This window comes from Lactuca serriola, chromosome 7 (assembly GCF_051521515.1).
Source record: "Lactuca serriola cultivar US96UC23 chromosome 7, Lser_US96UC23_V15, whole genome shotgun sequence".
Lineage (NCBI taxonomy): Eukaryota > Viridiplantae > Streptophyta > Magnoliopsida > Asterales > Asteraceae > Lactuca > Lactuca serriola.
Genome location: NC_136414.1, coordinates 171,450,549 through 171,522,637, shown reverse-complemented (window position 1 = coordinate 171,522,637; position 72,089 = coordinate 171,450,549). Strand labels below are relative to the sequence as shown.

General features: G+C 38.2%; 2 protein-coding genes and 1 non-coding gene across 6 annotated transcripts; 2 read left to right on the top strand and 1 right to left on the bottom strand.

Moving 5' to 3' along the window:
- Positions 1 to 39,652: 39,652 nt before the first annotated feature.
- On the bottom strand, positions 39,653 to 40,180 carry LOC145064552 (uncharacterized). The gene is made up of 2 exons (XM_079011979.1): positions 40,073 to 40,180; positions 39,653 to 39,996 (listed from the first exon to the last, which is right to left on the bottom strand). The coding sequence occupies exons 1-2, from the start codon at positions 40,170 to 40,172 to the stop codon at positions 39,653 to 39,655; spliced, it is 444 nt and encodes a 147-aa protein (XP_078868105.1). The 5' UTR covers positions 40,173 to 40,180.
- A 918-nt stretch (positions 40,181 to 41,098) lies between these two features.
- Positions 41,099 to 41,171, top strand: TRNAA-UGC (transfer RNA alanine (anticodon UGC)). The gene has a single exon. It is a non-coding gene; the product is annotated as a tRNA-Ala (tRNA).
- A 9,642-nt stretch (positions 41,172 to 50,813) lies between these two features.
- Positions 50,814 to 56,469, top strand: LOC145064842 (protein FAR1-RELATED SEQUENCE 5-like). 4 transcript variants are annotated; one of them, XM_079012210.1, is made up of 6 exons: positions 50,814 to 51,346; positions 51,647 to 53,912; positions 54,099 to 54,708; positions 54,780 to 55,268; positions 55,349 to 55,913; positions 55,995 to 56,469. In XM_079012210.1, the coding sequence occupies exons 3-6, from the start codon at positions 54,634 to 54,636 to the stop codon at positions 56,315 to 56,317; spliced, it is 1,452 nt and encodes a 483-aa protein (XP_078868336.1). In that variant the 5' UTR covers positions 50,814 to 51,346; positions 51,647 to 53,912; positions 54,099 to 54,633; the 3' UTR covers positions 56,318 to 56,469. The 4 variants fall into 4 exon arrangements, with proteins under 4 accessions (XP_078868336.1, XP_078868337.1, XP_078868335.1 ...); XM_079012211.1 differs by having other exon boundaries at positions 50,814 to 53,912; positions 56,055 to 56,469; XM_079012209.1 differs by having other exon boundaries at positions 50,814 to 53,912.
- The last annotated feature ends 15,620 nt before the right edge of the window (positions 56,470 to 72,089 follow it).

Here is a 72,089-nt window from a genome sequence, read left to right as displayed (position 1 = left end):
CCAAAATGTGTAACATTGTTGCAATGGCTTCAAATTAAAGTTATATTTAATTTGATTTTCTTAGTTATTTACACTTGTATAAATAAGTTTCCAAATAGTTTTAGTCCAAAAGATCTATTCCTCATGATTTAAAAGTCATACTGCACTTTTTATTTTTATTTTTATATTTTTTATTTTATTTATTTCCAATATTACGTACAACAAAACTTTGCTTTTGTTTCATGAGTGAAATACATATTGCTTTTGTTTCATAAGTCTAAAAGTCATGCTAAAAGCAATTTCATCAGTCAAGCACATGTTAATCCAAGTAATCGGTCTAAAACCTAGCAGCATGAATTTTACTTTCCACCTCAATTTTATATCACAACAATCTTAAAAGTCTAAACCCTAGTATAAAAGCATCATATTAAGCTTCATATTTCCAAGCTTACATTAACGCATAAGTTAGATTAAGGAGATTCATAGAAGCAGATAATTTCTATAACTTAAATGCAGAATCAAAATGTACAAAAATGTGAGCTAACAACCCGTAATAAAGTCAACGAAATGTAGAACAATGTGGACAAGAACACATGGACTTTTGGAATCATACGCCTAAGATCCTACATTTTCTTCTTTTCCTTTCACACGTTTCTTTTTCTCCTTCCTCTTCCATAAACCATGGTGTTGTCTTCATCTTCTTCTTCCTCCATATAAACCTTCGTTCCTTTGAGTACACTTATGCATCTAATCACCATTCACCTATCTCCTTAAAGCTACCTGTTATGGAAGAGCCAGTTGATTCCTATTCTCTCACACATCAGAATCTGTTAGGTCACGTTGATGGAACCTCTACTTCCCCGCCTACAAAACTTCTTGTTGACAATAAGCCCTCGCCAAATTCGGCATTTGCGGTCTGGCTTTCTTCTAGTGCACTATTATCGTTCTTCATGCCTCTCTTACAGAGGAGGCTTTCTCTGAAATTGTTGATCTTGAAACCGCTCAACAGATTTGGATGGCCCTTGCGTCTGCCTAGACCAAATCCTTTGTGGATTGTATTTAAAACCTTTGTGATGAACTTCACAATCTTTCTAAAGGAGAATCTACTATTACTAAGTATGGCCATAAATTCAATACAATATGTAAGCAGTTATCGAAGATTGGTCGTCCCATCGAGGAATTTGACAAGATTCATTGGTTCTTGTGTGGTCTTGGCAGTTTATTTTAGTCTTTTTCAACAGCTACATGAGGTTCTCGCACCCCATTTTTTTGGAATCTCCTTGCATAGGATGTAACATCCTAAAAATTGAGGCGAAAACTTCTATTTTTAAATTAAGTAAATCATAATTTATGTTACCAAAATATTGTCACTATTTCATCATTCATAAAATCATAAAATCATGTCTCGAAAACCATATCATCAGGAACAATGAAAATCAGAGTATAATCCCAGAAAATCTGATACGGAAACCATGTATGTGATGCGATGCTACGCCGCCGACTCTTTTCCCTTGGACGAAGAGGTACTTGAAACCAAAACTGAAACTGTAAGCACAAAGCTTAGTGAGTTCCCCCGTCATACCGCATACCACATAACACCGTCGGTATCTTTCAACCGGTAACTGCCATCGGTATCTTTCAACCGGTAACCATCGGTATCTTTCAAGCGGTACACACCATCAGTATCTTTCAACCGGTAACTGAGGACTATTTCACTCCTAGCACTAGCATACAGTAACGAGAACTGGGTAGGGAAAACTAATCCTTTTTACACACATATCATATCACACAGGCATATCTCATGACTATTAAACATTAAAATACCAAGATAATTATCACAAAGACAATCATCTCAAACATGACTACCTACTGGTGGGCCGACATTGGTGCTTTAGACCCATCCCTACTGGAAGGTAACTTACCTCGTAGTAGTAGTTACTGATCTGTGCGGGAACTCTCTGTCCGCTACTACTGCTCCGGAAATCCTCCAGCTATAATTCCTACAAAACACTCAATCCGAGTTTGATAACTACTCTTATGGTAGAATGACTATTTTACCCCTGACCTAGTCAAAGTCATGCCAAAGTCAACTTCCAGTTGACCCGACTCGCCGAGTTGGGCCGCCAACTTGTCGAGTCCTTATCCATCTAATTGTCCTCTTTCTCGTCCCTACTCGTCGAGTTAGGCAATGACTCGACGAGTTCTCCTCCTATTCGAACATCGAATGATCCTTTATCCAACTCGCCGAGTTGTATGAAAAACTCGCCGAGTTCATCTTCATCTGAAGAACAAGTCTTTTCCTTGACTCACCGAGTTGTAAGAACAACTCGTCAAGTTCATCTTCATGTGTTGGGAGTTTGCCTTGGACTCGCCGAGTCTGTTCATGTACTCACCGACTCCCATGAACTTCAGGTCTAAGGCTAAGTCCAGTACGTTGGGTCACTCCTTTGGATCCTCTAAAACACTTACGTCACGCTAACAGAAAAAGGGAGTCAAGTCTCGGACTCGCCGAGTCCCAAGAACGACTCGCCGAGTCGATAACGTCCAACTCTATTTCTTCGATTTCTGGTGTGTAACTCTTGTCCAAATGATAGATCTATGTCCCTAAGATCGATCTAGCATGTAAAGTTACAAACTTTACGTGCATGCATGGGACTTTGAGCCTAGAATGCCCAAAAAGAAGCTCTTAAGATGCATGGGGCCTTCCATGGGTACAAAAGCAACCCTAACTGCCTTGTGACCCCTCCAAGGTCCTAGATCCGAAGCCGTGACCCCCCAACCATGATTGCAATCATAGTTGGTTACAAAATATGGCTTAAAAGCCCTAAATCTCGCCAAATAGGGATCTAACAAAAGAACAAGCAAGGTATAGACTTTATACCTTCTGGAAACTGCAAATGATGAAACAACAAGGACTCCTTTGGTCTTCTCTTGATCCCTCTATGTTCTTCCTTCTTCCTTGTGATCAAAACCACCAAAAATCACCACAAATGCCTTAGATCTTCACACACACAATTAGGGTTCGCTATGGAGGGTTTCTGGAAGCAATAGGGATGAGTGTGGGCTGAATGAGATGATTAAATAGGGTGAAAACCCTCAGATTAGGGTTTTGTCCAGTCAGAGTCTACTCGTCGAGTCTGGCTGCCGACTCGACCAGTCCACCACTTAAACCGCGGGTCTAAACCGCTTCTACTCGCCGAGTTGGGCCGCCAACTCGCCGAGTCCCAGGCCAAAATGCAAAATTCTAAAATAAAAGAAATACATACCAGGAACTAGGTGCTAGAAATATCCCCCACTTATTTTAGACTTCATCCTCGAAGTCTGCTGCTCGCTCCTGGAAAAGCTCTGGATAATGCTCCATTATCTCATCCACCAGCTCCGACGTCCATTACGAGCCCTTCCGGTACTGCCATTGCACCTTCACTAGCTCGACCTTCTTGTTCCTCATACTGTTCGACTTCCAGTCGAGGATCGTCACAGGTCGCTCAATCTAATTCAGGTTGTCATCGACCTAAATATCCTCCAGGGGCACCACTACTGAGTCGTCCACCAGGCACTTCCACAGCTGTGAGACGTGAAAGGTGTTATGAATCTGACTGAGTTCGGCTGGCAGATCCAGCCTATATGCCACCTTGCCCACTCAGGCTATAACCTTGAAAGGTCCGATATATCTGGGGCCCAAATTGCCCCGCTTCTTGAATCAGATGACACTGTTTCATGGAGAAACCTTCAGGAGAACCCTATCCCCGACCTGGAACTCCAGGTCTGATCGGCGCTTGTCGGCATAACTTTTCTGCTGACTCCGTGCAGTCTAAAGCCTGCTCCGAACCTGCTGAATCCTCTCTGTCATCTTGAGCACCACTTTGGTGCTCCCCATGACCCTCTGTCCAACCTCACCCTAGTGTATCAGGGTCTTGCACTTCCTCCAGTATAGCATCTCGAAGGGAGGACGATCGATACTCACGTGGTAGCTAGTTTTATAATAGAACTTTGCCAATGGGAGGTAAGTATCCTAGCTACCACCGAAGTTTAGCACGCATGCCCGCATCATGTCCTCTAGAGTCTAGATTGTCCGCTCGCTCTGACCATCCGTCTGTGGTTGAAAGGCGGTGCTGAAGTGCAGACGAGTACCTAACTCGTCATGGAATTTCTTCCAAAATCTGGAAGTGAACTGCACATGCCTATTTGAAATCACAGAGACTGGCACTCCGTGCCGAGCCACCACCTCTCGAATGTGTATGTCGGCCAACTTCTTGGCCGAGATACTCTCCCAGATCGGTATAAAGTGGGCACTCATGGTCAACCGATCCACGATGACCCAAATGGAATCCACTCCATGATGTGGTCTTTCGTTGGGGGTCCTGATCTGCACTAACTGCCGCGCGCAGTCAATCACTGCCCCATTGGGGCTTAGCCAATCCATACCAATAATAACTTTGTTCCCCTGCAAAGGTATGGGAACCAGATCTACCAGGTAACTCTCCTCGAACAGCCTCAAAACAGAACCTCGGTAGACCTCTGATGCTCACACTGACCGGTCGTCCACAATCTCAACCTCAAGGGGCAATCCAACATGCCCGAAGACTAAGGGAACTTCATGCTAAGCGCAAGAGAGACAAACGATCGGGTAGCACCCGAATCAAATAATACCTGAACTTGGATACCGTTCACATGGAACGATCCTAAAAAGATCACATACATATAACATACCAAAATCATGACAACATAACATAAAAGACATGAGAGGAGAAATCATACCCATCACCACATCGGGTGCAGCACGTGCCTCCTCGGCTATCAGTTGAAATGCTCGGCTCTGCACCACTGGAGCCTCCGTCTTGACCTTCCGCCTGTCCGTAACCTGTGCGGTCGCCGGAGTGGGCGCCACTGTCGGCACCGCTGCTGCTGTCAATCTGGGGCAATTGGCCTTTTATGGACCCTCTGATTGCAATGAAAGAAAATCAGGTCTGATGTCTGAATCGTAGGAGTAGGGGTAGTACAATCTCTGGCAAAATGCCCATTCTTGCCACACTTATAGCTGCCAGAACCCGACCCAGTGCGGAAAACTCCCTCATGTGACCGACCACATTTCCCACAGCGGTCCCATCCTGACTGGCCCTTCGGCCTAACATCGGATACCTTGGGCTTCTTCCCTGAAGCCCCTGTCGTCTTTCCCTCCTCTACCTTCCTCTTCTGTATGTGCTCCAGATCAATCTCCCTCTCCCTTGCCCTGGCAATCATGGAATCCAAGGTAGGGTAGGCTGAAAAATTGACATGCTCCCTGATATTGGCTTGTAGCATGTAATGGTAGTAGGTCCTCATCACCCGCATACTGGGGCACCAATAAAGCTCAATCCCGGAACTTGGCGGTGATCTCCGCCACAGTCTCCGTAGTTTGTCTCATATCTAAGAACTCCCTGGCCAGCTGTTTGAGCTCTATAGCTGGTGCAAACTTGGTCCTGAATTGGGTCACAAAATATAACCACGTCATAGCCTCAATGGCTGGGGATCCCAACGTATCACCAATCAACTCCCACCAATCTCTGGCTTGATCCCTCAAACATCCTGCAGCGAAACGGACCTTGTACCCTTCCGGGCAGAAGCTCATCAACTGCGTAGATTCAATGTCTGCGATCCATCTCCTAGCAGCAATGGGGTCCTTCACCCCATGTAAATCTGGCGCACCACTTTCTCTGAAGTCCTTAAAGGACAGTGTGCGCGTACTTGCCTGGCTAGATGCCAATCACTCTTGAATGATCGGAGACGATCCTCCATCAGATCGATGATCCCTTCCTTGATCGACCCGAAGATAACCGGGGTCAAATCAAGGATAACTCTCGTGATCTTCGACGCGATGAACTCACGTAGTCTACCATCCACCTGCTCGGATCCATCACCCGAGCCCGAACCTGATTCTGACCCCGAGCCTCCTACTCCATGTCGTGTGGTCACCATACTGAAAATATACATACAAACATCAGGGTCATACATACTCTCGAGAGGTCTCACACATTCTCCAAGTCCCCTGGTTCCATCTCAGCCCTCCTTGACTTGAGTACGGATCCTCTACTTCCAGTAGTACGGGCCCATACTACCCTCCACATTTATCTGTACTTTCCTCAAGGAATGATTCGACTTCCCCGAGTCCCTTTTTCTGATACCCTCTCCACTGATCTCATCCTAGGATTTCCTAGGGCACCCTCTGACCTACTAGCCGTCGTCAGCTGCACTAGGATTCCTCACCATCTCCCCCTAATGAGCTTACGGATACTGTTACATATCCGCTCGCTAGTTAATCAAGGTTGGCCAGAACCCTATAGCATAAAGCAAGCAGCATTCGTGCATCGAGTAACCACTTCAAGCATAACCTAATCAGGCCATCCTACCGCTGACTAGATAGTCCTAGCATACATACAACAGGCATATAAGGCATCCTTCCTAGATCCTTAGCCCTATTGTAGCACGCAGTCCTCAGAATCATAAATCATATAACATATAATGTATTGGTATCTTGGGGAGAACTTACTTTAGCCCGGCAGGTCGCACGTATAACACACCATGTCTTTCTCAAAATTCCTTAACTTACATTTTAGAAAACCATTTTCCTTGTAAAAATCCTTTAGGCCCTCGGTTTGAGTCCAGACACCCCCAAGGGTGTGTTCGAATCCCTCAAACCAGGGCTCTGATACCAACTTGTAACATCCCAAAAATTGAGGCCAAAAAATATATTTTTAAATTAAGTAAATCATAATTTATGTTACGAAAAAATTGTCACTATTTCATCAATCTTAAAATCATAATATCATGTCTCGAAAACCATATCATTAGGAACAATGAAAATCAGAGTATAATCCCAGAAAATCCGATGCGAAAACCATGTGTGGGATGCGATGCTATGTCGCCGACTCTTTCCCCTTAGACGAAGAGGTACCTGAAACCAAAAATGAAACTGTAAGCACAAAGCTTAGTGAGTTTCCCCATCATACCACATACCACATAACACCGTCGGTATCTTTCAAACGGTAATTGCCATCAGTATCTTTCAACCGGTAACCATCATCGATATCTTTCAACCGGTATATACCATCGATATCTTTCAACCGGTAACTGGGGACTATATCACCCTTAGCACTAGCATACAGTAACGAGAGGTAATCAAATAGTCAGGCATAACTGGGTAGGGACAACTAATCCCTTTTACACACATAGCATATCACACAGGCATATCTCATGACCATAACTCATTAACATACCAAGATAATTATCACAAAGACAATCATCTCAAACATAACTACCTAATGGTGGTCCGGGATTGGTGCCTTAGACCCACCCCTACTGGAAGGTAACTCACCTCGTAGTAGTAGTTGCTTATCTATGCAGGAACTCTTTGTCCGTTGCTGCTGCTCCGGAAATCCTCGGGCTATAATTCCTACTAAACACTCAATCAGAGTCTAATAACTACTCTTATGGTAGAATGACTATTTTACCCCTGACCTAGTCAAAGTCAAGCCAAAGTCAACTTCCAGTTGACCTTACTCGTCGAGTTGGGCCGCCAACTCGCCGAGTCCTTATCCATCTAATTGTCCTCATTCTCGTCCCTACTCGTCGAGTTAGGCAATGACTCGACGAGTTCTCCTCCTATTCGAACATCGAATGATCCTTCATCCGACTCGCCGAGTTGTATGAACAACTCGTCGAGTTTATCTTGTCCTACACTCGCTGAGTTGTATGAACAACTCGTCAAGTTCATCTTCATGTGCTGGGAGATTGCCTTGGACTCACCGAGTCAGTTCATGTACTCGGTGAGTCCAATGAACTTCAGGTCTAAGGCTAAGTCCAGTACGTTGGGTCACTCCTTTGGATCCTCTAAAACACTTACATCACCCAACTGAGTTCCTTCGAACCCTAACAGAAAAAGGGAGTCAAGTCTCGGAATAGCCGAGTCGATAACGTCCAACGCTATTTCTTCGATTTCTGGTGTACAACTCTTGTCCAAATGATAGATCTATATCCCTAAGATCGATCTAACACGTAAAGTTACAAACTTTACGTGCATGCATGGGACTTTGAGCCTAGAATGCCCAAAAAGAAGCTCTTAAGATGCATGGGGCCTTCCATGGGTGCAAAAGCAACCCCTAACTGCCTTGTGACCCCTCCAAGGTCCTAGATTCGAAGCGTTGACCCCCCAACCATGCTTGCAATCATGGTTGGTTACAAAATATGGCTTAAAAGCCCCAAATCTCCCCAAAAAGGGATCTAACAAAAGAACAAGCAAGGTATAGAATTTATACCTTATGGAAACTGCAAATGATGAACCAACAAGGACTCCTTTGGTCTTCTCTTGATCCCTCCATGTTCTTCCTTCTTCCTTGTGATCAAAACCACCAAAAATCACCGCAAATGCCTTAGATCTGCACACATACAATTAGGGTTCGCTATGGAGGGTTTCTGGAAGCAATAGGGACGAGTGGGGGCTGAATGAGATGATTAAATAGGGTGCAAACCCTCAGATTAGGGTTTTGTCCAGTCAGAGGCTACTCGTCGAGTCCGGCCGCCGACTCGACGAGTCCACCACTTAAACCCCAGGTCTAAACCGCTTGTTCTCGACGATTTGGGCCGCCAACTCGCCGAGTCCCAGGCCAAAATGTAAAATTCTAAAATAAAAGAAATACATAACAGGAACTAGGTACCACATAGGCCGAGGGGCACAAGTTGTTTCTCAAATCAATTCATGGGTCTGTTGCTCTAAACGTTGCGTTCACTACCAAATCCTGTGACAATTTCGTTACAAAGGGCCATGGGGGTCAGTCCTCTTAGGGTGGTCAGGCACGCAGTGCATCGCCGTTCTTCGCATTGTCATTTGTGTCGCATGAATGACCATTATGCCAATGTATTTCCTCGAATTGCTACATATGCTACCCATCCTCCTACTTCTAAAGATCATCTTGTGAATGCTTTTTGTGCCCAATGTCATGTTTCTTCTACTGGACTAGACTGGTATTTTAACACTGATGCGATCAATCATATGACATCTTCATCCTCATCGGTGACACATGTCGCACCATATTTGAGCCCCAACCGGGTTGTCTTTGGTAATGGCTAGGTTCTTCCCACATCACATATTGGGTACTCTTCCTTTAATAATATTATTCCGCTTTGGGATGTCTTGGTCATCCCCATGATTACTAAAAATATTTTATCTATTAGCAACTTAACCAGCGATAATAATTTTGGTGTTTTCTTTTCTCAACCATACTTCTACATTCAGGATTGGACAACACATCGGGTTCTTGCATAAGGTCGGTATGATTGTGGTTTGTATGTTCTCTTTACTAGTCCTCAGGCTCTTTCTACAGGAACCAAGTAGAAGTTGAAACCGTCTTTTGGATTATGACACTCTCGATTAGAACATGTGTCCCTTGACACCATTTTACTTTTAAATAAACATAGCCGCTTATCGCTTACCTCTATTTTACCAAAACCGGTTGTGTGATCTCCTTTTCAGTTGGCTAAGGCTCACAATTTACCTTTTGTTATTAATGAAAAATGGTTGTTAAATGTGTTGGACTTGGTGCATTGTGATTTGTGGCAAAATCTCCTAAATGTTTTGTTGATGCTTACGGATATTATGTTGCTTTTTTTGATGATCATTCTAGATTCACATGGTTTTACCGTATTCAAACCAAATTTGGTTTCTATGGAGTATTTTATGTATTTCTCAAGTTTGTTCAAACCTAGTTCTCGTGCACAGTAAAGGTTTTTTAAACAGAACGACACTTATTTCTTAAATCACCGTGTTCGTACACTACTTGAAAATAATGTAACATTTCACAGGGTCTCTTGTCCATATACTCCTCAAAAAATGCTCGTGTCGAACGCAAACACCAACATATTGTTGAAACTAGGCTTGCAATGTTATTCAATGCTCACGTCCCTCCATCATCTTGGGTTCATGCATTTAGTTCTACGATTTATATAATAAATCGTTTACCTACTTCACTGTTGCATAATAAATCTCCGTTTAAGCTTATTTTTTCATCGGGCGCCAACTTATGACCACTTTCAACCTTTTGGGTGTCGTGTGTTACCCTTACTTACGTGACTATGCATATCATAGACTATATCTATGAAGCCTTTCATGCATTTTTTTGGGTTACTACTCGCGCTACAAGGGTTATCAATGTCTTGATCCGATGTCGTCTTCTACTTATATTACCCGACATGCCATGGTTGATGAGCACTACTTCTTGTTTTCTGATTTTACGTCTGAAACTCTAGTAACAATGTTAACTTTTACATATTTTTTGGATGATCACTCCTACTCTCCAGTTTCTCAAACTGTTTCATAATCATTACTATCCCTCCCGACCCATTCTTTATCATTTCCTACTTGTGGTCTTTATGATGACACGTCGTGCTCACCATTTGAAACTTTAGTAGTCAATTCAGATTTATCAACTGAGTCGGTGCCTCCACTAAATCCAGATCAACCAGACCCATTCTTCATCATTCACTTGTTGCTGCTTCAGTTTCAGTCTCACCTTCAATGTCGACTTCGCCCTCAGCATCGGCCTCGCTTGTTGTTGTAGCTCCGACTTCATCTGTTGTTACAACTCCGATTTTGGTTGCTAAAAACCCATTGATCACTAGAGCCAAGGCTGACATTTTTAAACTGTTGGGTCTAAAAATATAGTTTATACTATGTTTTTCTAGGCGATTGTAATTTTCCGTCTAGGACCGAAAACTGTTCACGGCCCAGGTGGGTGTTTACGACTGTGAACCTGTTCACAGCCCATGTTCCATATAAATAGATGTTAGGTGGCTGAGGAGTGTACAGCTAGGAAGGGTGCTAAGTGCATGAAAATCAAGGTGTCCTAGAGAGAGAAACTAGAGAGGAATAGAGTGTGTGTGAATCTTGTAAGGAACTTCATTCTAATCATCAAATCATTCAAGATTCATCTTATTCTTCTTCTCCTTCTTCTCTATTTTGATATAGCATCGTCCAATTGATTGAGATTCCGCACCATCAATTGGATCTGATTGATACGTCAAGCAAATTTGGGACTTACAGTTGGTATCAGAGCTTGGATTGTATCAATCATTTTGGCCAGATCTGGAGCGTTTGTTATCTTTCTCTTGAAGGAGTTTTCGTTTCTGGATAGTTTTTTGAAAAATATTGGGGGTTTGTTCTTTGAGTTTTTCATAAAAACGAGTTTTTGATCAAGTTTTGGAGCAAAAAGAGGTGAAAAATATTGTTTTTTCACGATCCGAAGAAGGATTCACGACCGAGTACGAAGAAGCTTTCACGGCCGGTCCTAGGTTGGTTCATGGTCCTCGGTGGTTTGCGGTGCGAGGGCTTATGACCAGCATTGCAGGTTCACGGTTAGAGGGTTTACGATCCGAAGTCTCGTCTGCTGTCCTCGCTCATTTGTGGTCAGCAGTCGCGTTCTCGGCCCAGCAGCGTGTTCGGTACCTGGGTTCCTGACAAGCATCAATACTAAAAATTTTCTGGGGGTTGCAAGATTCGAACCCGGGTGCTTTGCCTCATCAACCAACGCCCCTTCCAACTCATCTGGATTGCTAGATGTTACACACCCTCCGGATTTAATTCAAAAGGCTTCTCTATTTCGATCAATTTTCAAAATTTTAATACTTTCAGCCCAAAAATTCAACTTTTTTAAATTTTAAATTTCTTCTTTCAACCCAATTTTTTGGCTTTTAATTTTTGGCTTCCTAAATTGACTTTTGACCTTAAAAATTGACTTTAACTTTAAACTTTGACTTTCTTGTTTAACTTTAAAATTTTCAAATTTAGCTTTTCGGTTTGACTTTTAAGTTTGACTTTTTTTTTAAATTTGACTTTTAAGGTTGACTTTTGAGTCTTTAAGTCAAAGGGCAATGTTTTAAAAAAAACAAAAAATAACAATGAGTTCCTTAAACATTCCGGTTAATGAAGTTTCATGTACTAAATCTTGTGAAACTACAATTAAATTTCTTCGTGAACAAATTGAATTGATAAAGAGGGAGAATGAGGACCTTAAATGGGAGGGGTACCAACTTAGGAATGGCCATAAACCATTGAAAGAACAACTAGAGCCCAAGACTAAGGACTTCAGGAAACTACAGGAGGACTATAGCAACAATTGTGTGAATTATAGATATCTTCATAAAGAACTTACTGTTGTCACTGAGGAAGTTAACACATTGAAGATACGTTTTGAAAATGCTGATTTTAACTTTAAAAAATTTGATGTGTCAAGTGAGGTACTTGCATCTATGATCGAAAAACAAGTAAATTTAAAGATAATCAAACTAAGGGTCTAGGGTATAATAGTGTTCCACCTCCCTTTAATGACAACTATAACCCACCAGTATGGCCAAAACCCTATCCCAACTTAAGTTAAGACTGAACCATTTGGGCCTACTAAGGTTATTCAGGTGAATGTTTCTAATGATTCTACTACATGTGCAGGTAAAGTAGTAGAGGATGAGAACAAGGAGAACATAACTTATTCGAATTCTGTTGATGATGTTGATTGTCAAACCAATGACTCCTTGAACTCTGAATCTGTTGCTTCTAATTCAATCAACTCTAACAAACCTTTTGTTGATAAGTGCAGGCCACCAAAACAAGTGAAACAGACGGCTACCTGTATGTGTGCATGTGGTAACAATTACAGACAAGGCAAGGGTGTGCCACCAGGGGCAAGCAGAAACAATTCCTACGTGAAGAAAAAGACGTGTTTTCATTGTGGAACACATGGACACATTGCCATACATTTTCCTACTCGTGCATATGTTCCCAACTATACACAAGGCTAGCAGAATGCGCCAAGAGGGAGATACTTCAAAGGAAACCCTTCGACGTAATGTTCAAACAGTGGTGACTGGAATACATAGAAGGCCAAAATCAAGTGTCGAGGCACCCATCCGCTCAAACAAGAGCAGTTAGGTCAAATTCATCTCGAAGATCGACTTCAAGTTCAAAATCAAGTGTCGAGGCACCCATACGCTCGAATCAGAAATGGGTTAAACCCAACTACAGATGGGTACCATAGGTTCAATCTCCTAAATCTTCTAATGATTCTAATATTTCTACATCTTTTATTTGTGATAAATAGGACATGTCATGGGAGAGATTACCTTGCAAGGATAACAAAGATCAACCCAGTTTCAAAATGGACTAGGTTCCAAAGACCAATTGATCCCACTCTGTGTCGGAGCAGCTATGGAGGCATATCATCAGACTTCGGTTTGTTGATAGTAGTTGTTTCAAGCACTTGATAAGAGGCATCTCTCAACTGTACAACACTCAGATCTTTTTTTGAGAGTATCTGTCCTTTGTGGGAAATGAAGAAAGGAAAATATCACACATAGGGTTTTGTGCTTAACGATGTGAAGAATTTTCAGATCTATTCTGAATTTATGCGTGTTGTTCTCAGACCTTCTGGATGCAAATTCAATCGGTGACTCATAGTTTGATTTTTCTTCTCGATACTCCTGAGTTTATCTTAAACTAATTCGTTTTGAAGACAATCTATTATTTTCTTATACTTTTTTGTTTGAAAGTTTTGTTAATTGAGAAGTGATATGAAGTCTAGTGCTAAAGGGCAATCTAAAATTCATGTAATGCACCAAAGCCAAATTGTCTAAACTCTGTGTTCAATGTGTTGGTAGGCGCAAAGGATTCAAAAGGACTAGACATTGATTGACAAATGAAAGGACTTGACAATATGAACTTAGATAGTCTCATTTGGACTGACCATACGACGCTTGGATAGATTGAACAGTGAGATAAACATGAGAGCCTGTAGGATATACTAAAAGTTAATTATCTAGAACTGTGGCTCAACATTTCCTTGATGTATGGACTCATGTCCTTAATGATGGGTTTTGGGCATATGAACATTCCTATGTGCACATGCAAACCCTAATGCTTGGATCTAGGTTTCTCTAATTAAACATGCATTGGATCCAAGACTTCTAATAACTAATAGAGTACAAGAACAATACAAAATCAAAGTTAGAAGTATACCTTGAAACACTTGTTTGATCTTCTTGTTCTTGGAGCTTTAGAGTCACAAATGTCACTCCTCTAATGGCTTACAAACACCAACTAGCAAGAGGATGATTTGAGAGAGAGGAGAGGGAATAGAAATCGGCCAGGGTTTCTTTGCTTTAGTAGAGGTGCCGATTTCCCTTGCCCCAAGGGTCTATTTATACTTGTAAGGCTCCTAGGGTTTCACCCTTAAACCCTAGTTGGATAATATTTACTCAAAGCAATCCAAATCCTTTCCAAGATAAGCCCTTGGACAATTTTTGGCTTATCCCAAGCCCTAGAAATCGTCCAACCCTATCCAAGAAGGATTTTCAGCCCAAAGTGTAACTATCAAACAATTGACAGTTTATACCCTCTTATTTAATTAATCTCTTTAAGTCACCAAATTAATTCTAATTAATTTATGACTTATATTAATCAAATAACAATATTATTATTCCTTATATTATCCTCATATTATATTAATAATATTTATTCTCTCATAATAAATCATCCTGTCAAGTTGCTATGGTGAAGGCAACCCAAAAGGACCATGCACAATCGGATCAAATACTTGCCTAATATAGTTGTAGCCTTAGACACTATTCCAACAGTCTCCCACTTGGATAATTCTAGTAACTATATGCACAAGTACAATTCTATTTGCAATCGTAGCTCTCAAAGACGCTGTCAAACTCTGATCTAATCAATCTTGTCCTTTAGATAAGAGATCGTACAGTCCTCTGTTAGATATCATGCTGACAATTCTATGGAATAATTAGTCTAGCATTTTGGTTTCTTGATCTCCGATTCATTTGACATAGAACTTAATCGAACACATTAATTCAGTTCTGACCGGGCCCGGCACATAAGTCAAATCAAATCATCGAGTGGCCGAGATATCACTTTTACCCTCTTGGAATAAAAGTTACAGATAAACTTCTACTTATATGAATTTACTTATTCATTAATCAACTATGCACAACAATGCGTTTTATAACACCGAGTTACTGATGCGTTTTCGCATTATCAATGTACAACCAATTAACAAATAACAAACCATATATCTAGGTTTTAAGACTATATGATATTATCGTCTTGCGATCACCCTTTTATATCATATTCCATAAGGTGATTCCAGAAAGCACGGGTTTGTTCCAATGCTCAAAACTAGTTCATAAGTACTCATGAACGTTGCAACAACCCTTTGCTATGTCTAAAACCATTTAGACAATCTACACACCGATTCATCACAATCTTCATTCATATCTACTTCCAACATATAAACGATTGTGGACAATTTGAATAATTCGATTATTCTTAATAAACTCAATTATTCTGGAAGTCAAAACATGCAAAAATAAAACAATAGTTAAACAATTAACACAAGACAGGAACATTACTCATAAATAATACTCCTTTATTTAATCATCAAATGTCAATGACATTTATCTATTATACGTTTCTACTACTATCTAATCTATGCTAATATCATCCTTCAGCCCAATACTCCTAGCATGCTGCAAGTGCTTAACCCTACTCAGTCCCTTCGTAAGCGGATCTGCTGGGTTATCTTCTGATGATATCCTCTTCACTACGAGTTTTCCTTCTTCTACACGATGTCTAATAAAGTGATATTTTCCGTCGATATGTCGAGATCTACCATGATCCCTCAGTTCCTTGGTCAAGGCAACCGCTCCTTCATTATCACAGAAAATTTCCATGGGCTCCTTTATGGCAGGTACAACTCCAAGATCACCGATGAAGTTCTTCAACCATATCGCCTCCTTTGACGCTTCACTCGCTGCAATGTACTCTGATTCGCACGTTGAAGCAGCTACAGTTTCCTGCTTGGAACGTTTCCAAGTTACTGCTCCTCCATTCAGGGTAAAGACCCAGCCCGACTGCGAACGGTAGTTGTCCCTGTCGGTCTGAAAGCTGGCGTCACTATGCCCTCGCACCTTCAAGTTATCACTCCCTCCGAGGACTAAGAACCATTCCTTCGTCCTCCGAAGGTACTTAAGGATATTCTTAACCGCAATCCAATGGGCTCTGCCAGGATTCTCTTAATATCTGCTAACCATGCTCAAAGCAAAGGCTACATCAGGGCGAGTACAAGTCATAGCATACATGATTGGGCCAACTGTGGAAGCGTATGGTACTCGGCTCATTTCTGCTATTTCAGCTTCGGTACTCAGACTTTGAGTCTTACTTAACTTGGCATTACTTTGTATCGGTAATTCTCCCTTCTTCGAGTTCTCCATACCAAAACGTTTTAGTACCTTCTCTAAGTAAGTGTTCTGACTAAGTCCTATTAGTCTCTTACTTCTCTCTCTTACTATCCTTATTCCCAAAATATAAGAAGCCTCTCCAAGGTCCTTCATAGCGAAGCACTTCCCGAGCCAGGACTTAACCTCCTGCAGAGTCGGGATGTCGTTTCCTATGAGTAATATGTCATCGACATATAAAACGAGGAAGCTTATTATACTCCCAATGGCTTTGACATATACACACGATTCATCTTCGCTTCGTACAAATCCAAACTCTTTGACTTTCTCATCGAAGCAAAGATTCCATCTGCGAGATGCTTGTTTAAGTCCATAAATGGACTTATCAAGCTTACACACTCTATTCGGATGCTTTGGATCCACAAACCCCTCTGGCTGAGCCATGTAAACATCCTCAGCCAACGTTCCGTTAAGGAAAGCGATCTTGACATCCATTTGCCAAATCTCATAATCATGAAATGCGGCAATAGCTAGCATTACTCTAATAGACTTTATCTTCGCAACTGGTGAGAAGGTCTCATCATAGTCAACTCTGGGAGTTTGAGTAAAGCCCTTCGCAACCAATCGCGCCTTATATGTGTGTACGTTCCAATCCACGTCGGTCTTCTTTTTGAAGATGCATTTGCACCCAACAATCTTACGTCCGGGCACATTATCAACCAAATTCCAAACTTGGTTATCATACATGGATTGGATCTCACTATCCATCGCCTCTTTCCATTTCGCAGACTTCGGGCCTGCTATGGCTTCCTTATAGCTATTAGGTTCATCAAGGTTTATTAGTGTACCATCACTAATATACGTGTCCCCTTCAGTAGTAATATGAAAACCATAAAACTGGGGTTGAACTCCAACTCTTTCGGAACGTCTAAGAGGTAAGGATTCATCAATTGGTTCAACCGGAGTTTCCTCCCCGGGTTGAGTGCCAGCGGTAGAGGTTCCTTCATCTATCGATTCTTGAATCTCTTCAAGCTCGATTTGCCTCCCACTGTCTCCTTGGCTTATGAGTTCTCGCTCTCGGAAAACTCCTCTCCTCGCAACAAAGACAACATTTTCCTTCGGTCTATAGAAGAGATATCCAAAGGATTTTTGCGGGTAGCCGATGAAAATACATCGCTCACTACGAGGTTCGAGCTTTTCGTGAGTATCTCGTCTTACGAAAGCCTCGCAACCCCAAACCTTGATATGTTCCAATGAGGGAGCCTTCCCTGTCCACATCTCGTGAGGTATTTTGGAAACCTTTTTAGTAGGGACTCGGTTAAGGATATGGTAGGCATTCTCTAAGGGATACCCCCAAAAAGAGATTGATAGTGAAGCACGACTCATCATAGAGCGGACCATGTCCAACAAGGTTCGATTACGCCTTTCTGCCACACCATTCAATTATGGTGTCCTAGGTGGCGTCAATTGTGAAACTATTCCACACTCCTTGAGATAATCGTGGAACTCAAGACTTAGGTACTCTCCTCCTCGATCGGATCAAAGCATCTTGATTTTCCTGCCCAATTGATTCTCTACTTCATTCTTGAACTCTTTGAACTTTTCAAAAGTTTCTGACTTTTGCTTGATTAAGTAGATATACCCATATCTACTATAGTCATCGGTAAAAGTCACATAGAAGCGGTTCCCATCTTTCGTGGTTGATCTAAACGGTCCACATACATCGGTATGTATTAGGTCCAATAGACCCTCACCCCTTTCACACGTACTTGTGAAGGGTGACTTAGTCATCTTTCCAAGTAAACAAGATTCGCATGTGTCATCTTCCCTAAGGTCGAATGACTCCAACACTCCATCCTTTTGGAGTTGGGCTATGCACTTCTTGTTGACATGTCCAAGACGACAATGCCACAAGGATGTTCTCTCCATACTATTGGAAGAATCCATGCATAAAACATCATTTCCTAAGTTATCTACAATCATAACGGTTTCATAAATTCCATTACATCGTATAGCTTCAAAATAAAAGACACCATTTAGATAAGCCAAAATAGAACCATTCTCATTATTAAAAGAAAATCTAAAACCTTGTCAAAACAAACCATGAAATGAAATGATGTTTCTAGCCATTTCTGGCGAATAGCAACAGTTGTTCAAATCTAACGATAAACCATTCCTAAGCACTAAAGAATATACTCCAATCTTGGTCACAGGCGACGATCTTCTGTTCCCCATGATTAGATTTATTCTTCCAGCCTCCACATCCCTTTCTTCTTAGTCCCTGCACATTAGAACAAATGTGGTAACCACAACCGGTACCAAGAACCCAAGAAATAGCATGAGATGAATCGTTAGATTTAATTGTGTATATACCAGCGAAAGACGGCTTGATCTTTCCTTCCTTGATGGCTTGCAAGTACTCTGGGCAGCTTCTCTTCCAATGTCCTATCTTGTGGCAGTGGTGGCACTCTGCCTCCTTTGGGTTAGGGCAGGGTTTAGCAGGATCAACTTTGGTCCCACTAGAAGAGGCACCATCTCGGGACTTAACCTTGCGATGGTTCTTAGATGAAGCCTTCCTCTTCTTTCCCCTTCCTTGTCCAACAGCCAACATAGGAGCAGCGGGTGGATTGGGAGTTGGTGCAACAGACTTGTCCTTGAAGTTGCTCTCAGCGACCCTCAAGAGACCTTGGAGCTTGCTTAGAGTGACCTCTTCTTTGTTCACATGGTAGGTCATCCTAAATTGATTGTAACTTGGAGGCAAAGAGTGAAGCACCATGTCGATCGTCAAGTCTTCCCCAAAGTCAACATTCAACTTTCGAAGACGGTCGACATACATTTGCATCTTTTGCAGGTGCACGGTAACAGACTCTCCATGACCCATTTTAGCGGAAATCATGTTAGCGAAAATCTCATAACGCTCTTGTCTCGCGTTTTGGTGGTATCTCTCCAACAAGTCTTGGTGCATCTCGTACGGGTACATGTCCTCATAGGACTTTTGGAATTCGGAGTTCATAGTGGCTATCATGATGCAATGTACCTTCGTTGCATCACGCTCGTGAGTTTCAAAAGCGGTCATTTCAGTCAAAGTAGCGATTTCATGGTTGATTTTCTCGAGCTTCTCATCGAGGACATACTCCTTGTCCTCATAGCGAGTAATAGTGTGAATGTATCTTATCCATTCGCTAAAGTTCGTCCCATCGAAAGTGACCTTTTGACAAAGGCTCATCAATGTGAATGAACTAGCAGCAGCGTTGTTTGCGTTTGACATCTACAAATAGAAAGGACAAAGATAGATTAGAATATGAATCCCTAATTATCACCCAATAACAAAATTAGGGCTAGGATCCAACAACAATATTTACATATTAGAAAAGGGATGCCGTAATCTAACATGCAAACAATTTGAAGGTAAGTGAATGATGATTCACTAATTCTCCACCACAAAACATAACTTTAAGTTCTAAATGTATTGAGAATTCCTAGGTCTAGATGAGATTCATTGAAACTTTTCAATGGCATGTTTAAATCTCGATATGCCCCTTTTGTTTGTGACTGGGATGCCGAGGATGACAAAGCGGGTGTGAATTACCATGCAAATTTACATGGTGCCTTCATTGTAACGATCACCTATTCGATGTGTCAGTAAACCACACACGCTCCATCGAACTATGATAAACAATGAATCACCCTTTGCCACCTTTGCTTAGAACCAATTAGTGTTCCGGTAAACCACACACGCTCCACTAACTTCTTAGCAAGGGTGCAAAGTGTAATTTCATGGGATTGCATCAATTCACTTTTCCTAAAGTAACTAAGATTGGGAAATTTTTGAAAAACGTGTAGTTACTTTATATTTCATATTATACTTTTAATGAGAGGATGAGGTTGCCCTATCCTACCCGTTCGACTAACGACCCTCCACCGATCAAGCAAGCGGTGGGTGTGAGTGTACACCCATTACGCGCCATTTTATAGGCTGCAACCTTATACCCACCTTATAGACCGGCTTCATGAATGAGGCCTACTAACGGTAAGACTAGCATTTTAGTTATACATATATATATATATATATATATATATATATATATACATATTAATCTTGTAATATTATATTAGTATAGGGTTGGATTTTAAACTTGTAAAATTCTAGGGTTTGAAATTTAAATTGTCTAAATTAAACTTTTAATCACAAAACATAAATTTCAAAACTTGAGGGCAAGTCTTAAACATTTAAAGCATTGAGGATCAAATAACAAATAATCTTAATTAACAATTAATTCCATAATTATCCATATTTGATTTATTTAATGATTTCTTGCAAAATAATTTACCAATTTAATCAAAATAATTAATTAATTATCACATAAGGAAATTATATATTTTATTAATTGATAAATATCTTTAAGTAGATCAAGATTATAGTCATATATATCAAGAAATCGGATTAGGGTTGATCTAATATGATGAAGGCAAGTTTCCATAACATAAATATCAAAAAATCCTGATTTTGGCCCTTCCTGACGCTCGGACTCGTCGAGTTCCCAACTGGACTCGTCGAGTTAGGCCAACTCGTCGAGTCCACCATGGGACTCGCCGAGTTCATGACACAGAACCACAAAATTCGAATTTTGCAACCAAGAAACAAACAATCAAGCATCAATTTAATAGAAACCAATCTAGGCTCTGATACCACTGATGGGTCTTGGCCATATGAACATTCCTATGTGCACATGCAAACCCTAATGCTTGGATCTAGGTTTCTCTAATTAAACATGCATTGGATCCAAGACTTCTAATAACTAATAGAGTATAAGAACAATACAAAATCAAAGTTAGAAGTATACCTTGAAAGACTTGTTTGATCTTCTTGTTCTTGGAGCTTTAGAGTCACAAATGTCACTCCTCTAATGGCTTACAAACACCAACTAGCAAGAGGATGATTTGAGAGAGAGGAGAGGGAATAGAAATCGGCCAGGGTTTCTTTGCTTTAGGAGAGGTGTCGATTTCCCTTGCCCCAAGGGTCTATTTATACTTGTAAGGCTCCTAGGGTTTCACCCTTAAACCCTAGTTGGATAATCTTTACTCAAAGCAATCAAAATCCTTTCCAAGATAAGCCCTTGGATGATTTGTGGCTTATCCCAAGCCCTAGAAATCGTCCAACCCTATCCAAGAAGGATTTTCAGCCCAAAGTGTAACTATCAAACAATTGACAGTTTATACCCTCTTATTTAATTAATCTCTTTAAGTCACCAAATTAATTCTAATTAACTTATGACTTATATTAATCAAATAACAATATTATTATTCCTTATATTATCCTCATAATATATTAATAATATTTATTCTCTCAGAATAAATCATCCTGTCAAGTTGCTATGGTGAAGGCAACCCAAAAGGACCATGCACAATCGGATCAAATACTTGCCTAATATAGTTGTAGCCTCAGACACTATTCCAACACTTAATTCCGGCATTGATAGGATGATTGGGGATTCTGATAAAGTAGGTATGTAGGAAATTATTTTCTTGCTTTCTATATGTCTGTCATATGTTGCTTCCTTTGCGTGATTAGAACATATCCGACCTAGAATGCAACATATGCAACTCTATCTCTATGCGTGTCCTTTTCTATGAAATTCTTTCTGTCTATTAGTAATATGTTGTCCCCTCTGGGTGATCGGAAGATCCAACCTGGGACACAACATATGCACACTACTATCTCTCTAACCCTCTATCTATGTTAGTCATATGTTGTTCCCTCTACGTGATTAGAAGAAATCCGACCTGGGATACAACATATGCACTTCTATATTTGACTTCTTTCTTAATGATTGAATACTCACCTAAAGTAAGGAGTTTTTTCGAAGTTCTTGATTTTCGGCGTATGTCGGGAAGTGGGGAACATGTTATAGTGCATCTAAAATTGAACCATTTACTAGGTTGTCTGTAGATCTTGCTGCTTAATTTAAGTGCACAACAATATCCTTGGTCGTCGTCAACTAAATGGTCTATTTAGGAATATAGGTGCAATGTCCTGTCACTTATAATCTGTCAAATTTGTCAAATATCCTTTGTGTTTAAGTGGACTACAATATCGGTGATTGACTAGATCTAGACATGCAGGCGTGTGCTGATAATCAATATTGAATTGCATGACAACTTTGATCCCAAATACTTTTGGTTTTATTAAATTTGTTCATAGTTTTGCTTTATGCACAAATTTAATGGGGAGAATTAAAAATTCTAAAAACCAAACGAAAATCAGAAAACAGAAAATCCAAAAATACTATGTGCTGAGTTTGTTTTTTAGTTTTTGTTTTTATCTCAAATTTTTTTATCTTGAAAAGTGAATCAGATGTTGATGAGACTTATGGAGACTGTATCGAGATTTTCTAAGCCAAATGTAACATCCCGATTTTCAGGTACATTATTTATTCATTCATTTTTGGAGATTTTGGGAGGGACTTGGCGAGTTGATGCTTAGACTCGCCGAGTAGTGTCGCGATTTTCCATCTGGGTTAATGATCGGACTCGGCGAGTCCATGCTGTTTAACGAAACCCTAATTTCCGGGGTTTGAGACATATTTAAAGGCCCTTATGGCCTTCATTTGCGGCTACCAGTTGATAGAGAGAAACCCCAGAGTGTGTAAGCGTTTTGAAAGAGAAAGGAAGCCATTTTTTATCCTTGTGTGGGTGATTTTGCAAGAAGAAGGTGACCAAGGCAAGAGCAAACTAAAGAGGGTGCTAATCTGTAGATTTTAGAGCTTAAGGACTTCATCTTGAGGTATATATTCGATCCTTCTCCTGTTTTGGGTGTTAATCCTTGAGAGTTAGGCTTTCTAGCCCATTTAGAGTATGATTGTTAGTGAAATTGGTCCCTTCTTGTGTTGAGGCTGCGGATATGGATCCAAAGTGGTCCAGAGATCTAAGCCCCTTGATCTTTTTGGGGTGTCATTGAGTTATATGAGCTTAGGGTGGCATATTGAGGCCATTTCTTCAAATAGAGCCATTGGGTCTTTGCATGGGCATCAAGATCCAAACTTTATGTGTTTTTATAGCTTTAGGAGGCCAGATCTATGAGTTAGAGGAACAGATCTGACCTCAGGAGCTCATTTGAGCTCGAGCATGGCAGCATGAACTCGCCGACTACCAAGAGCAGACTTGGAGAGTAGGGTTAGGGTTTCCCCATAGTTCACTCTGTGAGTACTTGCCGAGTTAGGGGAATGAATCAGTGAGTCAAAAGGAATTACAGGACTGGAGTTCAAGGCGGAACTTGATGAGTTCATAATGAGACTCGGCGAGTTGAGTCGGGGTGGCCCCGCGATTCATGCCAGGTGTAACCCATCGAGCAGGGGAAAGACTCGGCGTGTCATACGGGGCTAGAGGGATAGTGGACATGCGTAGACTCGCCGAGTCACCCAAGTGCACTCGGCGAGTCGGGTCAAAGTCTGACCGTTGACTTTGTTGACTTTGAGGGTTTGGTCAATAGTGGGGTCTTTGTGTCAAGAGAGGGTTGAGTCTAGTCTCGAGATTTATATTTATGATAGTATTTTAATTTATGTGATTAGGCGGAGGCTACACCATATTTCCAACGAGTCGGAGATTTATCGAGACATCAAAGGTGCGTCTTCTCACTATACTTACCTAGAGTGGTAACAGAGTTATGTGCTAGTATACTGCTGTGTTATGTGCCAATGTATTTGTATGCTATTTATGTGTGGTATCATGATATTTGATATGCATGATTCAGAGTTTCCAAAGATAGGGCCAGTGGGTCCATAGATTTAGGGCTAGAGAGGCAACAAAGAGTTGGGACTGGAGGGTCCCACTGAGACACACTGACCAGAGGGTCAGTAGAGCCATAGCCTTGAGTGGATAATATATGTGTTAGAGTGGTATTTTGGGGAACTCACTAAGCTTTATGCTTACAGTGTTATGTGTTATGTGTTTCAGGTACCAGTGATGATCGCGGGAAGGCGTCGACATGATCTGTACACACACCCGCGGAGTTTATTATGATTTGATCTTGGGATTTGTAATGAAATAATGTTGATACAATGTTTTCTTGAAAGTGATTATGAATGAATTTAAATGGTTTAAAAAAGCAAAAAATTGTCTTAATTTTTACGGTGTTACACCAAAGCTTCATCTGTGATCATGGAAGAATTCTCATTCGAAGGAACAAGAAATGAAGATTATTCATTCAACATTTAATCTTTCAACCCCAGGAGCAAGGTGAAGTTGTACTTGAAGATTATATGACAGATTGCATTGAAACCTCCTCAATCAATTTGTTGCCATCTATGAAACTGCTGACGTGATCCAATAAATTAGCTCTCTCTGTCGTTCTCACTGAAGATTCTCAAGCTGAAAGCGCCATTTTTCAAGAATCTCTACATGAAGCCTCCTCACCCAACGCTCGTTCAAAGTCAAATCTTGAAGAAAAGCCCAACTGCTCAAGATGAAGTCTTTTATTGAAGATTCATCAAGTTCATCTTGAAGCTGTGAAGAATTTAAAGCTTAAAGTTGAAGCCAAGCTTCAAATGAAGATTGACAAGAAAAGCCAGCTACATTTTTAGGGGGGAGATTTTTGGGTCAAATAAAAGAAAGCTATAAAACCAAGGGTAGATTTTTGGTCAAAAAATATGGTTTATACTTTGTTTGTTTAGGCAATTGTAATTTTCCATCTAGGACAGAAAACTGTTCACGACCTAGGTAGGTGTTTACGGCTGTGAACCTATTCACGGCCCATGTTCCATATAAATAGATGTAAGGTGGGTGAGGAGTGCACGACTAGGAATGGTGCTAAGTGTGTGAAAATCAACGTGTCCTAGAGAGAGAAACTAGAGAGAGGAATTGAGTGTGTATGAATCTTGTAAGGAACTTCATTCTAATTATCAAATCATTCAAGATTCATCTTATTCTTCTTCTCCTTCTTCTCTATTTTGATCTGGCATCATCCAATTGATTGGGATTCTACACCATCAATTGGATCTAACTGATATGTCAAGTAAATTTGGGACTTACATAAACCAAAACATCGAGCCAATTTGGCTCACACTTCTACACATGCCCTTTATTTATTATTGTTTCCTTCCATTAATACAAAAGGGTTCAAATTCGCTGCCAAACGCCCTCACTGGATGACTACCATGTATCAGGAAATAGAGGCATTCCACCGAAATAATACGTGGATGCTGGTTTCCCAACTCGAACATCATAACATAATGGGCAGTCGATGGTTGTTTCAGATCAAATATCATGCTAAAGGTTCGATTGAACAATACAGGGTTCATCTTGTTGTTCAAGGATTCAGTCAAGTTTCGGTCTTGATCATTCTCAAACCTTCAGTTCGGTGGTTAAGTTCACAAATGTGCGTATTGTTCTATCATTTGCTGTTCTTAACAATTGGAAACTTCACCATCTTGATGTTAACAATGTTTTCCTTAATGGCGAGCTATTTGAGCTCGTGTACATGGAACAGCCTTTTGGCTTTTAGGATGCTACTTTTCCTCATCATGTGTGTTGTCTCAACAAAGCTCCATATAACCATAAATAGGCTCCATGTGCTTGGTTCCATTGGCTCAACACCTTTCTTGTTACCAGTGCGCTTGTATGCAATAAGGCAGGTACTTCCTTGTTTGTGTTTAAACGAGGTTCCTGCATTTTGTACTTACTTGTCCATGAAGATGATATAACTTTGATAAGAAATGAAGACAGATTCATCAAGTCTTTTGTTATAGAGTTACAAGCTGAGTTTTACAACAAGGATCTCGGGTGCCATAATTTCTTTCTTAGATTTGAAGTCTTGTATATTGATAATGGCTTGCTCCTCAGTCAGTCCAAGTATGCTCATGACATTCTTCAACGGGCGAATCGCCTTGACGCCGAACCAGGCACCACCCTGCTAGGTTATAATGTCGTTTTTGTCACCAGTGGTGAGATATTTGATGATCTTACACACTATCTGTCACTTGTGGGTACCCTATAATACTTAACCATTACTTGTCCGGATATTTCTTATGTGGTCAACAAAGTTAGTCAATTGTTGTAGGCTCCTATGCGTTGTCACTTTTAGAGTGTTAAGCATATTCTCCGTTATGTTAAGGGCACTTTAACCTTTGGCCTCATTTTTTCACGTCATCCCACCACCGCCCTTTTTGGTTATTCTGAAGTGGACTGGACTCAGTGTCTTGAGATGCGTCGGTCTACTTATGGCTACTCTCGTTTCCTAGGAGACAATCTTGTGTCGTGGAGTGCGAAGAAATAACCTACCGTCTCTTGGCCTACTTGTGAATCTGAGTATCGGGCCATGCCCAACACCACTATAGAGTTAATTTGGATCACTCACTTATTAAGGGATTTACATGATCTACCTTCGAATTGACCTACACTCTTGTGTGACAATAAAAGTGCCTTATTTCTCACACAAAATCCGGTCTCTCAGAAATGTGCTAAGCACATAGAATTGGATTATCATTTTATTCATGAGCTTGTTTCTTCTGGGAAACTCCACACCAAGTTTGTCCCTACCAAACTTCAGGAGCTGACTGATATCTTTACAAAGAGTCTTCCTAGACATCAATTCGAGTTCTATCGGGACATGTGCATCCAACTGCCACCGTTTCGCTTGAAGGGGTGAACTTGTAATTCATCCTAGACATCAATTCGAGTCACTCATGAGTCTCACCATTTATTTTATTTTGTGACAACCCGAAATTTCCTTTCTGTACAACATATCAAGTCAATAGAAGTCAGAACATTTACTGTTAATTTTTAGACTTTTTGGAATAAGTTTGAGTATTCTACGATTAACACTTTAGGACATACTAGGAGAGAGGATGCCCTATGGTTTATGGTGCAACAATAAGGTCCCCACACATCAAAGTTTATAGTTTACAACCTAAACAAGGAGTTTACAGTCCTAAACCCTAATGGGAAGTGGTATAAAAGTGACACTTAGTTATTTTTATCACTTTTCCAACTTTCAAGATCCAAATCTCAAGCTCTCTCAAGTATCATCCAAAATTTTCTTCAAGATCACCATCTAGTAAGTGTTTCTAGCCCTTTCAAATTAGTATATCACTTAATCTTGTGAGTTAACACACTTCTATCCATGAAATCTTTCCAAAAGGTTGAATCTTCAAGTTTCACCAAGAACACACACTAGTGTTCTTGGCCTTTTGGTACATTTCAAGCTTCTAAGTAGATCATTGGGTGTGAACAAGTCTTCACTTGTCACCTAGCAATCCTACATCATTCAGTTCATCCAAACCACCATCTACAGGTGAGTTCATACCCCTCAATCAATGTTTTAAATGATTTTAAATGCTTTAATGGGGGGGATACAAGTAGAAAAAAGCATGTTATAGATTCAATCGCATGTGATTTATAACTGTGTTTTCAACCAACTGATTTCACATACTTCAAAATGTGATACATGAAATGGTTTTATATCTTAAAATACTTTGTTATCAAATGAATTACTTTTGAAATGTTTTGTAAAATGACATCAAGTCATTGTTATTTATTGTTCAAAAGTCTTAAATGTTTTACAAAACCTCTTTCATCTTCTTGATCAAAACTATATCTATACACTTATGTTCATATATATATATATATATATATATATATATATATATATATATGTTCATATATATATATATATATATATATATGTATTGATATGATAGCTTTCATCCTTCATTTAGTTCCCACACTCTTGAGTAGAAAGGGTGTATAAACCTTCTTGGACATCAAATGCATTCCAGTAAACTATTATAGGGATAGTTTTGGGTATACAAAACATTATTCCTATTACAAGGAATTACACCAGAGTCACTTCATTCATGAGTCTATACTAAATGCTATATAAAGAGATACACTTACATGGATACTTGTACCTAGATACTATATGATGAGATACTATTACATATTATACGTGTAGATTAGTTCTGTCTATCCTAGTACAAAAGGATACTATACGGGACTAACCATTCCAGCACCCACCTGTTAGCAACAGAGGTAATGAACATCTACGGATGCCTACGGTTAATACTTATACTAGGAGTACCTTTACGGGACTAACCATTCCTTCAACCTGTTGTTAGCTACAGAGGATAATGAACACCTACGGAGGTTCAAGGTTAATACTATTCGGCAGTCGCGATGTTAGGTTTATCCTAATACAAAAGGATAATACTTATATGGCTATATTTTTCCTATTACTTTTATTTTGTGATACGTTCACATAAATGATGAGGTAGACTATATATTGCAAATAATAGTCATACAGGGGAAAAACCATCTTTGTTACAGCAAAACATTCAAGTCTTGGTAGAAGACTACTTTAAAAACATTCGGGTCTTGGTAGAAGACTACTTTTATAACTAGTAGGAAATATGGGATTTTCTAGGGTTTTCACACTTGTATCAAATGTTTCATATAAAAGATTTACATGACATTCAAAACAGCTTTCCAAATCAAAGTAATGACACTTAAATACTTATGAATTCACCAGCTTTATGCTGATCTACTCTTTCAAAATAACTTGTATTCTCAGGTCACCAATAGACTGGTACGATGACCAGGTTTTGACAAGACAGAGCACAGAGAAGACTCGTCTTTTATTTTGATTACATATTTTGGTGTCTTATTACAATGAAAGAACACACATGTATTAAAACTTTACTTTTAATGCAATTGATGATGTTGTTGCTTGTTTACTACTTTACACTGTTATGATACTCCACATGACGTCCTCCACCCCTGAATGTTTCCGTCGTTCTTGGTTTTGGGGTGTGACAGATTGGTATCAGAGCATTGTTTATAGTGAATATAGTATATCAACCCATAAAAGATATACTAACTATAAATACATTGGGACTAAAACACTCTAACCAAGAGTATATGCTTTTAAATAATAAAATATTTAAGTAAGTATATGTTCCTACATTCATGCTAAAATTAGTGTCGCAATGACAAGCACAAAAGTATTACGATTGTTGAATATCACAAGCAAGCTTGGGGATATATGGTCAGTCTTGGGAGTGGCATAGCCTGATCAACTATGCTAGTCCAAGGAGTAATTAGCATATGCCCAATAATGGTTGTGATGTGGCAACAAGTCTAAAAACATACCAACACAACTACAAAGAAATACCATAGGGGTATTTGGTCTTACTATAATTACTTATTTGAGAACTAAATAGATTTTTATTAATATGTCAATGGTTGTTTAGTGGATATACTAAAGTTATATGTACTAGGATGTCATAGACTTAGGTATTGTTTGTTTTTTGTCTGCAGATCTGTGTGGCCTCTTCTGTCTGCGCCGCGCAGACCACGCGCAGACATTAGCCTTTGCAGACTGTTTGTTTTTTCGAAGACTGCAGACCTAAAAATGTCTGCGCGCCCTCTTCTTGGCGCAGATGTGGACCATAGTCTTCTAACATCTTCAGACATCTTCTAGCCTAAAAAAACATATATATATCTTCATTTTTTTCAAGTTTTTTTTTTAATTTATATTTTTTTCCAACTTTATTAATGATATACAATTTAAAAAAAATTACAAAACTTTAAAAAAAAACGTTCGACTATACAAATATGATATTTTTGACAAATTTATAAATTAGATTTATTACAATACTAGTCGTTGAATTTGTTTATATAAATATGAAAAAAATCATAATATATTCTTATATTTTTTTTGCCAAATTTTGTAAAATATTATTTACTACAGTATAATCAATTTTTCGAGAAAATATTTATGGTACATTTTTAATGGATTTAATTGAAAAAATCGAAGTTTATTTCCATCCATTTATATATCAAATTATTTGATCACTAATTATAATGTTTAGCTATAACTTTGCAGCCAAAGTTGTAGGTTTTTATCAAATATATACGTTAATTTATAGCATTTTTATTTTTATTTTTTATATGATAATACATAAAAATTGATCTAGATTCGTTAATTATTTATAACAAAGTCATAAAAATATTAAAAAATCATTTTGAAGTTTAAAAAAATTAGTTTATTTAGATTTCAGTTTATTTTAGTAGCTCGCAGATGTTAAAAAAACAAACAGTCTTCTTTTTTCAGACTGCAGACATTTGGTCCACCTCTTCTACTGCAGAGGTCTACAGATGTGGTCCGCAGACTGCAGACATTTTGCCTTAGAAAAAACAAACAACACCTTAGAATATGTGAAATCTTTGCCTTATGTCCTGTCCTCGTTGGGTTGGGGGCTTAAGGTTAAGGTCAATTATTCTAAGGTCTATCCTATCCTAACTACATATAACTAGTATGCACTAAACAAGTATTGAAGCAACTGATAAAGATCGTCTTATAATTATCTTAGTTATTTCGTCTATTTAGTTATTTCTTATATCCCTTTTCTCGCTTAGATGTCATGGCTGGATTTCACCACGGCGACCCGTACATCCCAAACCAAGGCAACGTTGGATGGCTAGAGGAAGAACCAGAAGATGATCACCCAATCCCTTTGGATGATCACTATGCAGAGGGTTTTTCTGATAGTTCTGACTCGGAGCCTGAAGTCAACAACCTACCTCCAGCTGCTCAAAACCCAAACCTGAACCCCCATCCCGCATTTCAAGGACCCACGCCTCTGTGGGCCATAAACTTGAATAGATGGAGCCAGGAACAGGGTCAACCTATCCCCTACAATGGAGACAGAAGCTTCTACAACCTCACCGAGGGAGGTTCAGCTGATAAGGTCCTACCTATCGTGGTTCGTTGGATCTCTGGAAATGACGTACAAGGTCGAGCAGCTATCAATCGAATCATGGAAATTGATGCCAACTCTGGCGTTAACATAGTCCACATTCGCCAAATAGAGTCTACTCATGAAAGGACTCTGGTCCGCAATGCAGCTATGCAGAGAGAACTTGCTGAAACCCAAGCTGAAGTTAGGGAACTTCGAGATCAGCAAGTGAGAGCTGACAGACGTATAAGGGACATAGAATGCCTACTGTCGGGATCAAGAACTCATGCTAGCAGTTCTCGTCGCCGATAGAATCTCATCGACTCATCTTTTGGATGTAACCTAGTTTATGTAAAAACTTTGGTCTAATTTCCTATCCTTGTAAATCTTAGACCCGTTAGGTCTTGATCTAGTCATGGTTCTGTCAAAATTTTCCTATCTTGGTTGATGTAAGGCCTACTTCTAGGCCACTTTTCCCAAACTTATTACATCTGTAATTCCAGTATTATTGACAAATATCTAATCATACGAAAATTATTCTCCAAATGATATCATCTTCATTCAAATATACTATTCATTATGCTGTTGGACTATGGAGAGTAGGTCCATGAGTCACTCTCATTATTCATTTATTCTTATCCATGTTGTCATCTTTTAAACGTATAGTCAAAAGATGCCGCCACGCAGAAATCCAAGGCATAACCCTAATAACGAAACGCCGATACCACCACCTCCTCCACCACCTCAACCACCCCAACCACCTCCTCCTTTCGATGCTTCTATGTTCCAGGCAGCCTTCACAGCAACCATAGCAGCTGCCTTGTTAGCCATCAATACTCCTGTCCCTAGTGGATCGGGAACAGGTGCACATCCTTCCAACCACGGCAAGAGCCATGGGCATCCCCGGGAATGCACCAACAAGGATTTTACGAATGCTAAACCCCGGAACTTCAATGGAACTGGTGGGGTTATGGCCTTAAGGCAATGGATTGAAAAGACAGAAGTAGTCTTTGAAATCTGCGCCTGCCCGGAAGGAAACAAGGTCAAGTTTGCTACTTGTACCTTTTCTGACAGAACACTAACCTGGTGGAATGGCCATGTTAAGTCTCTGACTATTTTGGTGGCAAATTCTATCAGCTGGGAAAACTTGAAATCCATGCTGATGAGAGAGTACTGTCCTCGAGGGGAAATACAAAAACTCGAACATGAACTCTGGGGTCTAGAAATGGTTGGTTCCGATATATCAACCTATACGAATAGATTCTGTGATCTGGCAATTCTATGCCTTGGTATGGTTGCTCTCGAGAGCAAGAAAATAGACAGATATATATGGGGACTGTCGCCCCAGATCCAGTCAAGTGTGTTAGCATCCAAGCCTGATACTTTTGACAGCGCCAAATAGCTGGCACAATCTCTTATAGATCATGGAAAACACCAGAACCCAACAATCCCTACACCCCAGCCACAAAAGGGAAGCAACAACGACAAAAATAAGAAGGGGTGGATCAAGAGGAAAAGAGGGGCTTCAGAAGAATCCTCAAAGAGACAAAAACTTGTGGTGATCAATGTTGCCACGGTAACCCCTGTTGTCCCTGCAAACCCCTTACCAGCAAAAACATATGCCGGTAATCATCCAAGGTGCAATAAATGCAACTTCCATCACCACGGACCTTGCAAGGAAGTGTAGTGCTCTAACTGCAACAGGAAGGGGCATACTGCCCGTTTCTGCAAGACTCCAGTAGGGCCAACCACCCAAGTTCCTAGCGTCGGTGTGGGCCAAGCTTGCTACGGTTGTGGCGAGGTGGGCCACTACAAGAGGAACTGCCCTAAGGCGGGGATGGCTAGCGGAGTAGGAAGAGTTATGGCCATAGGCCACGAGGAAGTCGTAGCTGATCCTACGATAGTTACTTGTACGTTTCTCCTTGATAACTCATATGCTTGCATACTGTTCGACAGTGGAGCAGAGAAAAGTTTCGTAAGTCATAAATTTGTACACCTACTTAAACAAAAACAATATACATTAGATAAATTATTCACTGTAGAAATGGCAAACGGGAAAACGGAAAGTACTAATTGCATATACGTAGGTTGTACTTTAACTTTAGATGGTCATACTTTCAAGATAGACCTCATGCCGGTCCCAATTAAATGTTTCAACGTTATCATCGACATGGATTGGTTGAGTCTTCTTCACGCCGACATCATGTGCTTTGAGAAAGCAGTTCGTCTTAACCTTCCTAACAACGAGACCTTAGTTATCTACGGCGACAAGCCGAGTACGAGCCTTCGCATCATTTCGTGCATCCATGCTCGGAAATGCTTACAAAAGGAATATCATGCATTCCTCGCACACATCGTCGATACGAGTCAATAAGTAAAAGACATTCAGAACATCCCAAAGGTGCGCGACTTTCCCGACATCTTTCCAGAGGAACTCCCAGGATTACCACCACAACGCCAAGTCGAGTTCAGAATCGACTTAGTGCCAGGGGCTACTCCCGTAGCCAGGTCTCCTTATCGTCTGGCACCGGCAGAGATGCAGGAACTTTCCAGTCAGCTTAACGAACTTCTCAAGAAAGGATTCATTAGGCTAAGCTTCTCACCATGGGGAGTAATGGTCTTGTTCATCAAGAAGAAAGATGGATAGTTTCGCATGTGCATCGACTATAGGGAACTCAACAAGCTTACCACTAAAAATCGTTATCCCTTACCCCGCATAGACGATTTATTTGATCAACTTCAAGGATCCAACTACTTCTCGAAGATAGATCTACGATCCGGATATCACCAACTACGAGTGTTAGAGGAGGATGTTCCCAAGACAGCCTTCCGAACTCGTTATGGGCACTACGAATTCGTAGTGATACCGTTCGGATTAACAAACGTGCCCGGGGTATTCATGGATTTAATGAATAGGGTGTGTCGTCCTTACTTGGATCAGTTTGTCATCGTCTTCATCGTTGACATAATCATCTACTCTAGAAGTAAGGAAGAGCATAGTCAACATATCCGCAGAGTCTTAGAAACATTACGATCGGAGAAGCTCTACACGAAGTTCTCTAAGTGCGAATTTTGGATTCGAAGAGTCGAATTCTTGGGCGACGTTGTTAGCAAAGAGGGAATACACGTGGACCCTTCCAACATCAAGGCCATTGAGAACTGCTCAGCACCGAAGACACCTATAGAAATTCATCAATTTCTAGGTGTCGCTGGCTACTATCGCAGGTTCATTCAGAACTTCTCCCACATAGCGAAACCTCTTATGACATTGACCCAGAAGGGTGTGGCCTTTGACTGGGAAGAGAAACAGGAAAAAGCATTCCAAACGCTCAAGCGAGCCTTGTGCACCGCACCAATACTATCCCTCCCCGAAGGGATAGAAGACTTCGTTGTCTATTGTGATGCGTCAAATCAAGGGCTCGGATGTGTTCTGATGCAGTGAGGTAAGGTCATCGCCTATGCCTCAAGACAGTTGAAGACACATGAGGTCAACTACACGACCCACGATCTTGAACTGGGAGCAGTTGTGTTTGCTCTGAAGATCTGGAGACACTACCTGTATGGTACAAAAAGCACGATCTTTACAAACCACAAAAGTCTACAGCATATTTTTGACCAGAAGGAGCTCAATATGAGACAACGACGGTGGGTCGAGCTACGCAGTGATTACAAATGCGAAATTCGTTATCATCCGGGTAAAGCCAATGTAGTAGCCGACGCCCTAAGTCGGAAAGAATACTCTGGTCGTAGAGTCAAATCTTTGACTCTAACTATCCATTCACACTTGTCCACGCAAATTAAGGAGGCTCAGATCGACGCTTTGAAACCTGAAAATGTGGCAGGTGAATCCCTGAGAGGGATGGAAAAGAATTTAGAAGTCAAGGGTGGCGGAGCCTTATACCTCATGGATCGGATCTGGACACCGAAACACAGTGGCTTCAGAGACTTGGTCATGACCGAGGCACACAACACCCGTTATTCCGTCCACCCAGGTTTAGATAAGATGTATTTGGATCTTAAAAATTTATATTGGTGGCCTAACATGAAAGCAGATATTGCTACCTTCGTAAGTAAATGCCTTACTTGCGCGAAGGTAAAGGTCGAATACCAGAAACCCTTCGGTCTTCTGCAGCAACCGGGGACACCAGAATGGAAGTGGGAGCGGATCACTATGGACTTCATAACCAAGTTGCCCAAGACAACGGGTGGACTTGATACCATATGGGTCATCGTCGACCGATTGACCAAGTCTGCACACTTCCTACACATCAAAGAAACTGGCAAAATGGAGAAACTTACGAGGACCTACATTATGGAGATTGTACGACTGCACGGTGTTCCCATAACCATTATCTCAGACAGAGATAGTAGATTCACTTCTAGATTCTGGCAGTCATTACAAAGTTCCCTAGGAACTAGGTTGGACATGATTACAACCTACCATCCACAGACCGACGGACAAAGTGAGAAAACTATCCAAACCTTAGAAGATATGTTGCGTGCCTGTGTGATTGACTTTGGGAAAGCTTGGAATACTCATTTACCCCTTGTCGAATTTTCCTACAACAACAATTATCACACGAGCATAAAGGTAGCTCCTTTCGAAGCCCTCTATGGCCGAAAGTGCAGATCCCCTCTGTGCTGGGCTGGGGTGGGTGATACCCAGTTAGCTAAGGGACGAGTTCCCGAAAGCACTCTCACAGGTCCGGAGATCATTCGGGAAACGACAGAGAAGATCGTTCAAATTCGTGAACGATTGAAAGCCTCTAGAGACCGACAGAAAAGCTACGCTGATAAGCGAAGGAAACCATTGGAATTCCATGTGGGCGACTGCGTTCTATTGAAGGTCTAACCCTGGAAGGGCTTGATACGCTTCGGAAAGCATGGGAAGCTCAATCCAAGATACATAGGGCCTTTCGAGATTCTTGCCCAAATTGGCCGCGTAGCTTACAAACTCAATCTACCGCGCGAATTCAGTAATGTACATTCTACCTTCCACGTCTCGAACTTCAAAAAGTGTCTATCCGACGAGACTCTTATTATCCCACTCTACGAGATCGAGATCAACGAGAGCCTCAACTTCCTGGAAGAACCAGTAGAGATCATGGACCGAGAGGTCAAGCAAACGAAGCAAAGCTGTATCCCGATAGTGAAGGTTCACTGGAACGCTAAGCGAGGACCTGAATTCACTTAGGAATGAGAGGATCAGATGAAACTGAAATATCCTCATCTTTTTTCTTAGTTATTTGTAACTACCTATTTGCATATCTTCTAATTTCGGGACGAAATTCCTTCTAACGGGGGGATGATGTGACAACCCGAAATTTCCTTTCTGTACAACGTATCAAGTCAATAGAAGTCAGAACAGTTACTGTTAATTTTCAGACTTTTTGGAATAAGTTTGAGTATTCTATGATTAACACTTTAGGACATACCAGGAGAGAGGATGCCCTAGGGTTTATTGTGCAACAATAAGGTCCCGACAGATCAAAATTTTAGAGTTTACAACCTAAACAAGTAGTTTACGGTCGTAAACCCTAATGGGAAGTGGTATAAAAGTGACACTTAGTTATTTTTATCACTTTCCAACTTTCAAGATCCAAATCTCAAACTCTCTCAAGTATCATCCAAAATTTTCTTCAAGATCACCATCTAGTAAGTGTTTCTAGCCCTTTCAAGTTAGTATATCACTTAATCTAGTGAATTAACACACTTCTATCCATGAAATCTTTCCAAAAGGTTGAATCTTCAAGTTTCACCAAGAACACCAAGAACACGCACTAGTGTTCTTGGCCTTTTGGTACATTTCAAGCTTCTAACTAGATCATTGGGTGTGAACAAGTCTTCACTTGTCACCTAGCAATCCTACATCATTCAGTTCATCAAAACCACCATCTACAGGTGAGTTCATACCCCTCAATCAATGTTTTAAATGATTTTAAATGCTTTAATGGGGCGGGGGAATACAAGTAGAAAACAACATGTTATAGATTCAATCGCATGTGATTTATAACTGTGTTTTCAACCAACTGATTTCACATACTTCAAAATGTGATACATGAAATGGTTTTCTATCTTAAAATACTTTGTTATCAAATGAATTACTTTTGAAATGTGTTATAAAATGACATCAAGTCATTGTTATTTATTGTTCAAAACTCTTAAATGTTTTACAAAACCTCTTTCATCTTCTTGATCAAAACTATATCTATACACTTATGTTCATATTATATATATATATATATATATATATATATATATATATGTATTGATATGATAGCTTTCATCCTTCATTCAGTTCCCACACTCTTAAGTAGCAAGGGTGTATAAACCTTCTTGGACATCAAATACATTCCAGTAAACTATTATAGGGATAGTTTAGGGGATACAAAACATTATTCCTATTACAAGGAATTACACCAGAGTCAGTTCATTCATGAGTCTATACTAAATGCTATATGAAGAGATACACTTACATGGATACTTGTACCTAGATACTATATGATGAGATACTATTACATATTATACGTGTAGATTAGTTCTGTCTATCCTAGTACAAAAGGATACTATATGGGACTAACCATTCCGACACCCACCTGTTAGCAACAGAGGTAATGAACATCTATGGATGCCTACGGTTGATACTTATACTAGGGGTACCTTTACGTGACTAACCATTCCTTCAACCTGCTGTTAGCTACAGAGGAGAATGAACACCTACAGAGGTTCAAGGTTAATACTATTCGGCAGCCGCGATGTCAGGTTTATCCTAATACAAAAGGAGAATACTTATATGGCTATATTTTCCCTATTACTTTTATTTTGTGATACGTTCACATAAACGATGAGGTAGACTATATATTGCTAATAATACTCATATAGGGAAAAACCATCTTTGTTACAGCAAAACATTCGGGTCTTGGTAGAAGACTACTTTTATAACTAGTAGGAAAATGGGATTTTCTAGGGTTTTCACACTTATATCAAATGTTTCATATAAAAGATTTACATGACATTCAAAACAGCTTTCCAAATCAAAGTAATGACACTTAAATACTTATGAATTCACCAGCTTTATGTTGATATACTCTTTCAAAATAACTTGTATTCTTAGGTCACCAGTAGACAGGTACGATGACCAGGTTTTGAGAAAACGGAGCACAGACAAGACTCGTCTTTTATTTTGATTACATATTTTGGTGTCTTATTACAATGAAAGAACACACATGTATTAAAACTTTACTTTTAATGCAATGGATGATGTTGTTGCTTGTTTACTACTTTACACTGTTATGATACTTCACATGACGTCCTCCACTCCTGAACGTTTCTGCCGTTTTTGGTTTTGGGGTGTGACATATTTATTGTGGTGGTCGCCTTTCGTGTATTTTGTGTTTTCTCAAAATGGTGTACCTGTAATTCTTTATTTGTATATAAATTTCAGATCTTCTGCCTCATTTTGATATGGAGAGTTTCCCTCTCAAGTTTAATATCATAATAATCTTAAAGGTCTAAACCCTAGTATTATATTAAGCTTTAGATTTCCAAGTTTACATTATCACATAAGCTAGATTAAGGAGATTCACGGAAGCAGATAATTTCTATAACATAAATACCCAATCAAAATATACAACAATGTGAGCTAAAAACACGTAATTAAGTCAACAAAATGTACAACAATGTGCGGCAAAAACACATTGATTTTTGGAGACCTCAATACCAAAAAAATGTACTAGAATATAATGAACATCTAATCTCCTTGTGTTGCTTCATCCTTTCTTTCCAATCCATTAGATCGTTGGAGTGTGGGTTGCTGGAGTACTAGACTTCGTCACCAAAAGTTCATCGCAACAGAGAAAGGATTTAGTGCGTAGGGGCAGAAAAGAGGATTATGAAATCACAAATTTTGCTTTAGATGCAATAGGGTGAGAAACTCTCGCATTTTTTGGGAGCATTTGCGCACTATCTTAAAGACATCGACGACTTGGTTTTTAACCTAAACCATAGCACATGGATGAAGAAGATAGCAATAATAATGAGAACTATAGCATCGACAAAGTTAATAATGGTAACACCAAGCTCGTCCAACTTGGTGTCGCTGTATTTCTTGTAGTGTTGGTGAAGTTTTTTTATGTTTGCACTTTTAGACACAAAAGACAAAACATAATAATGTATGATCCTAGAATTGGTAGGAAATGGTTCAATGGACGAACTTATGATCCTACGATCTTAGGTTTGATCTTGCTACAAAAACGAGCATAGGGACGGCAATTAGTTTTTGATTGTAGGAGTCCTAGGATCTTACAATCAAGATCCAAATGTTAACAATAGTGATTAATATTATTTTTAATTATAATATATTTAATTTTCTTTTAGAAAACATCATTTAAGTTGCTCCGGTTGATTTGATATATCAGATGCATGTCATGACTCGACTGTCTTTGTGATTTTTTTCTGTTTCTTGCTTTAAATGGACGAGATAACAAATAAATGACTGGCTGTATTGGGAAAAAAAAAATAAGCCTGCACTTACTTTATTAGTATTTTTATCTTATTTCACACCATATAATGATACAAAGTTACAAACATTATTGTGATTGCCACATATTTTATATACATACATGCATCTGTATAATCACATGCAAACATTTATTTATATAGCTATGGTTTCCACCATCTTAAGGAGACGCTTCTTGTTCGTTAAAGGTGATTGCTTCGGTGAGAGAATGACAACAGCGGCCACAACCTCTATAATGGTTCCAACGACCGCAGCATCCAAATCTACAACCCCCTCCCCAACCACCACCACCACCACCACGCCCACCCCACCCACCACCGCCATATCCTCCTCCACGTCCACCCCATCCACCACCAACATATCCACCATATCCACCATCAAATCCACCCCAACCACCGCCACCACCAGGTGCTCCCCATCCACCACCACTGAATCCACCCCAACCACCGCCGCCACCACCATCATATCCATTTTTCACATGATTTTCTTTGGGAGATTTATTCGCTGCGCTCATGAAAGCACCATAAGAGACTATATATCAATAACAAAAAAGAACGGACTCAAAATCAACCAAACTCACCATGGTTTTCACCATTTTGTGTTTCGACTTGCCCAGTCGATGAGCCCAGAAGAACAAGCGCAAAGAGAACACATAGAACCATAAACGATTTGATCTTCATGTTATCTAGCGATGAAATCGATCATTCCTTGTGCAGCTATTTATAGGATCAAAATCACTGCAATGTGGATGCTTGAGTCCTCAGCATTTACTCTTGCGTATAGTTGGTCGTTGCAAGGGTTTTTGGACTCATAACGAATTCAAAGTGTTATCCTATGGTTGAACATTCCACTATCTATAAATAGCAAATTGCTTCGTCCTCATCTCACAGTAAATAATGAATATGACAAATAATATTTCATGTTGTTATATACTTTTAGAGAATAAATCTATACGATGGATTGATCGATCTTGGATTTTTCGTGTAGTTGAGCTAGATTTTTTTCAACAGCAATATTCGACACCAGAAAACAGAAATTTTAACGAGGAAACTCACACCAACATCTCCAGTTTAAACTACCTAGCTTCGCCCTGTGTTTAATCCAAAGGTAATTAAGAATTACCTTTTAATTCCCAATAACCCTTGAAGCTAAAGGAATAATGTTTTTGTAAATCCAGAGGTAGTCCATTGATTTTGAATGCCCTGTCCAAAAATTAAAAACATCTCCTTAAAATTTCGGATTAGCAACCGATAGGGATAACATAGTGAAGGAGTCAAGACGGATTAGTGAGTCATGAAATAGGCAAAAATAGGCATGAAAAAAATATATTTGAGAAGCAAATATTATATCTGGGGAACATTTGTTTCCATTTTGCAAGTCATGAAATAGGTTTATTGAATATGTAGTCATATCATACTTAATAAATACATAAAATCCTCTACGAAGAGTTCACAAATATTTGATTTATTATAGCTTTATTTGTTTGCACAAATATGTCAACTTCAAAAATATACATATTTGAATAACTACATATATTATCTTAAGGTGTAAGTTTAATAGACAGATTTAGTTTAGGGGTTCTTGCTATGAAAAAGATTGTCAAAATGGGGATGTAGCTCAAATGGTAGAGCGCTCGCTTTGCATGCGAGAGGCACGGGGTTCGATCCCCCGCATCTCCAATTTTATATAGATAACCTTTTTAAACCTTTTAAATTTAAATTCTCACTTCAAGTATATAGAACAGTTAGAACTACGGTTAAAAGATAATCCAGTTATTTTTGCATATACTTTTACTTAAATTGATTATTTCAGTTTTCAATATAATAAATTGTAATTTCAAAAGTTAGGATAATGAGAGATCTTTCGCAAAGGAACATGAGCAAAAGAAGATGGTCCATCGTTTCTTGCAAACCTCCACATATCGAACAAGATGAAGAGCTAAAGACCACACCCCTTCTGGAAACAACTAAAGATGGAATTCTGTAAATCGTTGAGATACAATTGGCTTTAATTGGAACCCAAATATTCCAACAGGGTACTTACGAATTTGAAGGGAATATTTTTTTATTCAATCAACTTTCTAAACGAGTTATCTGATTAGGAATCCATACCCTTGTATCTACGTCATTGAAAATATTTAGCATCCCAATCAAATTTCTGTAGCGCTCTAGCTCCAAAAATTCAGCCGTGCTCGAAGGTTCACATGGCTTGTACCATGATACGCTTCGAATATCTCCCATGGCCATGTAGCATTTTACTATCTTGCGTATCTTGTTCGAAGCAATGGCATATAGAGTAGGAAAACTCAATCTAAGTGGCTAAGATTTAACCCAAATGTCATTCTATAAGGGGAAGATATCACCACTACCCACCTTGCATCTAAATAATTCTGTCACATTGATATTCATTTCTTCTAGATCTAAATTAATTTTTGAAATATTTTCTGTGAGCTCGCCAAAACCCTTTTAACAAGAATAAATTCCAACACTCTAGAAGTAGGAATGGATTTAATAACCATTTCCCATAGACTATAGGGATTATTCTTTAGATCTTACCTCAATTTGGTTAAAAACGCTAGGTTCAAAGTTCCAAGGCTTCCACTCCCGAACGCTCTCTTTATAATGGGTGTTGCTAATAAGACACCTGATTGATTCCTTTATAAAAAGTCAACCTATAATTAATTATTTATGATCAGTTTTTTTTTTAAAACAATGCAATTTCAACCAATAAAAATATTTTAAAATTGAATTAGGATGTTTATATGGTAAAATATAATGTCTTTTTAACCAATCCCTTTATGATTTAGGTGTTGTGATTTTCTCCCACAACACCTAGATTTTATTTAGCCTATGTACTCCCTTTTAATTATCTCCAGCGAGTCAATGATTGTCACTGATTTCCATATGTTCTTTGAATAAGGAAAAGTAATAGATCGCAAAGCTGATTAAAACCGTTTTTATTAAAGTTACTCTCCTCCCAAAGATGGAGTTTTAGCCTTCCATAGCAATAATTTTTTGTTGGACTTCCACCACCAGTTTCATGTTTTTAATAAGTTCCATATTGGCTCCAACAGGGAGTTCCAAATAGGGAAATGGAAATGAAGTCGAGTGACAATGAACTATTGAAGCCATGGTTGATATTTGAACTGGGCCAACCCCAACACCAAATAATTTGCACTTTGAAAAGTTAACTTTTAGACCTGAATATAAATAGAAAAATATGAGTATCCTACGAAGATTATAGAAGTTAGCTATTAGGGCTTTGTACCCCCCCCCCCCCATGGAATAGACCAAGATTACATGTTCTTTTTGAAACCATATTTAATGCTTCCATCGAAAAAAATTAAAAGGAAAATGGACAAAATGTCTCATTGCCTTACTCTCCTATGCTTGTAGAATTCCTTTGTTGGTGCATCATATAAAAGAACTGAGGTTTTTATGGACTCTATACATCCACTAATCCATGATCTCCATACCACGTCAAAACCCATTTGATCCATAATTAAGACTAAGAATTTCCAATTTATGGTATCAAATGTAGTTTCAAAGCCAAATTTAACAGATATAACATTGTTTTAAAATATTCTTAGCCCTAGCAAACACTTTATATAAAATTAGTTGACCATCAAGTGTACGATCCTATTTCTCGGTATGTAATTTAATATGGTTTTAATTTGAACGTTCCATTAAAATTTGAAAACTAGAATTGATCGAAGCAGGGCTTGCTTCTTATAAGAGGGATGTGCCCCGACCCATGGGCTGAAGTCTTTTTAGGGTTTTAGGGGCTATTTAAGCATCATTAACCCTTAGGGTTAGATCATTCTCAGCTTCCTTCATCCTCTAGAGAGAGATTCAGAAACCCTAACCCTAGTTCTCTTGTTTTTGAACTTTGGTGTCCTTGGAAATCTTGTTTCTCAACTTTTGTTCTTAAAGCTTGAAGAACAAGATCCTTCTTCATGCAATAAAGTGAAGAGCAAGTGTAGATCTAGAAATTTTCATGTTTTGGACGTTTTTTGAATATAAAGGTTCAAGCTTTCCTTGTCATTTGTTAGATCTTGCTTAATATCCATTTTGTATGCTTTTCGTCTGTATTTATTGAGGTGAGCTTGGAGTTTGCCTGACTCCAACTTTTTTTGGTCACATAGGGTTGTTGTTTGAACCATTTGTCCTCATAAAGTTTGGACCTTTATACACTACAAGAAATTTAGGTGTTTACCCACACATGTTATGTGTGGCTAGAAGACGACTATGTGTTGGTAGTTGTCTTTAGCTACACATAAATTAAGTGTCACTATGTGTTGGCTCATGCCTGTAGATATAAATCTTTACCTACACATTCGTGATGTGTGAGCATAGAGCAAGTTATACCTACACATACATGTGTGGCTAAAACTAGTAACTATGTGTAAACTAGAAATTGTTTGAGTTATCAACGATGTGGCTGATGACATGTCAAATTATGTGGCACGCCCATACAAAGTGTTGGTGACACATGTCATTCGATATGTGTGGGTAATAATTGTTATATGTGTAGGTAAGGATAAGATATGCAATATATAAAACACAATAAATAAAATATAAAAGTTTACAACACAAATTATTATTGCTTTTAATAAGAAGTTGACGGTAAAAAAACTTCTTTTGGAATGGAAATACATTAATCCTTGTTACAAATATTACATCAACAAAAGTTATCTCTAAGATTTCATGAAATTGGAGACCGTATACCTAACACAACCATTGTATCTAGATAAAATTTTCCTACCTTTTTACTTTGTTGTGTGCAAATAATACTACACTTGACTTGAGCATCACCAACATTTGGACGAAATTGTTAACATTGAGGTGGTTGGTTAGAGCATTAGTCAACTTTAGCCACAAAGAAGAGAAGATGCATCAGATATGAGCGACTGTGGTGTACTCCTATATCAACAAGAGGACCAAAGACTTTAAGTAGTTTATCCATTTCAACGCGAAACTCTTTTCACACATGACCGATCTTATGATACCTGTCAATTGCCTCTTAAAACATACAATCAACACTTGGTCACTAGCTTTCCTTTTCGTGGCCAGAACCATGACATCTTCATTTTCCTATATCAATGATGACCAGTTTGTAAACCAAACAGACTATAAAGTGAAAATAGTTGACATTATGTTGACATACCTGGTGGTTTGAAGAGAAGAATAACTAGAATCTTTGTAATAAACCGACTTTCTTAGGTGAGGAGACAATGACACTTGTTCAGAAATGAAATATCCCAACTAGCACCTAACGACTTTTGCTACATTGAGATATACTAGCAAATAACATAAGCAAATTACATGGAAAACCATTACAATTAATAAAACTTATATACAAAGTGGTAAAAACAACCTTGCATGTAGCCATTGACTTCTTCTTCAAAGCTCTAAGCCTGTAAATTTGAAAGTTTATCCTGTCAATATGAAAGTAAACGGAAAAGAAAAGGAGAAATTCAATCTTACATAAACCAAAAAAGTAATAGTGTAACATAATAACATGAAATATTGCACCATTTGTGAGAACAAGCCGTAAAGAACATGATATTTCAATCAATTACAAATCAAGCAATTTGCATATTATCACCACGTTAACCTCCATTTCCACCTACAAACAACAATACATTTCAACCCAATTACAAATAAATACAACTTTTCAGTAATAATAAAAGCCTACGCAACTTTTCATATCAATATCAATACAAATCAAAGCATTTAAAAAATTCTAAACAGAAAGAAGATAAATGTAGGGCGGTTAATGGCAAAAGAAAATAAAGTGCAGAAACAACAAAGCGAGGGTTCAAGAGTACCTTGACGGGATCAACAAGAAAGCACCGTCAAGAAAAAAGACGACGTTATTGGTCAAAAACAGTGTCTGACAGTCGGAAAAATGATGGCAACAAGATAACGCGGGTTAATAACTTCAATTGTTTCTGCAGGGAATTTAGTGTGGGGAAAAAAGGTAATTGCTAAAAAGCAGATCGTGAAGCAGCAGAACGGTCAGTGACGAAAGGGTGTTACGAGATGAGCGGGAGTTAGGTTTTTTTTGGCCAATATACATTTGCCAGTAGCGGAAAACACAGTTTAAATTATTTGGGGAGAATGGGCTTTTGCCGCTTTGGGGGAGAATGGCCGGATAATTCACTGATAATTCATTGCCAATTTCCTCCACGTCTTGATCGGTGATCCTATCCATTTTGTTAATTTATTTCTTATTTTTTAAATCAATTTACCCGTCGTTTTTTCATTTCAAAAATAGAAAACTTTTACTTACAAATTTAATTAGCGACTATTATTTGTAAGTACTAGTTATAATTATCTACACATATGTTATGGTTTTATATATGTGTAGGAAAATAACTTACCACGTCATTTTTTGATTAAAAGTTATGTAATACATTCAAATACACATTTATAGATTAATATTACGTGTTGGTAAAACATAATATTTACTTACACATATGTTTATTTTTAAATATGTGTAGGCAATTACCTACCCATTGCAAAAAAAATATACTATGTGTAGGTAATTTAACATACAATCGACTATCAAACTTGGAGGCAAATTTCCTTCTAATTACGTTGTGTTACTAAAAAGTATTATCCACACATATAATATGTAGATGTTCTTGAAAAATATTATTGAGATTTACCCACACATATAAAAAATATGTGTAGGTATTTACCTACATTTAATATGTGTAGGTAAATTATGTGTGGGTAAATACCCTAATTTCTTGTAGTTAGTTCTTCCTTCAATTCATTAAAGTATTAGAGATGATTTAGTTCATTTGGAGTACAAAAGCCTAGATCTTGTTTGATATGGTGTGTCTTAATGGATAAAGTTGGAAACATTATCCATTTAGGACATTGGATTTGAGATTGGAAGATGGGGTTGTGATTTAATGAATTAAGTTAAAAACTGAATCATCCGAAAAATAAGGTCCAAAATTTTCGTTTTATAATATAAATAAAAACCATAATTGGCATTCATCATATAAAAGCATAATTAATGTATCTCGAAAATATCATAAATTAATGTCAATATATCAAAATCATGTGACAAAACATCAGAGTAAATCATTCCAGGCTAAAATCTGTGGTGTGTGTATAAGTCCCCAAAATTGTTTGTGTATCAATCAGATCCAATTGATGGTGTGGAATCCTAATCAATTGGATGATGTCAGATCAAATAGAAGAGAAGAAGAAGAAGAATTAAGATGAATCTAATGATGTATTCAATAAATTGAATGATACTCCATATATATAGATTCTCTCACACACACTATTCTTCTCTTTAGAACATGCTCCTCTCTTCTTTTTTTCTCTTTCTCCTCACCCTATATATATGAGACATGGGACACCAGCTGCACGCGAGTGTACAGCCGCACACGCGTGTGCGGCCGTACACAACCACAAAATTACAGAAAAATATATTTTCCTAGAAAAGCAAAGTATAAACCGTATTTTTGACCCAACAATCTCCCCCTTGGTTTATAGCTTCTTTTCTAATTGGCTCAACAAAATCCCCTAAAAAGTAGCTAGTTTTTCTGGTTAATCTTCATTGGGAGCTTGACTTCAGCATTAATCTTCACATTTCTTCACAGCATCAAGATGAACATATGAGTCTTCAATAAATGACTTCATCTTGAGCAGTTGGGATTTCTGCAAAATTTGACATTGAACACACTTTGGGTGAGGAGGCTTGATGTACTGATTCTTGAAAGATAGTGCTTTCAGCTTAAGAATCTTTAGAGAGAACAGAGAGAACGAATCTTCTAGATCACTTATGCGGGTTTATAGATAGCAGCAGATTGATTGAGGAGGCTTCAATGCAATCTATCACATAATCTTCAAGCGTAGCTTGACCTTGCTTCTGGGGTTGAAGGATAGAATGTTTAAAGAATAATCTTCATTTCTTGCTCCTTCGAATGAAAATTCTTCGATGCTCACGGATGAAGCCTTGGCTCAAAAATCTCGATACAGTCTCTACGAGTCTCATCTACGCCTAAAATCACTTTTCAAGACAAAACAAAACTAAAAGAAAAAATAGCACACAAAAAAATATTTTTGGATTTTTGATATTTTCTGAAAAAAAAAAATAAAACAGAAATAACACTATTTTTTTATTTTTAATTTTCTATTTTTTTGTTTGATTTTTGAATTTTTCTGATTTTTGTTTGATTTTTGAATATATTTTTTTAATTCTCCCCCTAAATTTGTGCATAGAGGAAAACTATGAACAAATTCACAAAAACAAAAATATTTTGGATCAAAGTTGTTAGGCAGTCTTAATCCGTTTGTCAGTACCTTCCCCTTCATGAATAGATCTGGTCGATCGCCGATATTGTGGTCCACTTAAGCACGAAAAATTATGACAAATTTTAGGAATGCTATCAGTGACAGGACAAATTGATCCTAAGTTACTAGATAAAAATTCCTAAGGACCATTTATCTGACGACGACCAAGGATATTGTTGTCCACCTAAATTGAGTAGCAAGATCTACAGACAATCTAGAATTGTTCAATTTTAGATGTACTAGAACGTGTTTCCCGCTTCCTAATATACCCCAATAATCAAGAACTTTCGAGATACTCCTTACTTTAGGTGAGCAGACTATTATTCATAGAGAGGATAGATTTAGATTATTATTAATTATAGTTTTTAGAGGGATTGAGAAGTAGAAGATTGCTTATGCTGTATACCAGGTCGGATTGTTAATCACACAAAGGAGACAACATATGGCTAACAGATAAGAAGAATTTCATAGATATAATATGCAGAGAAATAGATTTGCATATGTTGCAGTCCAGGTCGGATCTCTTCCAATCACGTAAAGGAGGCAACATATGACTAACAGTAAGAAAGAAAGAAAATAATTTTCTACAGACCTACTTTTTCGGAATTCCCCAGTCGCTCCGTCGATACTGAAATTAAGGACAAAATCCGCACATCGAGGAAAAGTAAAACCACAGTTCTAGATATGGGTTCTTTAGTGTGACTAGTGGATTCTCATGTATATCGCCCTACTCAACCTATCCGAGCGCCGTATTGTCAGGCTAAACGGATCTATCTAGGTCAAGATTTGTCAAGTCATTTGATTTCTTAGGTTCATCTTTTCCTAGTCAAGCCCATTAAATTCTTCGTGCCTACCAGCGCATCGAACACAGAGCCTAGACAATTCAACTTTGGTACTTTACACAAACTCAGATTGCCTGTTAACACTTGTTGATATCACTTCCCAATAATAACTACTAACGAAAAACTATTAAGATAATGAAGAATTGTATTTAAAACGAATCAGAGTAAGATAAACTCAGGAGTATAGAGAAGAAAACTCAAACCATAAGTCACTGATTGAATTTGCATCCATAAGATCTGAGAACAGCACGCATAAACTCATAATATATCCGAAAATTCTTCACATCGTTAAGCACAAACCCCAATGTGTGATCCCTTCCTTTCTTCCTATCCCGCAAAGGACACATACTTTGAAACAAAGTTATGAGTGTTGCACAGTTGAGAGATGTCCGCTATCATGTGCCTGGAATAGCCACTATCAACAAACTGAAATCTGATGATATGCCTCTAAAGCTGCTCCGACACAGTGCGGGATCAATTGGTCATAGGAACCCAGTCCATTTTGAAACTGGGTTGACCTTTGTCATCAGTGCAAAGAACTCTCTCCCAAGACATATCCTGTTTATCACAAACAGAAGATGTTGAAATATTAGAATCATTAGAAGATTTGGGAGAATGGACCTTCGGAACCCATTGCTAGCTACTTAGAATCATTAGAAGATTTGACGTAAACCTGTTAATGAATAAATTTGTGAGATACGTCTTCAAGTACTTATCTAAGTGCTAACAAAAGTCTTGTATTGTATTATAACCAGAGTCTCCTGGAGGGAGAGCATGACACTTGTGTATAGATCTATACAAGAATTACAACCCCACACCTAAATTGCCAGCTACAATTAGACCGGCAGGTCTGGGATGACAAATGTCATAACAATCCAATGTCTAAAGAACATCGTTACAGGCCGACTGGGTCACTAGCATGGTTATAATAACTCATATGGGGTATTAAGAATACATTTTGGTTTACGGGGCTAACAAATACTTAAATGGTTTTATATACGTATAAAACTACATATGCTATTTTTAAGTATGGAAAGTACTTATACATTTCGGTCTTGGAACATTTAAGACCAAGGTTCTAAATGGCGTGAGGCGTGGCGTGGCGGCAAGGCCAAGCCTCAAGCTTAACGAGCCATGGCGTTTTTCAAGGCATGATGTAACGCGACGATTTTGTATTAATTTAAAAGTATATTACCACTTAAATATAAATTTATATTAAATGTAACTACTTTTTAGAAGTGTTAGATCAATAACTAATAACAAAAGGTTAACAAAAACCACAATACTTGTATCTCCGATTTGAAAAGACATAACAAAGAGAAAAAACTGTGTCTCAAACGAAAAAAACACGCCATAACGCGCCACGGCGCACCATATCACGCCTTGCCACGCGCCACGCCTAACAGCAACGTTATTAAGCTTTTCGTAACGGCGAAGCCACGCCTCACGCCATGGCGTGCCTTGGCATGCGCCATGGCGCGCCTTTTAGAACACTGTTTAATACTACAATTCATTTTATAGAAAAAATTGGATTTTCTAGAACAAACACTATCATTTTACGAACAGCGGCTTACAACTCAAGTTATGGAAAATATCAGATTTTCTGGACACAAACACGATTAGTTTACACGAAAAAGCATACATTTTCTCAAACAAAACGCTTATGAACTCGCCAACTTAATTGTTGATATTTTTCAAAACCACTTGTATTCTCAGGGAATTAGTAATACATGTAATCACCAGCTTTTGCGGACGGGACGCTGCATCGCTGGTTCAAAACTGATTTTGTCATCGTAATGAAATTTATTTGGAAACATGTAACTCATAAAACTATGTAACCTTTTAAATTATATTTATGATGTTTGTGTTTGCTTTCTTTTCTATTACCCAACTGTTATGATACTGCACATCACATCATCCGCCCCCGAACGTTTCTGCCGTTCTGATTTGGGGTGTGACACATATATTGTTTAAAATCCGATGAATGTATACAATAAATATAATTATATAAATTTTTTGTTTATTTTAATATAATGTTTTTTGACTAAAAAATCTTTAAGTCATTGTCTATTTTAAATAGATAAACATATCGGTCTTATTAAGCAATAAGCTTAAAGTAATGAGAAATACAAAATATACTTTACATTATCACTACATGTCTGATTTTTAAAATTATTTTGCTTCCTATCCGATAAAAGAGTTCAAAATTGGGTCGACCTTAAACCGCATACCCTAATTCCACCAAATCGGTTGACCCTAAACCTGATACACTAATTATTCACCATTCTGATGCTGATGAATCATCCATCTAGTCAATCACACCTTCTGATGTCGTAATCGATCCATTTTTGATCGAGTAACTGATGTGGATCTTCATGAACGAGTTATACCGACGGTTTGGAATCTCTTATGGTCGTCTTCTGATTGTATCAGACAAAGACACTGAGGAGATTAAGAGTTCACACACTTTAGTTTTCTCCAGTTGTACGACGGGTTGCAATCAACGTTGCATCTTGAAATGAGAAATTACCTTTAGTCATTTGGTTTTCTTGTTGATTGCAATAACTTGTGTTTCTATTTCCATCACTTGATTGAGTTCGTTACATAGATGAAGGGGTATGGGCCCGCGAATACAGTGAAGAGAAAAGTGTATTTGGATTACTTGAGGATTCAGCGTAAGATTGATTTCAGGTAAGCCTTTACTCTATCACTTGTTCAAGTTCATTATAATACACAAACTCCTATGAACTTGTCAGAAAATCAGCAACGCATATCGTCAATTTCCATTGAATAAACGACAATCAAAGAACCAGTAACACGATTCAATCCCACAAAAATATCATTGAATCAAATATGTAATTTTTGATGCTTAAAATGAAGAAAGAACAAAACAACAACCTAATGTATGTAATTTGCTTACTTATTATGACAAAACAAACAAACAAAAAATCAAATTTGCATTTTAATATGCATGAAATTCTAAACTGCAAGATGATAGCCACAACAATTGTCGTAGCAAGGAGAGAAAAAAACACGACATTGAGAAGTTGGTGTTTTCTTACAAATGGAGGCTAAGAATGTATTCAAAAGAGATAATGTAAAGGTAAAAATTCAAAAGATCACACTTTTAAATTTGTAATATAAGGTAATCTATTAATTATAGCAAAACTTTGGGTGATTAGGTGCTCAAAATACGAGATTTTTATAAATTCAAATTGACGTTATAAGTTATTTTACTACTAATTTAGATTTTTTTTTAAAACAATACATATATTATGCATTATCCATAAATACTTCATTTGGAAACTGAATATATAATATTTTATGTAGATATGACATTGAATTCATTGTACATAATGGTGACAAAAACTGGTAGCTCTTTTTCAATGAATTTTATAATTCATTTACTCAATGTATTGCTATAGAAAGTAGATGTGTCATTTTAGTGATTTTAGTCTTTTAGTGAATTTGAATAATTCTTATAATATGCTCTAATTTACTACACTGAATTTCACGGCAAAATCGAAAGATCTTACAACATTCTCCCTAAAATTACATGGTTTTCAAGGAACGAATAGATTTATTAGAAACATAAAATAACTCATTGGTATAATGAGAATACTCACATCACTCTGCTCAAAACAATAATTGCTTAACTACCAACCCAAAAATCCCAAACTAAATATATATACAAATAACCCTAATTATGATTATAACATAACCTAGTCAAAGGGCCCAAAATCCCTAAGTCCAAGTCCCTCTGTTATGGCCCAAAAGTCATTTCTTCATCAATGGACCTAGCATCAAAGTCCAAAACTATAATAGGCAACAAGGCCTAAAGGCCTAAAAGAAGATTCCTCATACTACGCCCAACCAAGCTTGGCCCATTTACACTAAAAGTTCTAAGGCCCAAACGGCTCAACTTATGACCTTAAATGTCCACAATAGAAATTGACCCACCTAACATAACTAGGCCACAGCCCACAATACAACCCTAAGCTCCTAAGTCCACATGCGAAGCCCACACCGAAGGCCCAAAATATTGAAACCTTCTACTGAGTACTCGGAGCGTACTCAGCTTGTACACTAAGCGTACACGCTTAAGGGCCTGTTTTTTGTGTGTACATGCTTGTACGCCCAACGTACTCCTCTTATTTGCCGATTAAGCTCTTATTTGGTTCAGACACTTGCTCCAATACTCATATTTAACCTTTTTGAGGTGGGTAATCACATAAAGTTGCCAACTTTACATGCATGCATGGCTTAATGAAGCCCTAAAAGCCCAAAAGAACTTAATAAATGTCTTAATGCTTGCATGGAGGTCACAAACACCATAAAGTTTGCACCTTTAAGCTAGAAGAGGCCACTAAACGCAAATGGTCTTGACACATCAAGACCTTCAAAAAGGGGACCAAAGAGGCCAAACAAGTCCATAAAGGACATCTAAACAATGGTTGATCAAGGTATGGACTTTATACCTCAAGAAGCTCCCTAAGATGAAGGAAATGTTGGATCTAGAAACTTCACCACGATCAAGAATTATATTACAAGCTCTTCTCCTAGCATACATGAAAAATGGCTTCCTTATGACACTCTAAGCTCAAACTTACCTCCAATGGCTACTAGGGTTTATAGGGACGATGAGAGGCAAAGGAGGCTGATAAAAATAAGGTCCAAAGATTATACGATGGTTTAAATATGGTACAAGTCCGAATATTAGGGTTTAGACCTCAACATCGTACGCCCCGCGTCACAGCCTAAGCCACCGGATGCATTTGCTGGTGATTATGTAGTCACGATAAATAAGGAATAGTAACAACCGAAAAGATATATTATATGGATTTGAACCAAGAGCCTGAGTCATTTAAGTCATAAGTCAACCTAAAAGATATATTGAGAGGATGCTGCTAATAAGACACCCTTTTGGACAGCCTAACTCAAAAGTCAAACTTTTATTTTTGTGTATTTTATACTTTTTATAGGTTTTAGCTTTTTGGCAAGGTTCTAAATAACATAAGGCGTGACGTGGCGACAATGTCAAGCCTCAAGCTTTTCCGAGCCTTGGCGAGTCACGACGTTTGGAAGATGTGACTTAAGGCGGCAAGTTTCTATATAATTAATATTTTTATATGTATTTTCAATTATTATTCATTTTTATACACATATAGGAGTTAAGGCGGCATTTTGGCAAAGCTTGGCGGCATGTGCAAGCCTTGGAGTCGTGGCGCACCATGGCAGAGCCACGGCGAGCTTTTTGGTAACTTAAACTGTAATTAATTTTTAACAGCATTAACAATATTTACATTGAAACTTGATACAACCACCAACTAGAATGGATTAACGACTTCTATTCTTTTATATAAAATCTTAATTCAGATTAATACTAATCAAACCAACTTTTAGGTAAAATCTCTAATCTAAGTTTTACATCACCATTTTGCAGCTAACATGTAACTCCTACCATATCGATTTTTTGAAGTAACCTCAAAAAAGCCATTGTCCATTGTTAAAATGTTGTTCCACCAAGGTCGAATGCCAGATTCCTCATGATTTTGTTTCCTGTCTTTGGGCATCATCAAGGCTACAATCACCGAGGGAGAGAGACGGTGGTTGTGGTCGACGTGATCATAGGTGCGATGAGCAGCAGAGGTCCATTGAGTCAGATGTTGAATCCGACAATGAGAGTGAAGGAGTGGAGATTTCCAGCGATGAGAGTGATAGTTGGAAGAAAAAAGACAATTGATTTTTAGAGGCGATCGCAAACTTGATTGGATAATGAAAGGATTAGGGTTTTTTAGTTATATATAAAGATTGGTTTGGGTTTTAAAATTGGGCTAACATGGGCTAACATATTCTTTTTTAACAAAATGGGTTGGAGTAAAGTAGCAGTAAACACGTTTTCTATACTAAAACTTTATAAAATATATATATTTTTAAATTATTTTTTATAATCTTTTTTTTGTAGTGTTTAATAAATAATGTCGAACCCCAATGGAAATAATTTAGATGCAGGCATGAACACTACGTCGACATCGCCGTTTTCTACCAATAGGGTATAATATTTATCATAATAACATTTTTTTATCATTGCGTTACAATTTGTTAACAATTTTTTTTTAAATAGGTGTTTACGTCTCGTGATGAGTTGATGGAATGGGTGAGAAACATTGCATTCTCTCTTGGTTATGTCATCGCGATGAGAAAATCAAAGGCAAAAAATGGCGTGGTGTCTTATATCATACTTATTTGTGATCGTGGTCATGAATACAAAAGTAAAGCAACAATTAAAAATTCTGGAACCAAAAAAATCAATTGTAACTTTCAATTGGTAGGTTTGTACATCAAACAATATGACGGTTGGACCCTCAGGGTGATATGTGATCAACATAATCATCCACCTGCACAATATATGGAGGGACATGCTTTTGCTAGGCGGTTGAAAGAACACGAGAAACAATTGGTGGCTGACTTGACAAATATGAATGTTACACCACATGACAAACTCTCAATAATAAAGGAACACGACGTGAATAATGTTTCTACACTAAAAATCATATACAATGAGCGTCTCAAGCTTCACTCGTCCCGGAATTATGGAAAAACCCCAATGCAGGTTAGTATATCCAACAAGTAGTATTTTAAATTTAATTTATATATTAATTTTTTTTATTAATTAACAGTATTTAAATGTAGGTTCTAATGGAAATTTTGAATGAGAAACATTTTGTTACGGATTTCTCGGTAAATAGTATTTCAAATGAATTGGAAAATCTTTTCTTCATTCATCCACAGTCGTTGAATATATGGAAGGCATTTCCACACATTTTGATTATAGATGCAACATACAAGACCAACAAATATGGTTTGCCTTTTGTTCGGATTGTTGGCACAACTTCAACCAACAAGACATTTAGCATAGCTTTTGCATTTATCGTTAATGAAAAGGAGGAGAGCTATAATTGGCTGTTAACGTGTCTAAAGTCCACACTAGATAAGTGCATGCACCCACGCGTTATAGCCACAGACAGGGAATTGGCACTGATGAACGCATGTCAACAAGTTTTCGCCGGTGCCACTCGGTTACTTTGTAGATGGCACATTACTAAAAATATTAGAAAGCTTTGGAGGAGAAGATTCAAGATAGACGATGAGTGGAAAGCCTTTCGTATAATGTGGACTGTACTTGTTGACTCTCCAACATGGATAGTGTACAATGATAACTACAAAACACTCCAATCGATGTTGAGAAAATATCAAGGTACAAATCTTATTATTTTCTAACTAGTTATTTATGATTTTAGATTATTTTTATAGATAAATAACATTTATATAATTACAGATGTTTTAAATTATTTGGATGAAGTTTGGTTAAACAAATATAAGGAAATGTTTGTCTCAGTCTGGATCGATCAACATCTCAACTTTGGACAACGAACTACAAATAGAGTTGAGAGCGCACATTCAAATTTAAAGAAGTACTTAGATGGGACAAATTCTTATCTTGATAAATTTATCGGTTGTCTTGATCAATTTGTGAGGTCTCGACTTCCATCGATACATGATAGTCTTGAAAAGAGTAGAACTGTTCGTAAACGGGAACAAGACTTGCCATTTTTTAGATTATTGTGGGTTCAGTGTCACATTAAGCTTTCGATAAACTAGTTGGGGAACTTTATCGGTTGAGTGAAAATCAAATTGACTCATCAAACTGTGGTTGTAAACTACAACATAGTTGTGGTTTACCATGTGCTTGCATGTTATTAGTTTACTTGAACTCGAGTGAGTATATTCAACAAGTATTTTTTTTAATTTAATTAATATATTGAATTTTGTATATTAATGGTATTTCAATACAGGTGAGTATATTCCATTAGAATCGATAGATATATTATGTAGAAAGCTTGATTTATCAGAGTCAATTTTTGTAGCTAAAGAAGATATCCGTTGTAAGGATGATTTAGAAATGATTAAAGAAAACTTTTATCAACACTCAAAAGTAGGAAACAAAAGCATGATAAGAAAGCTAAGAGATATTTTCCTGCCAAGTAAAACACACATGCATTAAGGAACCCGCAATTCAAAAAAATACTCGTGGACGACCAAACTTGAAGAAACAACAACAAAAACGAGTTGATTCTACAAATCAAGCTCCTAGAAGACGTAGCTATTCAACCACATCAAAATATGATGGATTGAATTCAACATGGATGAACAAGGAACCGGCAAGACATAGTTCATATGTAACCGCAATTCCAGACATGAATGAAGCAATTCCAGACTTAAATGTATTTATGGATTTGAACCAAGAGCCTGAGTCATGCTGCATTCATCCATTATGTTTCATCCATACGTCTCACATATACAAAATGTTGAGGGTGATGGGCATTGCAGATTTCGAGCAATATCTGTTTGTCTTGGGTATGGCGAAGATCAATGGCTCTACGTTCGAAAAAACAAGTATACGTGCATTCGATGTATATGCTACGGTTTTCATAGATGGAATCCATTAATTGTGCTAAGCATTCCTAGGTTTTTCCTTTTTTTAAATTTGACTTTCACTAATGATTACCATAATTTGAATTTGAATGTTCATTACCATTACCAAAGGGTGCTGCCAAATTGACACCCTTTAGACACCCTATAAATATTTTTAGTAAAAGTCAACCTATTTAGTGATTTCATTTATCCAGAAACAACCCCTTACAACCCTCACTTGGTAACTTTTTTACCAAAATAGTCCTAACCATTAAATTAAATTACCAAAAAGCCTCTATACTTTAGCGAAGTTACAAATTAGACCTCGATAGTTCAAATTTGTTACGAAATGATCCTAAGAGTATTTCAACGTTTAAGAATTGTGGATTATAGTTTCTCACGTCAAGATTCTTAAACAAAATGATTTCAAACAAATGGAACTCACGCTTCGAGGGTAAGTGCTTTACAACCCATTTTTAATATTTTAGATATTTTTTTCTTAGGGGGGGGAGGCGAATACATGTCTATATATATATATATATATATATATATATATATATATATATATATATACAAATATTTTATCTTTTATGCAAAAATAAAATAAATCTAGTTTATAAAAATATTATTTAAAAGTTTAACATATTGTTACAAATAACAAGTATAAACTTTTCGTATACATATTATGGAATTTTTATTGTCTAATAACTAGTCCACACGACAAATGTTACATGATACAAAAATATATGATTTTATGTGACATTGTATATTAAGACAATCATGTTATAACACTTTGTTGTATTTCAAGTATTCAAGCTATTGCTATTCATGTATATTTATATGTTATACATGTACATATGTTCTTTACTTTGAAACATACATCTTTATAAAAGAAAGTACATTAGACTTTTACATACATACCAAGCATACTTGGATTTTATAAAATTTATACAATGAAATTCATTATGCCTAGTGACTTAATCACACTTAAGTTAGGGCTGAGACCTATTCAAAAACTTTTAAGTTAAAGGTTTTTAGTGAGATGTTATTGATTAGCTGAGTCTAAACACTTAGCATGTGCATACTACTGTAACCGTTAATCTTTGGAGAGAGATTCATATGTATAGATCTATACGGGGTTGACATCTCAGCATGCGGTTCTAGCTACAACCCTCGATCGATCAGTCGAAGCGGGAGATAGGTGTCTACAATTGTTACTACAACGTCCAATGAAGCGTTGTAAGGGGTAGACTCTGTCATATAGCTCGGTTATAGGACTCACTATAAACATTAAAAAGAATATATATATATATATATATATATATATATATATATATATATATATATATATATCACTACCAACCATGGGCTTGGTTGCTTTCAAAACTATTTTAAGTATGGAATTACTTATGTAACAATACAATTTGGTTTTGAAGGATACTTAAACATTCTTTGCAAACACGGTTTTTATGTATGGATTACTTATACAAAGATACATTTTGGCTTTTAAAGAGTTACTGAAAATACTATTTCCACCATTGTTATTCATACAAAGATGATACTTTTTTGACTTTTTCAAAGTATTACTGTGTCACACCCCTAAACCAAAAATGGCGGAAACGTTCGGGGTGGATGACGTCATATGTAGTATTACAACCATCATATCATAGTAATCATAGTAAACACAACCATTACATTGATAATATATAAGAAAGAGTTTACATCTGTTTGATTCTTGTTTTTATACATCAAAAGTATAATCTAAAGAAAAGGATGTGACTCTATACGCTCCTTCTTCTCAAAACTCCAAGAGGTATTTGTCTAATGATTCCCTGAGAATACAAGCAGATTTGAAAGAGTATCAGCATAAAGCTGGTTATTTCATAAGCGATGTTTTTGTAATAAAAATCTGTTGATGAATCCATGAAAATGTTCGTATGTTTCTAAGAAAATCCAATATTTTCTTTAGTAAAAGTAGGATGATACCAGTTCCTTCTATCACCACTTAGTTCATACTAGTCACGTATAAACCAATATCGAACAGACAGTGGATTATGTGGATCTACCCTAAACCCATAACCAAACAAGGAACATGACTGAGGCGGAAACCACATACTCCACGGCCTATCGAGTATTCTTCATAGGTAATCCTGATGTATAAACTAAGAGGTTATAGAACTAACTATCAATGTTTGATGTTGTGTCCTTTGTAGTATAAGAAACATGATAGTATGTATGTTTGGTTACTACTAGTATGTATGGTATATTCTATTTGAAAACCCTGGCTATTACCAGCATGTAATGTATGTTCTGTTTGAAAACCCTGGCTACCACCAGTATGTATAGTATGTTCCATTTGAAAACCCTGGCTACCACCAGTATGTATAGTATGTTCCGTTTGAAAACCCTGGCTACCACTAGTATGTAAAGTTTGTTCAGTTTGAAAACCCTGGCTACCGCCAGTATGTATAGTAGTTTTATTACTTAAAATAAAACCAGGTAGTGTATCCCTGGAAACCCTCCGATATGTTAGTTCATAACCAAAAACGTGTGCTTCTTTTCTTAGAGAAATATGGAGGTGTTTTGGTGCATGGAATTCTCTCTCAAGAGTCACCTTTGTTCTAGGTGAGTTGTGATTCCATTTGAGGTGCAACACTTGGGCACTAAGTTCTTAAAGGCCAAAGTCCTTCAAGCAACACCAAATACATCAAGACTTCAAGCCACAAAAAAGTTATCTATGACAACCGTCAATTTCCGGTCAAGTCAAAGTTAGATAAAGTCAACAGGTCAAACCGGTCAACTCATCTAACCCTTGTATACTAGGGTTTACAATATGTTACTATTGTACAACTCGCTATTTTAATAAGAATTTATCACTTGGAAAGTTCATATGTTCAGAAATCCTAAACCCTAATCGGGGTAAGTGATGAAACTATTCGAAAAAAAAAACATTATTCCATACCCCTCGGGGACATATAACAATCATAACGAGGCTTAACGGGGTGTACAAACCATGCATTGCGAAGCTAAACATCTAAAAAGGTCACAAACGAAGTCTCTCTCAATCTCTTTTTATTAATCTCTCTTTATCAATCTCTCTCTCTTTCTCTCGCAAATCTCTCTCATAACCCCCCTTAACTTTTTATAATGATTTGGGGGCATCCTGACCCTTAACTTAGTGAAAAACTACGCAAAACGGGGAGTTTATGCGAAAAACAGCCTTATAGGGCCGAACCTTCTTAGGGCCGAAATCCTAAGAAGCGAAACCCCTAAGAAGCCTCTTGGACCGAAAATGGCCTTCTAGGACCGAAATCCCTATTAGAACCGAAACTATGAAGAAACAAAAGTAAGAGGACCGAAACCGAGACAGAGGACCGAAAACTGCATAGGCCGAAACTTCAGACGGTACCGATCCTCGCAGACCGAACCGAGCCTCGCCTTCGCTTCTAGACCTAACCTTCGACTTCGCTTCTTTTCCCACTCTATCTTTCGCTTCCTTCCCTTCTCGCCTGCGAAAGTTCTCGAGCCGAACCTCCTGTAGGTTCTCATACTTCCTAGACCGAACCTACCTTCGGTTCTCAACCCCCAAAGACCGAACCCTCGGCTCTGGATCTGAACTTCGCTGTTTTCGCATCAGTTGCCGGTTTTCGACCATTTTCGCGTTTTAAGCCCGTTTTTCATGATTTTGACGTGGGATTTTCACCCAAAATCATATTTTGACATATAAGACCTTATATATTCATAATTTAAACACATTTTATGGGAAATCTTTGCCTATGAATAAAATCTAGTGGGTAAGATATTGAGGTGGAGTGTTGACTTTACCTTTAATTCATGACTCAAGCAACCCACCACACCCACTCCAGGGCCATACTCAGTCACTATTCCCCCATACTTAGTCAACTATTTTTCCTTTCACCCTCTTTCACTAGCCCATAATCAGATCAAAGGGCTGGAAATTTTACTTCTCATTCCCACATTCCTCAGACTTTCACCAAGAATCAAACCCATTTCTCTCTCTCACTTTCTCTCTCTAAAACTCGAATTTGAAGGCTATTCTTGAGCATTTCCCTCCAAGTTCGGTAAGTAACTTCATCCTAAATTTTATTATCATTCATCCTTTCACTCAAATCATGGATTCCTTACACAAATATCATCATATTTGTTACTAGATCTTCGAATCCTCAAGTATCTCCCAAGTGTTCTATACTTGGAAACGTCTTCATCCATCCTAAGAAATCACTCAAGGTGAGTTCATACCCCCATATTTTCATGTTTTCTTCAAGTTTTAGGAGGAGAATACAAGTTAAAAACACAAATAACATAACCAAACTCAAATATCAGCTTTCAACAGAAAAGTTAATGTTCATTCACGAACTGTTTTGAACATCTTAAAATTTTTAGTTTTCAAAATTGTATTAGGTGCAAATAATCAAGGTTTATACATTTAAAATGACTACTTATACAGGTCCATACGATTTTTCTACAATTTACAGTGATTTTTACAAAACTGTCTATCACTGTAACTATGAATTCAGACCAGTCCGTGAATATGGACATTTTCACACAATTTAGAGACGTATAAAAATCATAATAAAATTTTTGAGAAACTAGACACATTTTCTAAACTCTCAGAGTTTACAAATTCAGTTTTCGACTTCGTATGATTTTTCTATGATTTTTCTAAAACAGTGCAGAAATGCTAAAAACAAGTTAACAGCTTACAACTTTCATAACACTTTGTAATATGTTGAGCAAAGTGTTAATATTTGATAACTTCATATTTTATATGTGATTTTCTGTTGAACTACACTTATATAACAGAAAAATTGTTAACTAAATTGTAAGAGGCCTTTATCGTTAAAAACAATACAAGATGAAGCATAATAAGATAGTCATGTTTTACTATACATTCTACTTACACAGAAAAGGTTTACTATATGTTACAAACATTTCAATAAACTATAAAAGGTATAGTTATGTTTCATATACATTACAAACAATTATGATAAACTACAATAGGTATAGTTTACGTTTCATTACATTTCGAACTCATTATAAAAGGTTTTCAGTTCATATAAATGGGGTACGAATACAAAGTACCGGGTTTATACAAAAATGGATACACTCCAAAGTACCAGTTTTTTATATAAATGGGGTAGGAATACAAAGTACCGGGTTTATACAAAAAGGAGTTTTTAGTTCAGTGCACGTAAATCTATTAATGAATCAATTTATGAGACATTCGCTTCACGTTACTTCTAAAGTAGCGCATTAAAAGTCCTGTAAATTATAACTAGAGTCTCTTGTAGGGAGAGTGTGATAGTTGTATATAGATCTATATTGTGTCTGACAAACCCACACCTGAGCTGCATGTAATGCCTAGACCGGCACGTCTGAGGTGATAAATGTCATTTAACTTTGTGACGCCTGAAGAATGTCGTATTACGAAGTCGACTAAGTCATAGCATGGTTATAATAACTCACATGGGGTAGTAACAAAACACAAGATTTACGGGATTTCCATTTAAATAAAAGGGTTTATGTCGATTTAAACTTGCATAAACTACTTTAAGTATGGATGATACTTGTACATTTTGGTCTTGACTTTTAAGACTGCAATACGTTTTAAAAGGGAAATATTGGATTTTTCTGGAACAAAAATTTCTTTTACAAGGAAAGGATTTCAAAAACTACATACAAAAGCTTATGAACCCACCAACTTAATTGTTGACACTTTTTCGAAACTACTTGTATTCTAAGGAAATCAGTGAACCAGATAAACAACTTTTGAGGATGGGACGCTCAGACGTCGAACGTTTCATTTTTGTCATCATATTGTAATTGATTTTGTAATATGTAAACATATACTACGGTGTAAATTTTTCAATTATATTTACGATGGTTGTATTTACTTCAAGCACTATTATACTCGTTGTTATGATACTACACATGAAATCCTCCACCCCCGGACGTTTCCGCCGTCCTTGGTTTGGAGGTGTGACAAATTTGTATCAGAGCATTGTTTATAGTGAACTAAGTATATCAAACCACATAAGATATACAAACTATAAATGCATTGGGACTAAAAGTCTTTGATTGAACATTTTTCAAATAACTATACTTTTAGAAATGAAATAGTTTCTTTATTAAAAGTATGAGTACGTGCATGGATAATAGTATAGTGATATATCTAGGACAATACGAAATTAAAATAAGTAGTTGGACATTTCGAGTAGACCTTGGGATATGTAATCAGACTTGGGACGAATATAGCCTGATCAACTATATTTAATCAGAGGTGTGATTAGTGTATGCTGGGAATGGTCGTAGTGAGCAACAAGCCTAACAACTTCCCATACAAGAAAACCATTAAGAACCAAACATAACATTTAAAATACTATAGGAGTATTTTGTGGTACTACAACTTATCTGAGAATTAAATAGACCCTTACTGGTAGCTTCATAATTACTGAGTGTATACCTTAAGGTTTTATATAATGGAGATTGTATAGACCTATAAATGGGTGATTTTCACTCTACCCCCTTTTCCTTGTTTGGATGTGGTCTTAGAGTAGGATCACTCATTCAGAGGCATGTTTAACCCTAAGATATATACAACCTGTATACACTGCGTAATTATGGGAAGACTCGGTAGGGGTCATCCGAAAGATAAAAATTTGTTTAGTTAATCCCATAGATTCTTTAACCCCTCCCATTCTTACAAAAACAACATCGATAGGCATAGACCCTCCACCACAACAACCGCTTGAGGAGTCGGCGAAGGATGAGAAGAGATGCCCGAAGAGGATTCTGGGAAGGGATCAGTTGTAGAGTAAGGCACCAGAGTAAATGATACTAAGCCTTACCATAGCATAACCATACATAAGAAACTCGCTCAGATATTCGGGGTCCGACCCTCCATCACGAAATAATGGAGAATAGTAACAAAGTCCAAAGGATAATATAGTAAGGATTAAACACATCTACAACAAACAAGAACACATTGGGAATACCCGAAGGCAACAAATCTCTACAGCCAAACTTAGAATAATCATATCATGAGCATAAAACAGATAAACCAATTCCTTAGAATCGCGAAGAGACCGAGCATTGTATGTGTCACGCTAAAACTTAATAAACTAATACAACCTAGTGAGTCAGAAATTGCACTGCTCAGACTATGTGTTAGGTTTATTTTGTCCTTCGTATCAATTAGTGACAACTTATTCAGTTCACAAATGTTCATGAGAAGGTAACTACTAAAAATTCATAAGTCTGTTTCCATAGACCTCTATTATGAGTCATTTTCAGAATACTATAAAAGTCGAAACATGATACGCTCAGAACTAAGATAACTTAGTAGATAACTCATGATGTATCAGCCTCCATTAGTGACTGATTGTCTTTTTAAAACATCAGTGTTGAAAGGTGCCTTCTTCGTGGACCTATAGGGTGCGATCATACCAACATTATTGCATCAAATCCCAACAGAACTCCACAACTAAGTGTGTAAGAGGAAAGATAGTACTAGGATGGGTAAGACTTAACGCTCGTGCAAAACCCACTTCTATCCACTACCATAACTCCATCTCGGGGATGTTTAGCAGGAAACATTGGGAATAGCACAGCAATGTGTGAAATTTATTTATATAAATCGTAAGAATGTAATTAGCAATGATCATCACTACTCACGAGATCGTTCCTCACCATGCAACAGGACTATGTCGTCACCGGGAGGGAACCAACTAGCAAGAAAGACACCAATCCTGCAGATAGACTCTGCTACTTTTCAAGTTGCAGTCACGATAGCAGTGTCAGCTAGGGATGAGCAAAAGGACCGAACCGGCCGGAACCGGCCCGAACCGGCTTCGGCCAAAATCAAGAACCGAACCGGCCCGGCGGTTCTACCGATTCCGGTTCTACCGGTTCTTGTCGTGACTTCAAATGTTGGAACCGCTCCTTGAAAAATAGCATCATACGTACCGGTTTTTGCCGGTTCTGCCGGTTTTCGGCGGTTCTACCGGGTCTGGTTATATCGGTTCCGGTTCTTACCGGTTCCCGGTTCCAAAAATCCACAAAAATAACGTCCCGGTCCTGGCCCGACCGGTTCCATCGGGTTTCGGTTCCGGTGCCGGTACCGGTTCCGGCCGGTTCTCCGGTCCATATACTCATCCCTAGTGTCAGCCGTCATGGCACAACTCAATGCTAACAACGCCAGCGAAGTAGGAGGTAGTGTCGGTAATACTAGCCACAGTAACGATCGAGGACACCGACGGATAGCTACCTACGAAGACGCCTCAAACCACAAGCCAAAGAGCAAGAAACAAATGTTTTGGGACAAAAAGAATCACACTCTAATGCAAAAACTCGCTAAAAGACAACAATCTGTGGCTGCCCCTACAATTACAACAACGATCACGACACATGCCTCGTCCTTTCCCACAACACCTGTCACCCAAGCACCAGCCAGACGATATGTTGGAACACTCCCAAAGTGTAACAAGTGTAGCTACCACCACAATGGGGTTTGTCGGTTGTTGCATTGTAAAAACTACAACAAGAAAGGGCATACTTCCTGCTTCTATAGGACTCAGCCCCGACACATCACTTCAATCACCAACTCCGGTGTAAGCATAACATACTAACTATGCGGCGAAATAGGACACCTTAAGAGGGAATGACCAAGAGAAAGGAATGACAGAGGAGCAGGAGGAGCGTGACAACTGGACCTACAGGACCAACAAGAAACCTTAGTAGGACATTAGGATCGTTTCAAAAACATGAATAGTTAAGTAATGTATGTTTGTATGGTTTCGGTATGTTTTCTAAAATTACCGTCTATCGAGAAGTAGTTAAAATGCTCTCTCTCTCGCTCAATCAAATCAAAACACTTATATATGAACTGTGATGACTTGATGTATACATCAGGATTACTATAGTTAAAATATTACAGACTTCAAGTGAATAATTCCGTTCTAATTCATGTTCCTCATCTAGTAGTGGGGTTAGGGTAGAGCCATTCACTCATCGGTTTCATCAATATAAAATGACATACCACTTACATATACCGATCGATCATAGGGTGATCTATTGGGGATCATGATTTAACGTATCATTACTAGCTATCAGAACACACTTATTACCAGTACTAGCTGTTGTTGTATGAATCATTTAGAGTAACAATCACATCGATTAAAAACGGAATACACTGACAAGAAACATAGGATGCTCTATCACTCTAACGAATATCCCATACAAGCACAACTTAATACATGTGTCAATAAGAAAATACCGATGTCGTCATTCATTATGGATTGGCTTGGGAAATCACCTTCTCATTTGTATATGTTACGAGAAGACCCTTCCCCTAACCAACTAGATAGCAAAACCCTCGTCTCTTGCAACCTCCAAATCTGACTCTGACCCTTGGGTCATCCTCCATTGCAAAACCCTAAAGCACTATCTGAAGGTGTGTCATACATTCCGAAACCTTTGCAAAGTATTCCTAGTAGACCCTTCTAGAGTATCTCTCGTGTAGATCATGATCAATCTCGGAGACGTGGGACGAAATGTGGATAACCTATCACTACTATGTGTATGTGCGAAGAGTTGGGTATAGTTAAGATTCCTCGAATGTTAGATGAATGTTCCCGCCTAATTTCATGTTCCTTGTCTGGTTGTGGACTTAAGGCAGGGACACTCATCCAACTGTCTTATAAATCTTAATTATATACGACCTGTATGCACAAGGAAATGATAGATGGACCAGGTACGAGCCCTACCACGAACTTCGAGATAGAGCTACCCAGGACTACAAACGAACATTCTACCATTCGAAAGAACCAAGTCATGCAAACCGAACTCATACCCTCCCTATCGATCGAAGCAGCTGACGCAATGGTGAAAATCCTCTGGAGCGACAATCGGGACCAAAATTTTACTTAAAGGAAGAAGCAAGAAACCACATTCCAAAAACTAACACTAGCCCTGTCTAAACCTTTGATTTTATCACTACCAGAAGGAATCAAAGACTTTATGGCATGCAGCGACGCATCGAACCAGGGCTTAGGATACATGTTAATACGACGAGTAAAGGTCATCATCTATGCCACAGGACGGCTAAGGATGTACGGGGTCGATTAGGTCACTTATAACCTAGAACTGCAAGTAGTAGTAGTCACCATAGAGACCTGGAGGCACTACTTCTACGACACGAAAAATGTACAATCCCCACGGATCTTAAGAACCTAGAAGGCAAGAACGGCAGGGCACGTTATTCCATGGACCGAATCTGGACGCTGAAGTTGGTAGATTCGGATATGCCATCAGAAACAAAGCACACAAGAACTCGCTACTCCGTTCATCTAGGATCGGACGAGAGGTATCTGGACCTCAAAGGATGATAATGGTGGCCTAATGGAAAAGCTAACATCAATACGTATGTGGGCAAGTACTCGACTTGTGCCAAGGTCAAGGTAGAATGACAGGAGTCTTCGAGTTTCCTATAACAAATATGGGAAACCCGAAATGAAGTTGAGCGGTTAACCATGGACTTCATAACCAAGTTACCGCGAACTTCCTACCAAACAAAGAAACCGACAAGACGGAGAATTTGACTTGAACGTACACCAAAGGGATCGTTTGACTGCATGGAGTGCCAATATCCATTATCTCTGACAGAGATAGTAGGTTCACTTCACGATTTTCGTAGTCTTTACAAAAAATATCTATGAACTAGGTTGGACATGAGTACACCCTACCACCCACAAACCGACTGACAGAGCGAAAGAACCATTCAGACACTTGAAGACATGTTGAGAGCTTGTGTGATAGACTTTGGTAAAGCATGGGATACCCACTTACCACTCATCGAATTCGCTTACAATAATAGCTATCATACTAGCATCAAAGTCGCTCCGTTCGAAGCTCTATATGGTTGGATGGTTGGAAGTGTAGATCACCCATGTGTTGGGCTGACGTGGGGGACACTCAGCTAGCAAAGGGACAAGTCCCAAATAGCGCCCTTACTGGTCCTGAAATCATATGGGAAACCACAGAAAAGATCATTCAAATACGAGAAAGATTGAAAGCATCTCGTGACCGACAAAAGAGTTAGGCTGATAAACGACACAAACCTTTGGAATTCCAAGTTGGAGACCGAGTGCTATTGAAGGTCTCACCCTGGAAGGGTATGGTATGTGTTGGTAAATGTGGGAAACTAAACCCTAGGTACATCGCACCATTCGAAATCCTTGCCAGGATTGACCTCGTAGCGTACAAACTCCGACTACCATAGGAACTTAATAACGTACACCTTACCTACCACGTATCGAACTTAAAGAAGTGCTTATCCAACGAGACCCCCGTAATACCACTCGATGAAATTGAAGTTGATGAGAGTCTCCACTTCGTGGAGGAACCAGTTGAAATCATGGATCGGGAGATCAAAAGAACAAAGAAAAGTCGTATTCCTATCGTGAAGGTCCGTTGGAACACTAAACGGGGACCCTCAGACGTCAAACATTTCATTTTTACAAGGAAAGGATTTCAAACGCTGCATACAAAAGCTTATGAACTCACCAACTTAATTGTTGACACTTTTTCGAAACTACTTGTATTCTCAGAAAATCAGTGAACCAGATAAACAACAACTTTTGAGGATGGGACGCTCAGACGTCAAACATTTCATTTGTTGTCATTAATGTAATTGATTTTGAAACATGTAAACATATACTACGGTGTAACTATTTCAGTTATATTTATTATGGTTGTATTTACTTTAAGCACTATTATACTCGTTGTTATGATACTACACATGAAGTCCTCCACCCCCGGATGTTTCCGCCATACTTTGTTTGGGGGTGTGACAATATCTTACTCTAACTAGTATCTTGTATTGTTTATGACAAATTGCATGCTAGTTATAGGTTTAATGCCTTGGAAACCATTTGCATGTACAATTAGTGAAAACATAGATCCAAGGCATTTAGGGTTGTATGTGCACCATAGGATGTTGTAGTATACTAAAACCCATCAACATAAGCATCAAATATTATGTACCACCTTAATAGTTATCACAAAGACAATTACTAAGCCATATCAATACTAGTGGGCCGGCATTAGTGCCTTCGGCCCAGAAGTTCTACGAAGGGAGACTCACCTTACTGTGTATGTCGAAATTGTACTCCTCGGATTGCTCGGAACTACTCCTCTTAAAAAATAATAAATTCCCTAATTAGTTATTGGGTCCAAATAGGACTCCCTTATGGCGCAAACATCTAATTCATGTCCCAAGGCGATGTTTCCCAATCCTTGCCCTATTGGGCCTCTTTCTCCAAAGGTTGAACTCCTAATTAAATTAAGTCCCAAGTCCATTCATTTAAGTTTCAATGCTCAATAAGGTCCATTAAGGCCTAATACCATATATCCTAGGTCTAGACCTAGAAGCCTTACTCCACAGTGGGTCATGTGGCCCAATTATTTTCAGGCCTAACATCCTAAGGCCCAAATACCCATTTAATTATGCTACGTATGTATGTGCGGTGTACCTGGCACGTACGCCCAGCGTACGCTGGCCTTGACCACTTCAGGGAGATTAACCCAATATTATAGTGTACCAGGGGTAGGCCTAACGTACTAGCTAGTTTCATTAGAACTCCTTTGTGTCTTAATCCATTAAGTCCTAACATCTAAAACATAGATCCAGGTCCTTTAAGACGTCCAAAACCATAAAGTTACAAATTTTATGTCTTTGCATGCCTGGATGGGGGTCAAGACATGATTTAAGTCCTTAAATACACTTTGTGACCATCTATCACTTGCATGGTTGTGGCTTAACCATCAAGGCACGATTTTTATGGTTCTAAATGCTTCCAAGAGCTCAAAAGGATAGCTCTTACGGACTGAAACTACCATAACACAATAAATCTCAAGAATGGAGTCAAAATGCCACATAAAGCACCCTAAAACTACAACTAAGCATGCAATGGTAAAGTTTAAAGCTTCATACCTCAAATGAGTCAGAAAAGATGTGAAACTCCTAGATCAACAAGCCCCTTTCACGTTCTTGCTCCTTCTTCTAACTTCTTCTTCTTCAGTACGACCAAAAATCACCCAAAAGTGCACCTAATTAGCTCACAAAGCATGCAAGAGTTAGGGTTCGATTTCTACTCTTTAGGGATAATGGAGGCTGAGGGAATGAGGTTTGGGACGGAGTTAATGTCTTTATATATGGTGTAAACACTAAATTTAGGGTTTGCAACTGGACAGGTTACGCCCAGCATGCGCAAGGATTCCCCCGGCTTTGCGCCTCAATCGTGTACGCCGTGCGTACACTATGTACGCCCAACGTACGACCCTTCTCAAAATAACAATATATAAAACACTTAAATAAATTGAAGGGAATACTTGGTGACTCGGATGTTACAGATGTATAGCTGAAAGCCTTGGAAGACTAGTAGGTGGGTTGAGGACTATTAGGAAGATCGCTTTGTATGCTCGTGTTTTAATATTACCTATGGATTGAAGCAAGGTTCGATGACCCATTTTCAGGTCCTCAAGATTAAGGATAGAGAACTTAAGTGAAGCAATGATCAATATTATTTAATTTAAGGAGTTTGCCTGGAGAAGATATGAGATCTTTTCATGAATAGAGAGTTCTACCTAGTTCCATATTACGTCAGGGCGTGCAAAAACAACCGCAAAACTGCAAAATTGAGCAGATCCGTTCAATCTGAAACCGAAAAAAACAAAATTGAAATAAACTGAAACCGAAAAAAAAAAGCGAAACCGAAAAAACCGGATACCTACGAGTCGGTTCCGGTTTGGATATGTAAATAACCGCGGATAACCAACCGAACTATATATATATATATATATATATATATATATATATATATATATATATATATATATATATATATATATATCACTTTTGTGTAATATTGAGTTTCTAATCGATAGTTGATATGCTATTGCCCATACTAATAAAATGTAAAATGTGTATGTATTTTTTATCAACTTTATGACATGTCTATTTTATGTTTATGTAATTGATTCATAAAACATAAGTTTTATTAACAAAAAATGATATTCTTCTACAGGTGATTTTTTTATTTTTAGAAAGGATGGCCGAAATGGAGTTTATAGCTTTAGTTTATTCTTGTTTTTTATATTTAGTGTGTACCCATGAACCGAACTGTGGTTACCCACCGTGAAACGGTTCGGTTCGGTTCGGGTTTTTAGCAATTCGATTTGATTGCGGTTGGTGCATGTAAGGTACCCGCCCTATTGTTATGGTTCACAATTTTATTACTATCCGAACCGAACCGTCCCGTAAACACCCCTAGTATTATGCATAGTCACATATAGTTTGAACCATATGGTTCGTTCAAGATAATTAGGGGTTAGATCAATCAAGGGCAGCATCAAAGGTTCGTTGGATTCCAAGTAAGGGAGAGCTACCCATCCATGGTAGTAGTCTAAGGATTGCGCAGACCTCGCTATAGTATGGAAGACTTGTGAAAAATACTAAAGGTTCCTAGAAACTCTTGTCTTTTAAACTAACACGTGCAGGGAAGAAAAAAAACAGAAAACTCTTAGATATGGCGGACTCGATTTAATAATTGTGTATCTTTGTCTTCTAATATGTATTTAAGAATTTCATATGTTTGTTCATCCTAAGCGGGTATTGTTGGTTCAAGTATGTGAAGGTTAGGTGTTTTGAGTCATCAACATTGATTCATGTATTAAGAATTTGGATAGGCTCTTTGTTTAGGATTGTATTGAGAGTTCCCTTTCATGTTCTTGTTTCATGAAGGCTTGGAGATTCGAGGCATGGTTCTAGGACTAGATAGATATAGATTCCTAGGGTTCGATGTTTCGTTTTGTTCTTAGATGTTGCTGTTATAGGGTGTGGGGTTCTTTCAGGTTAATAGGATGATGGTTTTATACCTAT

What these genes read in the sequence shown, in the direction of transcription:
- LOC145064552 (XM_079011979.1), bottom strand. Translation starts at nt 40,172, where the DNA reads ATGAAGATCAAATCGTTTATGGTTCTATGTGTTCTCTTTGCGCTTGTT. An exon ending in ACAAAATGGTGAAAACCATG is followed by an intron (nt 39,997 to 40,072) that starts GTGAGTTTGGTT and finishes TCATGAGCGCAG; the next exon opens with CGAATAAATCTCCCAAAGAA.
- LOC145064842 (XM_079012210.1), top strand. Translation starts at nt 54,634, where the DNA reads ATGTCGAACCCCAATGGAAATAATTTAGATGCAGGCATGAACACTACG. An exon ending in ATGGAAAAACCCCAATGCAG is followed by an intron (nt 55,269 to 55,348) that starts GTTAGTATATCC and finishes ATTTAAATGTAG; the next exon opens with GTTCTAATGGAAATTTTGAA. An exon ending in GATGTTGAGAAAATATCAAG is followed by an intron (nt 55,914 to 55,994) that starts GTACAAATCTTA and finishes ATATAATTACAG; the next exon opens with ATGTTTTAAATTATTTGGAT.